The sequence below is a fragment of the Cajanus cajan genome, chromosome 5 (assembly GCF_000230855.2).
Source record: "Cajanus cajan strain Asha chromosome 5, NIPB_CcT2T_4, whole genome shotgun sequence".
In the NCBI taxonomy this organism is placed as follows: Eukaryota; Viridiplantae; Streptophyta; class Magnoliopsida; order Fabales; family Fabaceae; genus Cajanus; species Cajanus cajan.
This window is the reverse complement of record NC_138521.1, coordinates 20,605,757-20,667,500: the sequence shown is the minus strand read 5'-3', so window position 1 is coordinate 20,667,500 and position 61,744 is coordinate 20,605,757. Positions and strand designations below refer to the sequence as shown.

The following is a 61,744-nucleotide window of genomic DNA, read 5'->3' as shown; positions in this document are numbered from 1 at the left end:
CCAATACATTCGTTCTAAATATTTATTTTCTGTTGGTGAATAAAGATAGGGGCGATCTTTTCGTATTTGCCATCGACATTCTTTATCCTTTTTGCAATCATAGCCTTTATTACCATTATTGAATGCAACAAGCCTGTGGGCCCAAGAAGAATCACTCAATCTAAGGTAACAACCAACAAATGCACTACTAATCCATCCATCACAAACTCTGAAAGAACCAATTGGATTCAATGTCAAATCTGGGTAATCTACGCAATCCATTAGCAACTTATTATTTTCCTCATCGTATCCTGGAATATCATCAGCCAAACGGTTTTCAAAGGAAAGTGTAACTTTTGTTCCCCCAATACAAGATAAATCGAATGCTATTGTAACATGAGAAAAGAACATTAATGTTAGAACAATGGGTACTAAAGTGTTGTTTGGGGAAATCTTAATGGCTTTGCCAACTGATCTTTCTTTCATGAGTGGCATGGTCGAAAGTCTCTTAAGCTTGTTTATGCATGAGTACATTATCATCTTTAAATAGCTAAAAGTGGAGGTTTTTACAATAGTTAACTTGAAAAGAAACTCCTAAGATGAAGTTTAATTTCTTTTTACGTTAAATGAACTCTATTAATTATTTATAAAACTGGAACTCGGGATCATGTAAGTTTTTATAATTAGCAGGATCTTGAAAATTAAAAACTAATTCGTGTGATTAAAAATTCAAAAATTATTTTTTAAAATAACATTATAAGCAAAAGAATATTAAAGAACCGACTTAAACATCACTATAAAAAATAGAGAAATTCTACAGTACTCATCTTATTTGAGAGGGTACCGGTACAGTTTTTTATATTTTATATTTTTAATAATTTATTTAAATAATATTTATGATATTTTATTTTTTTAATTTTTAAATTATTTAGTCATTTTTTTTATTTTATATATTCTAATTTATTTGTAATAATATTATTATATTTAAATAGTTTAATTTTAATAATTTTTTAAGTATATTTTTATCTTTTCACTTAAAATTTTTGAATTTTTATATTTTAATTTTAATAATTTTTAAGTATATTTTTTGTCTTTTTATCTTAAATTTTTGAATTTCTATATTATAATTTTAATAATTTTTTATTTCTATTATTTATTATTATTTTCTTTTTTAATATTTTATAATATTATTGAAATCTTATAATTTTAATTTCTATAATTTTATCTTACTTTTTATTTTATAAGTATAATTTGGATTATTCATTTTATAATTAAATTAATTTTTTAAAATTTTTTATGAGTTTACATAGAAAAATGTATTGAAATCCCTCGATCTTTGAGGATACCGTAGCAACTCCCTAAAAAATATTGTAATTTTAAACTGTTAAAATGATAATTGTTGGCACAAATTGCATTCATGATAGTTAAAATAACCACCAAATCCGCCAACGTCAGAAACAGTTTGTGGCAAAAAGAAATAAAATTTAAACGTCGGTAAATCAATAACTTAATAACTTAATATAAAAGGGATACAAAGATTTGGTCTCCATTCACATATCTATTTTTTTTTATTTTAACTGTTCACATCTCTCTTCTTAAAGTCCACATTTTTGTTTTTGTGTTCAAAGTTTATTCGTGTTTTTAATATCATAACAACCATCAAAATTGAACGGAAGTTTCAAGTGAGTTTTTATTTCATTTCTCTTTTTTCTCTTTATATTTTACAAGCAAATAAAAAGTGTTCAAGAAAATTTATGTCGTAAATGATGATTCTTTCATGTACTTTTGATTGTAGTTGTAGTTTTATACGCATAATTTATCCGTGTGCATTATAATAATTTATGTATATTTTCTGCTTTCTGCCTTCATTTAGTTTTCTTCACTTTAAATTCTTTTTTAACAAAGTTTTTGTCTATGCCTTTTTTTTTTATTATTTTAGTTGTAGTTGTATTTAAATTTATTATTGTTTCTGTTATTGTCTATAGTGACACATGATTATTCTTTTATTATATTTTATGTAGTCATCTTTATTATTTTAAAAAAATTTCTATTTCCTACTATGAATGGCACTTGGTAGGTATTATATTTAATGGTTCTTATCAACCCTCATACTTTTTGTTAATTTTTTATTTGTTTTTTTATATAGGCAGTAAACTAAATCCAACCCTATTGTCAAAAAATAGCAAAAATGTAGACGGTAGACAAAAAGGATCCAAAATTTAATGTTGTTGCAAATTGTAATTAACACAATAATTATATATCCTCTTTCATAGCTTACATGTTTTTTTTTTCTTTTCTTCTTCTTTTCAGACTATAATCAACACAACAATCAGCCCTCACATCCTTTTCCTTTTTTTAAATTCTAACGAAACATATTGTTTGAGTTGTGATTAAATTTGTTTTCTTTTGAATTTTTAAACATTTGGATAAACTTATTTATTTAATACATTTAAATTTTCAATATCTATAACTAATAATTAATAACTAACTAGAGATAAAACGAATACAAAGTCTTTGATCTCCACTTATGTCTATTCAATTTTAGCCCTTAAAATTCAAGTTTACTCAACTTTTTAAAAATAAAAATTTAACATATCTTTGTTTTTTAACTTCATTTTATTTTTAAAATTTATTTAAAACTATATTAAAAAAATCATTTTAAAGCTTATTATCTTAATACATTTAAAAATTTAATCATATAATCGTATTTCAATAAAAATACAAATTTAGAATATCTCTATTTTTTTATTTTGAACTTTATTTTCTTTTTAATAATTTTATAATTACATAAATTATTTTTAGTCCTTTATTCTCTATTCTATATAGTTTTTTCTTTCTTTCTTGACATAAGTTGAACCTAACACATGCAATGTCAAGTTATATTGTACAAATAGATTTTGATTATTATTTTTAATTGATACATACATGATTGCATTTTTTTTTCTTTGAATATTATATGGTAGAATTTGAGGTACAAATGTCAAGTTTTTGCTGTGTTTGTGTTTTTTCCCTACATTTTTGGCTTCAAAAACATACTCATCAACCAAAAGCTTGATACAAAGGAAGTAGCGTAATAAGTGAATTTCAGTTCAAAAATTCTGTTTTAATTTTTCCATATTCATTTATGATATTTGTCTCATATTATTCATTTTAAAACTATTTATTTATTGATATAGTTGATTTTTAGTTTCTATCTTACATTTTTTTATTTAAATTGTTTTCATGATTTTAATTTTTTGATATAGAACTTTATTGGAAGTTTAGAGAAGAAAGAAAGTCTTTTTGTTTAAAGTTGCTTGTTTGATGGTTTTGGGTATGTATTCTACCATTTTCTTTCTTTCTTTTTGTACACTCTTTCTATTGGATCGAATAAGTGCATGTTTAACTCTTTCTATAATTTTCAAAATTCTATGTGGTAGTAGATAAACATTTTTTGTTTCTCAATATTTAGAAATTTATATTGTATTTTAGTACTTATAACATATATCTATCTATAACTTCCATAATCTATAATTTACAATCTATAATTTATAATCTATAATTTACAATCTATAATTTATAATCTATAACAATACATATAAGAGATATTAATCTTTTCGATCTCCACATTTAATTTCCTATTTTACCCTTAAAACATGTGATTATTCTATAACCTATAACTTCTATAATCTATATATAACTTAAGATTAAGATAAAAGGATACAAAAAGGTTTTGGTCTCCACTTTTCTTTATCCAATTTTAACCTTTATTGGTGGTAACTCTCTTTTAATTAAAACAATAATTATTTTCTTTTGAAACAATAACTATTTTCTTTTAAAGCAATAACCATTAAACATACTGATGGAATCATGCCTAGGAGGGCAAGAGGTGACACATTGAAGGATCCAAGAGGAATGGGCTAGACATGAAGATTTGGGCAAGTTAGAGCCCAATGGGCCCAGTGGGCTTGAGAGGCCCAAGTTGCTCCTCACATGGGTCATACCCTGAGATACTTATTTTCTTCTATTTTGTATTTATTATATTAGTAAAGATGTCATATATTTTGGTCTTGTATTTTGGACCACATAGATTAGGATTTTTTGGGCCATAGGCTTATTAGGCCTATTTTTGGGCTTTATGAGCCATTGGGCTTTTAGTACCCAATATTGGGCTCATTTTGTTTCTTTTATTATTTCCTTTTATTTGTATATGTTTGGCCATTGTATTTAGGCCATTAGAGTAAGAATATTGGAGGAATACTTAATAAGGCAAAACTAGCTTAAATTAGGTTTCATTTAGCATGCATTTAAGTTGAATTTGAGTCACATGTTTTAGCCAAGGGTGGCTGCACATGTGCACACTCAAATGCATATTAAATTCACTCCAAATGAAGCTTAATTAGCCATTATTCACGTTCAGCACATGGCAGCTCAAAGAATTTGAATTCAAAATTCAAATTCTTGGCGCCAAAGTTCATATTTGAACTTGGTGCCACTTTGGCTAGGTTAGTTGCCTATTTAAGTCTCTTCCTTCACATTTGTATTCACTTTGAACCTTTATGAGATTTATAAACATTCACTTCAGCCAAATCTCTTTCAAAGTCACCCAAAGCTCCTTGAGTTCTAGGAATTCCTTCACTTTCTAGGAAAATCCATGAGCAATCCTTTGCTCGTCTAAACTTGAGTGCTTCCTTCTTTGGTTTGGATCGATCCAAATTCAAATTCTTCTTCATCTTCTCTTCCAGAATCACAATCAAAGATGAAGTTCTTGTGAGGAGCAAGGCTAGGGAGAGAATCATCAATTCATCTTTCCTACCTAGTTCCATGACATACCTACGCTTTTATTTATTTTTAAAAGTCCTTCTCTCTCTTTCGTACATTTCTTTTTTTCCATTCTCACCCTCTATAGTTTTCTCATCCCAATCGATTCTCAATTTTCCCTTTATTTCAAACTCATTCACACTATATCTTGGTATAAATCACATTTCGATGTAAGTTGTAATATATTTTAACTCATCTTCTTTAATGTTCCAATATTTTTTAATGAATTTCTTTGTTTCTTTTTCTATTGAAATTTTAGGATATATTAAAACATAGTGAAGAAGAACAATACTTTGACTGTTACATCATTGAGAAGTATTTTTTTTTCTAAATCAGCTTTAATTAGATATGTTAGAAATTAGAATTTGTGAATTTGAAGGTATGTATGTCAAAATGAAATTTGAATTTGTGAAGTAAATGACAATAATTTAGTTTTAATTTTGGTTTTCAGGTTGTTTTTAATGTTTTACTTGCATTTCGAGCATCAACATTTTGTAATACGGTTAAGATCCAACACTTTGTGATCCCTTTTTTTTTTTTGGTAAAGATAGGAAAGATTACAAAGATGGTCGCAATGAGGATTGAACCTAGGTCTTCATGTTTCTAACTACCCCAACCCCTCCCCACCCAACCACTAGGCTAACCCTAGTGGTTACTTTGTGATCTCCTTTGCTTCTACTAAAGTAATTCCTCCATTCTTTTGTCTTCTTTTTTTACCATTGATATTTTCTATTATTTTTTCGCATATAAGAAGGATTTTAAATGAAAGCCACCCTTGACAATATCATCATGTTTCACGTTAAATTTCAAAACTTTCCTTCAATTTTATTTAAAAAATCAAAATACATGCCATTAAATAATAATTGTTATTTTTTACAATTAAATTAATTATATACATTTACGTAATTAATAAACTCAATGTATTTCTCAACTTTACTCTTTTTTACAATGATTTTTTATGTGTATTATTTTTACAATGAATTTAATTTTACTCAACTTTTTAAAAATTAAAATTTAAGATATCTCTATTTTCCAAATTCATTTTTCCCTTTAAAATTATAAAAAAAATCATATTTAAACTTACTATCTTAATAGATTTAAAAAAAATTAACTCTATAATCATATTTTATTAAAAATTCAAATTTAATATATGCCTAATTTTAAATTTTAAATTTATTTTATCTTTAATAGATTTAAATTTACAAAAATTCATTTTAAAATTTATAATCAAAGAAGTTTAATCAACATTTTAAAAATAAATTAAAGTTATTTTTATTTATTATTTGGAAATTTGATTTGTTTTGAGTTTTTTTTCAACAAATATACTTAAAATCTACATTAAATTATTATGTTTAGTCTTTTTTTTAACTAAGTTATGTAAGTTTAGTCCTTTTTCACAATGATTTTTATTTTTTTGCGTTATTTTTACAATGAATTTAAATTTACTCAACTTATTAAAATCAAATTTAAATTATGCCTAATTTTGAATTTCATTTAATTTTTAATAGTTTTAAAATTACAAAAAATCATTTTATAACTTATAATCAAATATGTTTTTAAAAAATTTTAAAAACTAAATTAAAGTTATTATTATTTATTATTTTGAAATTTGATTTCTTTTGATTTTTTTTTTGAATTTTTTTAAAAAATTTTACAATAAATTATTAAGTTTAGTCATTTTTTTAATCTAAATTATGTTTACTCATTTAAAAAAATAAAATTAAACTTAAAAATAAAAGTAATAATTTTTTTTTTTAATTTTAATCATTTTTTACCATGAAATTATGTTAATAATTTCTACAATAAATATTAAATTTAGTCCTTTTCTTAAACTAAATAATCTTTACTCATTTTTTATATAAATATATTAAATTAAAATTAAAAATAATAAATTAAATGTGTTTCTCAAATTTAATCAGTTTTTACCGGGAGTTCATGTTAATTTCAAAAGTTATATTTTTAATATCATAACAACCATTACTTATTTATTTTGTAGCGTTTAACTCTTTTTCTTAATATAATTTTTTTTTTACTTTTCAACTCTTTATAGTCATATTTATTTTTCTCATAATATATATATATATATATATATATATATATATATATACTATTCTTGTACTATAAGGAAAGTGACACTTCATCTCTTTAACAAAATAATTTAATAGTTTGACCATTTATTTAAAATTGATTAATAGTGGTTATTATATTTATTTATTTTCTTAATAATAATTAAATGTATAATTGTCCAATAATGTTCTTTGACAAATAATTATATAACAATATGCAAAATTTAAATCGTCAAGTACAAGAACAACAAAGAGAAAGATAAAGACAAAACTATAGAAATAGAAAGATTCGAATGAACATGGAGCAAAGACAACAACAATTGTTTAGGGGACGAATAAATTTTCAACAAAGGGGACAAAAAGAAAATCAAGTACACACATCATGTTCAACAAGTCATCCAAATAATTGACATATGTGTACAACCACGGATATGTTAAATAATTTTCCAAACATACCTTTTCAAGATTCTACAAATGCAAATTTGCATAGTAGAAGGAGACTGACATATGTACGACAATTAGCTCGTACTACTAGATTTCAAGGAATATGTGACATCGAACCAGACGCAAGTATTACAAATATTGGTCACATTGGTCATATATAGATATGTATACTTTTTTTTATATATTTAAAAAAAATTCTTTATGATTATCTTTATGTATGAAGACTCTTTGTTCTTTTTTGTTCAGTTAATATTTTTTTATGTAAACATTCACATTATAATTTTTCTTCATCAGGGTTTCAAGGAACAAATGACAATGAAGCAGAACCGAATATCAGAAATAGTGATCACATTAATCATGGTTAGGCATGATTAATTTGAAATATATTTAAAATTGGTTATTTCATTTATCTTAAAATAAAATTGGTCAAATTCTTTATTTAAATTTTATAATTAGTTAATTAATTTAATAAATTCTTTATAATCTTTGTATGCACACACTTCCTTTTTTTCTTCTATATAATCAAGCAGATCATAATATTCCACCAACAAGGTTTCAAGGAACAAATAATAATGCAGTAGAACCGAGTAATATACATATTAATAACAATGTTAATGGTTACTACAAATTAAATACCATTATCACAAACTATCATATGTATATATATATATATATATATATATATATATATATATATATATTCACACATTTTATTTGAAGTTAGCGAAAATACACACAGAAGGGGGGTTGAATGTGTGTGTGTTTGAAGGAAGATTTTTCAGAACCGTTTCGTAAAGATACTCATTTTCCTCTTAATAAGAAGAATATTCAAACACAGTTGAAAACTTGTGCAGGCTTGTCTGACTAGAAAGCTTTTTTTTTGCATCTAATAAAACTGATCGTCTACTTTAAGAAACAAGTTGAGTAAATATGTTTTCCGTCTAAAAGGATTTATCGTCCCCAAAAAAAATTATTTCTTCGAAAATAGTGGACAAGTGTGTTTTCGTCTAACAGTTTGTTGAAATGAAAGTAGATGAAAGACGAAGTTTTTAAACAAGTAGTGTTTGAGAAATAGAAAAAGGTATGCACAGATTTTTATATTGGTTCACTCAATCTGAGCTACGTCCAGTCTCCTTCAACTGAAGGGTTTCACTAATCACAGAGGATTACAAGTATTCTCAACCACTTCTGGCTCGTCAACCTCACTTGTCAACGTTAGTATTCTCAACCACTTCTGGTTCTCTAACTATTCTTGACCACTTTTGGCCCACTAGCTTCACTCACTAGCGCTAGTATTCTCAAACCACTTCTGGTTCACAAGTATTCTTTCAACCAGCCTCTTCAGGCTTTACAACAAATGAAGGTGTTGAGTGTGTTTGCTACTCTCTCAGAGAGGATAGGATAGTCTCTACACTCATTAAGGTGCGTAACCTTAGTTTTACAAGAATAAGTGTCTAAGTGTTTGTTTACTCTCGTAGAGAGGATAGATTATTAGCAACACTCACTAAGATAAGCTATCTTAGTTTTTACACAAATATACAAGAAATGCTTTGAGAAGAAATGTAGCATATGCTCTTTCGCTTTCTTTTTCTTATTGCATGTTTTCTCTACTTCTCAGTTCTCTTTTTCTTCTTCTTCTTTGCCTTGATAAATCTGCCCATTGTTTGAATTCAAATTTTCCCGTTGGACCGGAGCTTCATGTCATTGTAGATGGAGGCTTGTTCATGGCTATGTAAATCTTTTCATTTAATGCATTTGATCTTGCATTAAATGTTTGCTTGTATACATGAAGTCCTTTTGTGTAGTTGATTGTTTCAGTGTCTGACTTTAATCATGATCTAAGCATATTTGTACTTTTCTCATCAGTTTAGCCACTGAGGTGCTATCTTTTTCTGAAAAGTAGGTGTCCTTTCTCTGACGCACGCAACTTTGACTTGTGAATCCACCCTTGCCTATTTTCCTTCTTTCTATATTCAGGTTTGATGTCCTTTTGTGTTTCTTGTATGATTTAACTCAATGTGACTAGTGGACTTCAGACGTGCTTCATTATTTTTTGACTGCGTCTGGATACACATTTTAGTTTTGATTCTTCGTCTGGTCTTGACCACCCTTTACATCTGGTAGTGATGACTTCGTCTGCTTGTTTGTTAAGCTCTATCTGATGATTTTGCAAATTCATGTTGATGTTTAGCCAACTTTCATCTCGTTCTTGACTTAGTCTCATATGATGCCTGTTTTGGTCTTGCACCTGATCCCTTAGGCTTCAGCTGATAGATTCGTCTTATCTTATATTCGATTTAGGCATGGATCAACCTTAGTCTTGATATTGACTTTGCTATCGTCTGATGTCTTGTTCAATTCAATTATGCTTGATCATACTTTGTCCTTCATTTTTGCATGAACTTTATTGTTATCCATCTGAAACACTAATGCACATGTTAGGAACAACAATATGTATTATATTTGTCATATTCAAAACCTCGGTGGGAATTGCATTTGCGCTTCGTCTGACTTAACATTATTCACTTAACATATCATAACTAGCAATTTACAATTTAAAAATGCTATTTTTTTACAATAATGTAGATTTCATGGAAGTGAAAAATATCAAATGTGAATACTATAGAAGCAAGTATTCAAGGTACATTAAATATCTTTATCACCCCTATTTTGCATTAATTTTCTTTATTATTACCATATTCTATACATGCACACACACACACACATACACACACATATATATAGTCAACCAAATTGTAAAATTCAAATTTTGTTACTTTTATTCAAATCAATTATTACTTTGTTAAATAATGCAGAATTGCCATCTCAATTCTCACGAACACATAATAGTGCTTGAAATTTTCAAAATACCATGAGAATGACCAATTCTCAAATACCAACCCCAAGTACATGTAGACGATGTCATGCACAACTATTTTATCATGAATCAAAAGATATGTGTTGCTCTGGTGGAAAAGTTGTTTTTTCACTATTTAATGCTCCTAAAGAGTTGCTTGATATTTTTCTAGACTCTACATTTGAAGGGAAACATTTTAGAAAACATATTAGAAGTTACAACCATGTACTTTAATTCACTTCACTTAGTGTTCATCTTGATCAAAATGTTGTGGCAAATGGATGTGGTACATATAGTTTTCGTGCTCAATGTTCATTATATCACAACATTGGAGGATTCTATCCAAATGAGGGTTGTAGGCCATGTTTTTGCAATTGTACATTTATGACACAACATGAGTTACAAAATAGGATGCTTGAAAACCCTCAACTTCATCAATCCATAGTTTATAAGTTGCAACAAATACTACATCAGTGCAATCCTTTTGTCAATGTATTTAAACAACTTGCATTATGATCAAATGTTAACTAATGTAGTTTACTCATTAAAGAACGTCCTAATAATCAACCACAATACCATCTTCCAACCATTTCACAAGTTGCAACAATTATTGTTGGTGGAGATGTAGAATCAATGTTACATGGACGAGATATCAATTTGGTTAGTCATGATCGTAATTTGGTGAAGATTCAAGAAACAATAGGATATTATGATCCACTACAATATCCTTTATTATTACCTTTTAGGACATATGGTTGGGATTTCAACACCAAAAATAATAATGGACAAAATATCTCATGTCAAGAATATTATAGTTACATCTTTCAGGTATTTTTACTATATATTTTAAACATATATTTGTCAAAATTAAATTATGAAGTGCTAAATGATACCTTTATTGTAGATTCATCCAAATGATCAATCTACATTGTTAAAATCTGGTAGACTTATACAATAATATGTTATAGACAACTATGTGAAAATTGAATCAGGGAGGTTAAGGTGGATTTGAAACCATCAAAGTAATATTTGTGCTAAGGTATACTAAGGCTTGCAAGATGTTTTACATGAAGGAGATATCATTGCAAGTAATTAACATAACATTTATGAATGTCATATTTCAATAATAATCATTGTGGTCTATTCCAAGTCCTCAAAAAAATAAATGATAATGCATATAGGTTAGATCTTCCTTCTGATTATGGTGTTAACACTATAGTTAATATTTATGATCTTTCTTCTTTTTTAGGAGTTGCTAACACTGAGGATGATCTAGATTTGAGGACAAATCCTTATCAAGAAGGAAGGGATGATGAAGGACCACCCATGAAGATATACATTGGGCTTATCACAAAGTCCATGGCTAGGAGCACTCAAGATTGGCTAGCATAGAGATTGGTGGCATCAAGCTTCTTCTTACTTGGGCTACTTCATAAAGCCCATATTATTTCATATTATATTAGTATGGTATATTATAGGCATCATATTTGTTGCCTTGGGCTTTATATAGTCAATATTGGTCTTATTTTGTTGTGTTTCTTTTTATTTTATAATTTATTATATAGGATTTATAGGCCATGTATACATTAGCTATCTAGTATAGGACTTTGAAGGTTTACATAAGTTGTATTTGAAGTTAAATGTAATTTATAGCCCATTTGCATTAAATTTAAGCCATGCACCCAAAGCATTCTCAAATCAAATGCAAATGAACTCTAAATCATATTTAGATTCATGCATAAGAAGCTAAAAGCATGTGCAGTCCCTACTTGAAAGTTTTGACCAAACCAATTTGAATTTCAAATTGGTTTTGCCTCCAACTTTTAAATTTGGCCCACCATGTCTCTAACTTCTGTATATAAGTGTTCTCCCTTGTATTTTCTCTCACTTTTGATATATGAGAATTAGAATTTAGAAATCTCTCTCTAAATTCTCTCAATTCTCCTAAGAGTCTCATTAGAGAAACTTTATCCTTAAGAACTTTCCACAAGGAAACCTTCCTTGTGTATTAGGGTTCTTACTTCATCTCTTTGAAGCATTTGCCACGCCACCTCCTACTTCTTCTATTCTTCTTTTCTTTTATTTTGTTCGGTGGAAATCACTCTTGAAGCTCAAGGTCTTAGGAAATCACTGGAGAAGGAATCATGTTTCATCCTTCAACTAGCTTCCATCAAAAGGGTTTTATAATAGTCATCATGATGATGATTATTATAAAAGACCCCCTGTTGTAACCTAAAAAATTATGATCTTACGACCAATGGTTTGGACTACCTTTTTGAAAAATCTCATTAAGAAATGCCCGGACGCCAGACTAATCCTCAAATAATGATTTTGAAAAATGATTTCATGGAGTCGCTACCAATGTTTTACTCAAAACGTGGGAAAAAGAAAAGATTTTGAAATTAAAATAAAAGGTCTTCAGAGCCAAAATTGGGTTTGGGGGTCGGTTATGTGTAAGAAAGGTATTAGCCACCCTTACAACGCCCTAAATTGGTACTTTATGATGAAATTAACTTAATAATAAATACTATTTTAAGTATATTATCCCCTTTTAATATTTAATATTATTTACATGACGAAAAATACCTATTATCTACATGATTATTTATTGGTATATAAGAATTATAAATAAAATGATAAATAAAGAAATAGAATAATAAATGAAATAATAAATAAAATAATAAATAAAATAATAAATAAAATAAGTAAAAAAGAATAAATAAAAAAGAAGAATTTAGAAAATCTGAAGCAAGCCTTTTATACGGGAAACTTCCCAAATGCGTGCGGAACGCATTTTGGCAGCCCGTCGCTCTACAAAAACCTCACTATCACTCAAAGGTTTACATAGAGAGGGGGGAACCTATGCAACTTTTTCCGTCCTTTAATCCCTTGGCCACATGGTTTCTTATATAGCCAACTAGGAGACAGAAGCATAAGAGAGTTATCTGATGTGGGACTAAATTTTATAAAAATACAATATTTTCCTAGGAACCATGCAGGACCTCTATAGAAGTTGTTAACTGTCGGATCGTGCTAGTTTTGTTATGGTATTCTCACAATATATTGATCCTCCATTTCAATTGTTGGATCGTTGAAATTAGGTCTGTAGTGAGAGATACTATCATAACAAAAGCGTTGTCTGGTACATGATTCATATTTTCCAGCTGTAATGTGAGGCTTCTAGAAAAATCATTAACCATTAGATCATGCTAAAATTTTGATGATATATTCTTAATACATTGATCTTTAACTTAAACGGTTGAATCGTGAAAATTAGGTTTTTAGCGAGAGATATTATCAGAACAAAAACACTGCCCAACGCAAAATTTTCTGAAAAGGGGAACGGGTCATTCTGGTTTCGGAATGGGTCATTCCAACATTGGGAACGACCCGTTCCAATTTGGGAACAGCCGTTTCGCACCCTGGATCAGGTTTTTTTAGTTTTCTAAGCCTTCAAAAGCCATCTTGGCCCGTTTAGGTGCTCTATTAGGCCCTTAGGGACCGTACGTGCTACTTTTTCCATCTATAGTGTGAGGCTTCTAAAGAACTCGTTAACCATTGGATCATGCTAAAATTTTGATGATATCTTCTCAATACATTGATCTTTAATTTCAACGGTCGGATTGTCAAAATTAGGTCTGTAAAAAGAGATATTATCATAACAAAAATGCTACCTAACGTGTTGGGCCCCCTCAAGGGTTGTTTGTCTCACTCTAGTAGACCTTTATCCTTGGTTTGGATACCCCAGACGAAATTGGGTATCTACACTCCCTAGGGAACATAGGCCTAGGCAAGAACAACACTCTCATAGACAACCTATAGTAGACCTTCCTCCCTTCCATGGTAAACATAATGTAGAAGATTATCTAGATTGGGAGATGAAGGTGGAACAACTCTTCACTTGCCCCAATATGGTGAAGAGAAGAAACTTCCCATGGCTACCCTAAGCTTTCAAGGTATGCCATGTATTGATGGACTTCCCTTGAAAGAGAAAGAAGAGTACATCATGAGCCTCTAATCCAATATTGGAATGAATTAAGAAGTACCTTAAGGAGAATACAAGCTCCAAAGACTCCAACAAAGAAGTTTAAGTGTAGAGGGGTATAGGCAACATATTAACTTGCTCATGATGAGAGTTGGAATTAAGGAAGAGGAGAGAACCACCATTACTAGGTTCCAAAGTGGCTTTAACCTAGAAATTAAGGACAAAGTAGAACTATTACTCTATAGAGATCTTAATGAATTAGTTCAACTTTGTGTGTTGGTAAAATAACAATTAAAGAGGAAGCCTAGTATTAAGAAATTTCGCAACTCGAAAATTTTCGATCTCGCGACTAATGGTTTAGACATCCTTTTAAAAGTCTCATTAATTAAGGAATGCCCAGACACCAGACTAATCCTTAATTAATGGTTTTGAAAATAGGTTCATGGAGTCGCCACCAATGTTTTACTCAAAACATTGGAAGAAGAAAAGGTTTTTAAAAGTCCAATAATGGCCTTGATAACCAGAATTGGGTTCGGGAGTCGGTTACGTGTAGGGAAGGTATTAAACACCCCTACAACACCCTTAATCGGTACCCTATGATGAAGTTAGCATTTTAAATGATATTAATAGAAATATTAAATCCCCTTTTATTAATAATTATTTACATGCTTGAAATTTAAATTATACAATTAACCCTAAAATGTCTACATGGTTATTTTATTTTAACAATATTTATTATAGATAAGAAATAAATAAATAAAAAAAAAGAGAAAGAGATTAACTAAAATACCTCTTGAATGAGCTCTATTGAATCTTCAAAACAGGAAGATTTTAGGTGCTTTGTGGCAACCTTTCACACTACAATGCCTCACAAAATCTCAAGAAATACAAAAGAGAGAGAGAGAGAGAAAAAGAGAGAAATTTCGAGCTCTAAGGAGTCTGGACGAAATTTTTAGAGTCTGGAGAACTGTGTCCAAGCTGTCTATTTATAGACTTTAGAAAGTGTCTAGAACGGCCCATTCCAAAATCGGGAACGACCCGTTCTGGATCTTACCGTTTCGAGTAAATTTTGTAACTGGAATGGCCCGTTCTGAAACTAGAACGGCCCGTTCCAGCGATGAGATTAACACAATGTTGGTTAGGTTGGAACGGCCGTTCCAAAGAAGGGTTTTTAGGCCCTTTTCATAACTTAGAACGGCCCGTTCCAGTTTGGGAACGACTTGTTCCAGTTAAGGTTTTAACCCCCTTTTTATGAGCTTGGAACGGCTCGTTCCAATCTTGGAACGACCCGTTCCAATTTAGGAACAGCCCGTTCCAAACTAGGGTTTTAGGCTCTTTTTAGGAACTTGGAACGGCCCGTTCCAAATTGGGAACGGCCCGTTTTGGTTTTACAACAGTCTGTTTCGGGTTACTAAAACCAACTTGTTTGGGCTTTTGGGCCTTCTAATGTCCTGTCCTGTTGTTTGCATGCCTCGGGAGCTCCTTCCCTTCATAACAACGGTCCATTTCCTTGTTTGTATTCTCCCGGATGAAATTGGGTGTCAACAACTGCCCCTCTTTACTTGTCCTTTGGAATAGTAATGTGTTGCTTTTCCAAAGGCAAGTAAAGACGTAGACATTTCGTCCGGGTCTTCTCTTTATCTCTTTGGTGCTTCTGCGTTGTTTCATGGTAGTGTGTTTCTTTATTTGTAGCTTGTTAAAGAGGGAGTATATTCTGAGCTCAACCTCTCCAGGCTGGACTGATATTTAGGGCTTCAACCGGCCCACTCTAAGGTTAGATAACCCTCTTTGTTTGTTGAAGTAGTTTCGTAGCTCAGCCTCTCCAAGCTGGATTGATATTTTAAGGCTTCCCCCGGCCCACTCTAAGGTCAGGTAACCCTCTTTGTTGTTGAAGTAGTTTCGTAGCTCGTCCTCTCCAAGATGGACTGATATTTTAAGGCTTCAGCCGACCTCCTCTAAGGTCAGGTAACCCTCTTTGTTGTTGAAGTAGTTTCGTAGCTCAGCCTCTCCAAGTTGGACTGATATTTTAAGGCTTCAGCCGGCTCACTCTAAGGTCAGGTAACCCTCTTTTTTTGTTGAAGTAGTTTCGTAGCTCAGTCTTTCCAAGCTGGACTGATATTTTAAAGCTTCAGCCGGCCCACTCTAAGGTCAGGTAACCCTTTTTTTTTGTTGAAGTAGTTTTGTAGCTCAGCCTCTCCAAGCTGGACTGATATTTTAAGGCTTCAGCCGGCCCACTCTAAGGTTAGGTAACCCTATTTTTTTTGTTGAAGTAGTTTCGTAGCTCAGCCTCTCCAAGCTGGACTGATATTTTAAGGCTTCAGCCGGCCCACTCTAAAGTTAGGTAACCCTCTTTTTTTTGTTGAAGTAGTTTCGTAGCTCAGCCTCTCCAAGTTGGACTGATATTTTAAGGCTTCAGCCGGCCCACTGCTAAGGTCAGGTAACCCTCTTTGATCTTGTACTAATTTTGGGGATCTAGCAACCCTTTCTTTGCTTGTACTTGATGTCTTCTTGTTAGTGTTGTGGGATAAAAGGCTGCCCCCAGGTGAATGGGTAGGAGATGTTTGATGTGCCCCTATGTTGGTGGGCAGAGAAGTGGATGGCTGGCAGGTATTCCAATGTTGCCCCTGCTACTTGAGTATTGTGATGCCTCTCCAGGCGCCTGCTTGTGGTAGGTTTCTTTTTTTTGAATTTCCTTTTTGTTTAGCTTCGGCTTTTTCATATTTGAAGCTTACCTTTTTCTGCTATTTTTTCTTAAATGCTTCTGCTTTTTTTAACATGTATGAAGCTTGCCTTTTTTGTCTATGGCTGGTCATTGTAAGGGATTTACTTGACCTTGTCTGATCTCTGTTATGAGGGAATTTTGGGAAATGAATGAAGATTGAGAGGGGGGAGCAAACCCTTTTATTATTATTTTTTATTTTTTCAATATATAAATTATTATATTTTTTTTATAAAAGAAATACCTTTCCCTATGTTCGTGCAGTATGCATGCGGCTTTTGTCCTAAATGCAGATTCATTTTTTCATTTTCAGGAAATCCAACCTTCCCATATACTAGGATGATCTATTGCTTTTCGTTCCATTGATTGTTGAGAAACTTTCTTTATCCCCGTTTTATCGCTCTTCTATTGTCGTGGGTAGTATTTTTTTGGTGAAGAATGTTTTTCGACCCTTTAGTAAGAGATGTTTCGCCCGTTTTCCTGTGAGTATTCACTGTGCACTTTTGTGTATTTCTCCAATTTTATCTTAATGCCATGTAGGTCAAAAGGGAAGAGGAAAAAGGGATATATACATATCTTTTGCAAAAGCTTTGTTAAAAAGGATTTTTTCTGAGAATGGTTTTTAGAAGAATGGTTGGCCGAGGTAGGCAAGTGGTTTAGGCTGATGATGAACAAGCACCTCCAAAATGAGTAAATCATTATTCGCATTAGCTCATTATTTCCTTTAAAATTAAGCGATGACTTGGATTGCGTATTGATTAAATGACCTTCCTAAGCCGTCTTTCAGTTTTCAGCTCGGGATGCTACTTTGTCCTAACTTTTTCCTAGGCTACCCTCTTTGTTTGTGGGTCTCCTAGCGGACCTTTGTTTTTTTGCAGCATTTGTGATCATCTTTCATTTCTTCATTAAAGAGGAATACCCCTTGCGCTAATTTTTTTTGGACTTTTATTCGCAAGTTATGCTGAATTTGATTGAATTTTTATGTGTCCCTTATCGCATATTAAGCCATTGTTTGTAATGACATCCTTATTTCGAATGCACTTGTCCCTTTAAGGTTTGTTAACGAGGCTTAGAGCAGGTAAAAGGGAGAAGAGAAATGGAAATAAAAACATGACATTAAAGTAGAATCTTCAATTTACACGTGCCCATTTAGTCTATCTTGAGGGCCTGGGCATGCCCCAAGTTCGTGATTTATACACAGGAATACGAGAGAAGACATTCTTCAACAGGATCTAGTTAACTTAATCACCAAAGTCGTCCCACAACTTACTCGGATACCTGCACTCTAAAAGATTTCGTATAGAGCAGGGGTGGTCGTCCCTCCCTTCCTGGGTTCTGTCGTTGGCTCATACCCCAAGCCTCGTCGCCCTGGGTTGCCTATGTAGTTTGGGAACTCTTTTACCCCTTGAGCGCTCTTTCCAAGTCCTTGTCCCGATCGATAGCCGTTTTTGAATAAGATTCGTGCTACCAGGTTCTTGTTTGAATTCTTTTCTACATGAGCGATTTCCAGTGCTTGGAAGGCCGTTTCCAATTTAGCTACATCTACATATGGAACAGTCAGCGATTTGCTGATAATCATATCCTCCTCCGCTTGAACGACTACCAGCTTATTATCCACTACGAACTTGACCTTCTGATGAAGCGTGGAGGGTACTGCCCTTGCTTGGTGTATCCATGGCCTTCCCAAGAGACAGCTGTAAGTGGGCGCAATATCCATTACTTGGAATTCTACGTTGAAAACTATGGGTCCCACTTGAATGGGTAGGACGACTTCTCCCATCACTTCTCTTCAAGACTCGTCGAAAGCTCGAACGATCATATTGCTTGGTTGCATCTGAGCTTCTTTAACCCTTAGCTTGTCAAAGGTGCCTTTAGGCAACACGTTCAGCGAAGACCCGTTATCTACCAAGACTTTAGCGATGAGAAAATCCTTGCACTTTACGGATATATGCAAGGGTTTATTGTGGTTAGGTCGACCATTGGGTATCTCATCGTCGGTGAAGGTTAAATGATCGTTAGCCGTGAGGTGACTCACGATCCCCTCAAACTTGTCTTGGGATATGTGGTGTGCAACGTAGGCCTTATTCAAAACTTTTAACAGAGCCTTTCGATGTGGTTCAGAGCTCATGATCAGCGAAAGCAGAGTGATTTTTGCGGGGGTATGGTTAATCTGATCAATGATGGAATATTCGCTTTGTCGAATGAACTGAAGAAATTCATCTTCTTTATCGCACTTCGTTCTTCCTTCCTCTTTGTCCTTTCCTTTCGGGGATTTATTTCCTAAGTCCTTGGGGGTATAAACATGTCCACTTCTAGTCATTCCTCCGATCCCGGTGATATTCGATGATTCTAACGACGACAAGTTTTGCACATCATAAACCCATGGTACTGCCTTGTCGCTTTCGTAGGGGAAAGGACTTGGCACTCGGACGGTATGCTTGGGCGCGTTTTGCCGTTCGTTTTCTTAAATATTTGTTGACTTTTCATGCAGTGCTTCCCGATATGAAACCTCGGGTTTGCATTTGACGATAAGTGATTTCATTATCTAGTTAACATGTACAAATTAGATTTCCCTTTTTATTCCTTATAAATTTACTAGAAAAGTGTATGTTCTAAATGAAATGCAATTTAGGATGCAAAGACAATCGAGGAATTCAACAAATATCATTCTCATTGATTTGTTTGTTTAGTGAACATTCATCACGCAATGCTTTCCAATATGTTTTGGCAAAAATGTAGGAGTCTGAAGAAACTCAAGTTAGGCTGGCGCATAGGTACGCTATCTTCTGCATCCAAAACATGCCTCTTCATTGCCTCTGCTTGTTCGTGGACTTCCATGCTCATGTGATAGTAGACAGAGCGTGCTTCTTTGGCCTTCTCCTGATAGTATCTATTCATTGTTTTCATCTCATGTACCGCCTCTAGAGCTTGATCTCTTTGACGGGTGATTTCCTTGAGTAGCTCGAGCCCCCTTTCTTCCTTTTGTCAAAAATCGAAGATGGTCGCGGCTTGTTCTTGCATGATCTCCCACCAGGATTGAGCTTCAGTTTGGGCCTTGAATAGTTCTCTCTGGGCTTGCTCTTTTGCTAGTGTCTCTTCTTGGAGTCTGTCTTTGAGTTGTGCTACATTTGACGAAGTTTCCATAAATGGCCTGCCTGAGTGAACTTTTGGAGTTTTCACTGGCTGGACATTTATATCGGCACATTCATCCTTTAGCCTCTCAATCTCCATGTCTTTTTTCTTACATTTCCTGTGCAAACCATCAATGCACATCTTGGATTCCTCATCCTTTTCTTCGAGATCTTTTATCTGGACTTCCAGAATTTCTATCTTTTTGATCAGGGGATCAATTCGATGTTGTTCTTTCTGGGCTACCGTCTTGGTCATGTTCGTGGCTTCACCTTGATTTCTCCATTTTCGATAATCATCTGAGGCGGTCACCTGAGGTTTATCGAGCTCGCTATCTCCAAAATAAAAAGGCCTCTTCCAAGCCTCTCGTATGGTGTCAACCTGTGATTGCTGCCCTGAGGTGTATAAGAAGCAAATGCCGCCGAAGTCTTCTTGATTGGGTAGAGTCTGTGTCCATCCAAGTTGTCTTAACACTAGCTTTGGGGAGTAGGCTATGCATCTTCTTAATCCCATCATTGGTAGGTTAGAGAACTGGCCACACCGTACTAACACGTGACTCGGTCTAAACCAGGGGTACATCCATGTTAAAGTGTTTTTAGTGCATCCCTCCATTTCAGCTTTCCACGCCATGGCATACTTCCTTGATGATGGAATCCTAGGGAAACTTCTTAATGGGTCAGGAAATTTTCCCATATGGTTCTTGGCGAAGAAATGAGTGTATGCCCACACATAAAGGAGTGGATTGCAGCATCTCATCTGTTTTCCTAATTTTTTACGGCAAAGGTCGATTGCAAGCAAGGTATCGACGAGGATGGCAGGTACAAGGCTGTTGGAGTGGGCGTCCCAAGCAAGGAAGGCGTCGATTGCGGCATGATCTACCACCCTCTTATGAAATGGGAAAAGGATTATCCTAAACAAGATTAAGGCTAGGGTCTTGTTGAAGGTTATCCAATTCTTTTGGTGACCCAGAAGGGAAAGATGTTCTTCCAAAATGGAAAGCTTCCATCCTTTGACTACTCCATTGCCTTCTAGAATGGACAAGTGAGAGGGTAAGCAAATTAATTTAGCCACCTTGTCGGAGGATATACGTCCTTCTTGAACAAAGAAAACTCATCCCGACTTGGGCCACTTAGTCATTAGGTCATACTCCTCTATAGTGGGCACTATATCAAAGTGTGGGAATCAGAAGCAACGGATCTCTGGCTCCCAAAAGTGTATCAAAGCTCTCATGAAAGCAGGGTCCACAGGTATTCTCCACAAGTCGAGGATTCTGTTGTAACGTTTTTCAAATTCTGTTTTGGCTTCTTTTGGCATCGAGGCACATATCTCATTTACTCGAGACATTGCAAAATTTGGAATGTTCACCTTCCTCAACGGTCCATGCATGCTACTATCTATAGCTTCCATATCTAAAAAAAATGGTTTATCATCCTAAAAGAAATGATGGGGGGTTTGTCTACCTACTTTTATCAAGTTTCCTTCTAAGATTTATGATGCGAAAGGAAAAATAGAACGTATGGAAAGACATTTTTTTTTTAGTTATTGCCCCCTTAATCTCATTCATTTGGAAAATGATATGACAAATGCAACAAACATATGCTCATACAGATGTACACCCGCGAACAGTCACATTCAAATCCTTAGTCTATGGTCCCTGTAAGAAAAGTGTGTTGTATAGGACAGTTATAATCTCACTAGTCTTAAGGCCCCCAAGGTGCCCCCATTATAGGGACCCAGTATCTCTATTGCCGTCACCTAGCAAACTCTAAGGTTTGTCGCAGTATTTCGGGCTAGAGTAACCGGTTATCACCTTGAGTGTGATTTCCGACAAGGCTCGCAGGCTCCAAGGCCAAACTTGGGCCGGTCGTACGTCAACCACTCCCTATGTTTAATACCCTCATGCCTCTGGGTGTAGGGAGAACTGTTTATGCAAAGGTTTGTGTACAATTTTTATTCCAAACAAGTGTTGAATTTAAACAAGCAAACAAATATGAAAGCCAAACAAATAAAACAAACAAAATAAAGGGGAAAAATATTTAAATTATTATTTTTATTTTACTAACTTCATCAATTAAATGGGCCTGACCCTCTTTAAACGTTCCTAGTGGAGTCGCCATCTGTCGCAACTTGAAAATTTTCGATCTCACGACTAATGGTTTAGACATCCTTTTAAAAGTCTCATTAATTAAGGAATGCCCGGACACCTGACTAATCCTTAATTAATGATTTTGAAAATAGGTTCATGGAGTCGCCACCAATATTTTACTCAAAACATTGGAAAAAGAAAAGGTTTTTAAAAGTCCAAAAATGGCCTTGATAACCAAAATTGGGTTCGGGGTCGATTACGTGTAGGGAAGGTATTAAACACCCCTACAACGCCCTTAATCGGTACCCTCTGATGAAGTTAGCATTATAAATGATAATAATAGAAATATTAAATCCCCTTTTATTAATAATTATTTACATGCTTGAAATTTAAATTATACAATTAACCCTAAAATGTCTACATGATTATTTTATTATAACAATATTTATTATAGATAAGAAATAAATAAATAAAAAAAGAGAGAAAGAGATTAACTGAAAAACCTCTTGAATGAACTCTATTGAATCTTCAAAACAGGAAGATTTTAGGTACTTTGTGGCAACCTTTCACACTACAATGCCTCACAAAATCTCAAGAAATACAAAAGAGAGAAAGAGAGAGAAAAAGAGAGAAATTTCGAGCTCTAAGGAGTCTGGACGAAATTTTTAGAGTCTGGAGAGCTGTGCCCAAGCTGTCTATTTATAGATTTCAGAAAGTGTCCGGAACAGCCCGTTCCAAAATCGGAACGACCTGTTCTGGATCTGACCGTTCCGTGTAAATTTTGTAACTGGAATGGCCCGTTCTGAAACTAGAACGGCCCGTTCTAGCGATGAGATTAACACAATGTTGGTTAGGTTGGAAGGCCGTTCCAAAGAAGGGTTTTTAGGCCCTTTTCATAACTTGGAACGGCCTGTTCCAGTTAAGGTTTTAACCCCCTTTTTATGAGCTTGGAACGGCCCGTTCCAATCTTGGAACGACCCATTCCAATTTAGGAACAACCCGTTCCAAACTAGGGTTTTAGGCCTTTTTTAGGAACTTGGAACGGCCCGTTCAAAATTGGGAACGGTCCGTTCCAGTTTTGCAACAGTCCGTTCCAGGTTACTAAAACCAGCTTGTTTGGGCTTTTGGGCCTTCTAATGTCCTGTCCTGTTATTTGCATGCCTCGGGAGCTCCTTCCCTTCATAACAGCAGTCCATTTCCTTGTTTGTATTCCCCGGATGAAATTGGGTGTCTACAAGAAAGAATCCACTACCTCATACCCTAGAAAGGACTTCAAGAAGGAAGGGTAATCCTCCAAACCTAAGGTAGATAGGTCACTAGAAAAAGAAAAAGAAAAAGAAAAATCGAGATAAATTTTCAATGAAGTCTAAGACAAGAAGTATCAAATGCCTTAGATATCTAGGGAGAGGACACATAGTCTTCCAATGCCCTACTAAGAAAACTATGATTTTGAGGGGCAATAACATTCATAGTAATGATAGAACTTCATCTTCTAGTGAGGAAGAAAAAGTCATAGGCTCTAGTGAATAAATCTTTCCATGTGAAAGAGACTTGTTAATTGCTAAAAGGTTACTTGCTAGCCAACCCCATGAACAATACCAATCCAAAGAATAAATCTATTTCATTGCAAAATTTTGGAAAATATTTGTTCTCTTATTGTGGATAATGGTTCAATTAATAATTTTTGTAGCTCAAGGTTGGTTGACAAGCTTAACTTAACTCCTATTGTCTATCATAAAGCTTATAAATTACAATAGTTAAATGAGGATGGATCATTAGAAGTCAAGAAACAAGTAACATTTCTTTCACCATTAGGAATAACAAAGATGAAGTTTTATGTGATATCATACCCATGAATGTAAATCATGTATTACTTAGAAGACCTTGACAATATGATAGGAAGGCTATCTATGATGGTCTTACTAACAAAATAAGTCTCACTTATCAAATTACCTAAATCCATGATAACTATTTGCTCTTTAGAGACATGATTTGGTCTTCTAGATCTATACGTATTCCTTTAAAAGGACTCTTTAATTTTCTCTATACTTTTTAATAACGAGATTCAAAATGATAAGAATGATACATGTGATGGAAACATAATCTATTTTATAGACAGCCGTAAAGTTATCTTTTAGATATTCTATTTTAACCCATTATAAAAATAGAATTGTGCTTTAGCCTTTACATGTCCATACCCTATTAAATACATTAAAGCCAAATTAATTAATCAAATCTTATATTTAATCACTTTTAATTGGGTCTGATCTTTATTAATGGTTCATAATACGTAATTAAACAAATATAAGGTCAATATTAAAGATTCAACAATTATGGAAAAGAAAAAAAATACATCCACGTAATAACTTCATAATGTTAAAGCTTTAACTTTATAGTGATAGTAAACCACATTATAAAAATTAAAACATCATTGGCTAAAGTCGTTACGAAAATGACTTTCTCAAGTCTGTCCAACAAGAAATTAACACACCTTATCATGTAGTTAAAATCATTCTACCAAAAAGTTTGATTAATGTTTTACACCCTGTTAGCTAACTAAAATTAGTCCATAATAAATCAAACGGTAAGCTTCACCATCTTGCTGGTTTAACTCCTCTAAGCAATCAACTTTTATTATTATTATTTTATTTTTATAGGCAGCTGGTGAAAGTGGTTGTGTTCAGGTTAGTGTAAAATTGAGTTAGAATTTTTACAACCAGCTATCTTTACGTTCAATTTAGTCCTCACGTTTAAACAAGTTCAATTTGGTCCTACATCAGAAACTGTCAACGTATAGTTAAAAGTCAATTCAAATTATTTTAACACTGACGGTTACAGATATCAAAGAAAAAATATTTCGAGTTATCTAATAAACATAAATATATATATATATATATATATATATATATATATATATATTTTCAAAATAAACTGAAAACAGAAAAAAAAAAATAATAATAATAAATAATGTGAAGAAAAAATGATTATAGGTGTAGGAGCGAGGAGAAAGAAGTTAGAATAGAAAAAGAAGGCAAAGCAGCGTGGTGAATTCCGCTAGTTGTGTCTCCCGTGTCCGTTTCCGGGTGTGCGAAGGTGGAGTGAACAGAAAGGGCAATTTGGTAAAGAGAAAATAATATAGCAAGTGGGGTGGAAGAGAGGGAGTAGTACTAGAAGTAGAAGTAGAAGTATGATATGATATTGCTATCACCGTATCACATTGGTGACCAATATATTAGGAGAGGAGTTTCGATTCGATCAAGCCACGCACGCGCAAAGACGCATCTTTCCATTCCATTCCATTCCGATGCGATGACGAGCCTCTCCCTTGACTGGCACCATGAATCCTACCCCGCCTATCACGATTTCTACCTTCTCCCCCTCTTCGCTCTCTTCTTCCCCTCCGTGCGCTTCTTCCTCGACCGCTTCCTATTCGAGGTTCGTATCTTCCACCAACAATCGCTCGCTCACTCCATGTTCCCACGCTGACTTTGACTTTCTATTCGCTCTGCATTTCAATTCGCAGAAACTCGCTAGGCGCTTGATTTTCGGAAAGGGGCACGAGGCGCTGGACTACCACACCAACGAGAGGAGGAAGAAGATTAGGAAATTCAAGGAATCGGCGTGGAAATGCGTTTATTATCTCTCCGCGGAGGTTCTTGCTCTCTCTGTCACGTATGATGAACCGTGGTTTACTAATACCAGAAACTTTTGGGTGGGGCCAGGGTCTCAGGTCTGGCCAGATCAAAAGACCAAGTGAGGTTATCTTGGTTATCAGATAGAGTACAATGATGTTAATCGTTTGTTCTTTGTGTGTGTGTGTGTGAATTTGTATCCTTTTGGCGTTTCAGGTTGAAATTGAAGGCGGTGTATATGTACGCTGCTGGATTTTACTCGTACTCCATTTTTGCTTTGATTTTTTGGGAAACCAGGCGCTCCGATTTTGGGGTGTCCATGAGTCATCATGTTGCTACTGTGATTCTCATTGTGTTGTCTTACATTTTTAGGTACCAGCTATCTCGTTTTCATTCACTTTCGTTTCTCTTCTCGTTTGAGGTTTTTTTGTGTGGTTCTCTTTGGGAATTTGATTGCGTTTCTCTTCTGTGTCTTACGCGTTCAGGTTTGCTCGTGTTGGATCAGTTGTTTTGGCTCTTCATGATGCTAGCGATGTGTTTCTGGAGATAGGGAAAATGTCCAAATACAGTGGTGCCGAAACATTGGCTAGCTTTGCGTTTATTCTATTTGTTTTATCGTGGATCATATTGCGCCTCGTTTACTACCCGTTCTGGATTCTGTGGAGTACAAGGTTTATATTAGTTTGGTTCCCAATTTACATTATGTTTTCTTCTTGCTGTTATATTTACGGTCCTTGCCTGTCTATTCTGTTGCTTCTGAAAATCTGGGTCAATAATAAACAACGTCCCTGAATTTATATATTAAAAATAAAAATAAGAGTTATTGAAATGCACCCTGAAAGGCTGATGGTCCCCTCCTGCTGCTCTCCAAATTCAGAAGGTTTTCATCCTGTATGGAAATATACACCTTTTGGCATGCATTTTTAACAAAACAGAAGTACTAGTTTTGTATTTTTGAGTTTTTATCCCTTCCATTTGCCCTCCTTTTGTCTCTTTGATTTTTCTGGATAACAGATTAATGTTTCACTTTCCATCTATACTGGTTCCTTTATCACAATTTAAGTGATTATTTGCTTGATTGTGTGGATTATGTATTGGGGAACAGTAATGATTCAGTGCCTGGTACATTTGTATAGCAAGAGATGAAAGACACGAAGATAGAGGATTAATTGAAAACTTAGTTTTGCTGCATTGTATTGTTGGGTTCACCTCATGGAAGTCTTAAAGGTGTGGGGCAGTTTGAAGGGATGCAAGGTGGTAGTATTAATCGATTTGTGGGGCAACTCATCCTTATCTCTAATGAATTGATGTTAAGGCTCAAAGTTACAGGTGAAACAAACCCGTCTTATTCAAAGAGGTGGGTGATGGTCATAAAATAAGTTGCAGGGGAGTGTGCCACGGAGTCATGTCAAAGGTGCATGATATGTAATTCGGCAAAAGTTTTTATCTGGTTTGGGGGAAATGGACATAGTTTTCGAGTTAGTATTGTTGGTGGGGTTGGGAGAGATCATAGCTAATTTTGATGATTTGACGTTGAAGTAAGTGCATGATATTGTAATTCGGAAAAACTTCTTATTTGGTTTAGGGGAAATGGACATAGTCCCTGAGTTAGAATGTTGGCAGGGTTGGGAGGGATCAAAGCTAATTTCGATGATTTGACATTGAAGTAGAAGGGGGATGGTTAGACCATGGTGTTTAAGGCAAAACCTAAATTAATAAAATCCTTAACATCCATCAAGATCATGAAGTTAGCCATACAAGATCAAAGACAAGAATTCATGTTGTAGCTTAATCATATTGTAGCTTAATCATATTGTAGATCAATAGAAGTTTTAAAACCTAGACTAGATTGGGTAGTCCAACTAGTTGAACTGGGAACTGCCACTGATGCCATCGGTCGAGTGTGGACTGGTATGACCCAGCCAGTTTTTAGGACAAACCAATGAACCAAGGAGCAATGACATGGATCAGTTTATTTATCCTCTTTTTTTTAAAAGTTTGAATTAAAAAATTCAGAAGTAAGAAATTTTGGTAGAGATGGGATTTGTACTTATATCCTTTGGATACTTAAAGCTTTAAATACCACTAAGCAGTCTAAGCCTACATGCTTAATTGATGTATGTGATTTAAATGATTTTTATAGTATATATTTAATTGCATATTAATTTATGCAGTTCAACCAGGGTTCACAAGTTTAACTGGTGATCCACTGACCTAGTATTCTGACAGAGTTGATCATCAGTCTGAGTTTTAAAACACTGGTTGCAACACCCATACAAGGTGATTTAGATAAGTATAAAGATTTTTTTGGGCCTCTCAAAGTGTACTCCATATAGGAGACAAGATCATGCAATAGTGCTAAAACAAGAGGCTCAAATTCCAAATATCCCCATTAGCAAAAGATAGAGACTGTAAAACTGGTCAGTGAGATGTTAATGTTAGACATCATTTGACAAAGTGTAAGTCCTATTATTTTGGTGAAGGACAGCGGGTGGAGATTTTGAGTTGACTATCAAGCTTTAAACAAGATTGCTCTGCCTAACGATTTTTCATTTCCGGTGATTGAAGAGTTGTTAGATGAAATTGAAGGAGCTATGATTTTCTCCAAATTGGACTTGAAATCGGATTACCATCAAATACAAATGCAAGAAAAGGACATTGAAAAAATTGTGTTCTGCACCCATAAAGGACACTGAGTTTACTGTCATGCCGTTTTGCTTGGCAAATGCTCCCTCTACTTTTCGGTCCTTGATGAATAAAGTATTAAGGCCTTTTTTGAGAAAATTTGTTCCTGTATTCTTCGATGATTTCTGCTGATATATAGTGCTATGTGAAGCACTTAGAGTTGGTCTTGCTTGTACTAATGCAACATGATTTAAAGGTTAACCCAAAGAAGTGCATCTTCTGGCAAGCTATCCTGGAGTAAATTGGTCATATTATCTAGCAGAAGGTGTGGCAATTGATCTTTAGAGATTGTAGGCATTATGGCTGTGGCCTATTCCAAGGATATCAATGAGTTAAGGGGATTTCTTGTACTTATAGGATATTACAGGTGACTTGTTAAGGGGTTTGGTATGATGGCACAAACCTTAAGTTGTTTATTGAAATAAAGATACTTTCTGTTGGGACAAAGATGCACAACTAGCCTTTTTAAGGAATTAAAGGCTGCTGTTACTACTTTGCTTATATTAGCACTGGTGTATTTCTCCAAGCAATTTGTTGTAGAAACTGACACATCAAGGACTGGATTGGGTGCAATTCTATTACATGAGAGACTATTATCATTTTGGAGCCAAATATTATCTGAAAGGAGCCTACATAAATCAATTTATGTGAGGGAATTGATGGTTATTGTGTTGGCTGTGAAGTAAAGTCACTATCTATTGGGCGGGCATTTTATAATCAAAACAGATCAGAGAAGTTTAAAGTTTCTTACTGAATAGAGAGACTCATGAGTGAGGACCAAATCAAATGGGCCACTATGTTGATTAGTTATGATTTTGAAATGCAATATACACCGGGTAAGGAAAATTCAGTTGCAGATGCTCATTACGGTGCTGTTTTCTTTGTAATTCTTTTGTCACCTGTCAATACATACTCTTTTTCTCTTTCTTTTTCATCATACGTTGGTCTAGTTCTATCACTCTTTCGAAAAGTATTGTTGTACACCCTCTGGTTCCTATGATATATCCACATGCCATGGAGATTCTCAGGCTATAATAATAAGTTGGAGAAACTAAATGCACTCCTGTTTCTCTGGAAGTGTTCCTTTAGCATTTTGAAATATCATGTATAAATGTCTTCAGGGATCATTTATATGGATGTAGTGGTCTGTCAATCGATCTGATTAATTGATCCCCCTTAAAGATAGATTTTCTATATAATGCAGGTATTCGTTTTGGCCAAAAAGATAGGGATATATAGACTTTTAACAATCCTTATTCTGAAAATTCATTTCAATCAATATATTTCATGCTCTTCTGTTTTGTACTGTTCATTATCCATTTTCCACTTTTTTATTTTTTTATTTAGTACTTTGGGTTTTTAATGTTCAGTGTTCTAATGGATTTTATGTAGAATTCATACAAAAACATTTTAGTATTTCCATTGAGGAGTTGTTAGCTGTCTTAATTGAGCAGAATTATAAAATAAAATTTGTCCAATGCGAGAAGTTTGTAAGTAAATCTCATTGTAAGCACTCTAAAAGAAATGTTGTTTTGTCTCTATAGAAGAAATTTTAACAATTTAGTTTGAGGAGTAATACTAGAACTGACCTTTTTCATTCGTCATTTCGTTCCTATGTTCGATTGTTTTACTTGCTTCTCTCTTTCCAGCTATGAAGTTCTGCTCACCTTGGATAAGGAAAAGCACCGAGTGGATGGTCCAATATATTATTATGTGTTCAATAGTCTTCTATATTGCTTGCTTGTTATGCATATTTATTGGTGGGTGTTGATATTTCGGATGCTTGTTAAACAAATCCAAGCAAGAGGAAAAGTTAGTGAAGATGTTCGATCTGGTAAGTTGAAAGATGTGTTATGTGCAAGGCTTCCTTATTTAAACTTTTCATTGACTGATCAACCTTGTCAAAAAATCTGTTCCCCGTGCCTACTATCTGCATATAAGTAGAAGGAAAAAAAAAAAAAGAACTAAAGAATATATTATGATTGTAGAAATTCTGGCTGAGTTATATGAACTCAATCTGGAATCTGGATTAGAAATGTTATTTACTTGACTTTTGCTTAGTTTATATTTTTTTTATTTTAAAATTCTATCACTCAATCGGGATATTAGAGTTATTAATTGAAAAAAAAAAAAAAAGAGGCTTACCAAAACAAAAATTGACAAAAAGAATATGATGACTGGACATCTTTGTGACGTAATCACTTTGATGTACTTATCATAGAATGAATACAATCAATCAGCAATTGGTTTAGTAGCAATATTGTCTTTAGTCTGTCATTTTTTGTTAGTGTATTGCTAAATAAGAAATTTCTTTAACCGTTTACCATATTGCAAACCACTGCAATTTTCTTTATGCAGATTCAGAAGATGAAGATGGACATGAAGATTGAGTAGGGAAGCAAAAGCATAATGTAATATTTAGGCAAAGGTGAATATAAAATGATGAAAAATTATTTTACACTAACATTATGAATATGGTTGTATTTTATGCGGATTTATGTTGAATATGTTAAATTGTCCATATTTTATTTTATTTAAAAAGAATCAGTTTTTCCATAATTATATTGTAAATTAGAAACAACTCGTGATTTTTTCTTCTACTAGTTCATTGCAATAACTACAGGTTAGAAGGAAACTGCACTCAAAAAATGTTATAAAGTTCTGAAGTCTTATAATTTTTTTCTTTTTTGCTGGCATTATCTCATGATACACTGGCATATGAGGCCAAGGAGAGAATTTGAAATATAATCTTTGTTAGGTGTTGAGATAAAGAGAAATAAGTACAGCTGCAGTATCTTTTTAAAGGTTGACTACGACTGCAGTATTTTGAAGTCATGTTAGATGACCTTTGTTACATTCCTTAAATTAAGAGAAATGCTGTTTGGTTTATTTTTTGCAGATGAATTCGTTAGCTTCAATCGGATTCTGTGCCTTTGGCCACAATGCTAATATTTTCTTATTCAAATTGAGAGGATTGTATTTATTCGGATTTGAGTAGACTACGGAGCTGATATAAAAGGGCGACAGATGGAGAGAATTTTGATTCTTCTGAACTATGTGTCTATGCTGCACCTACCGAGGTTTAGGCTTACTGCCTGACATTTTGTTAAGATATTTTACTTTCCTGATTATTTGTCCCTTGTTCAAATTACAAGTACTGTCGATTAATATTTTCTGCCACAAATGTTATCCTTTGTTTTCATTTATTGGAGAAGAAATTTGTTGGACTTTGATCATCCACAATGGTGGTTGTTTAAAGATGTATTTTATTTTACTTAATTGAATCTCACATTGTTATATTATATTTAAGCAACTCATACAACTCAGTACATTTTTACTCTAATAGTCAAATTTTAAGATATCCTCATATATATATATATATATAGATATAGTTAATCACTTATACACTGCTAGCGTAAATTTTTTTTACACGGGCAACCAATTATATCTTTTAATTGTGTCATGTCACTGTAAACACATTTACTTTTGACAGTGACATGGTACAATTAAGAAATATAATTAGTTGCCAGTGTAAAAAAACTTGACACTGACTATGTATAAGTGATTAACTCATATATATATATATATATATATTTGTTTATTTATTAATTTTGCATGATATTGATTGCTTCTGGTTGATACTTTGAAAACAATTTTTTATTCTAAACAACTGTATCTTATATAATATACATCGCTTGAAATTAAGCAATTCACACAACTAATTAGATTGTCTCCCTTGCTAAAAAAATTCAAGATACAATTGTTTAAATTTAACAACTCTTAAAATGCAGCTATTGTGGATGCTCTTAGTTGTCACACATCATTGCAGCAAGTTTTAGAAATAGCTTATATTGGTATTTCCGTGACTTGTTGAAGACCAATTATAAGAGCACGAATTGATGTTTAATAGCTATCCAACCCTTCAACAATTCTTGAATTTAAGACTCTTTTCTGCAGAGTTAGTCATATAGGTTGAGTAAGCTAACTCTAAGAACAAGATCAATTTGATGCTCTATTTTTTTAAGAGGTGGCAATACCTTGAGAATCTTTGGTGGTAATATATAAGAGTTAATCACCTATATACTGTCGGTGTAAAGTTTTTTTACACTAGCAACCAATTATATCTTTTAATTGTGTCATGTCACTATTAAAAGTAAATGTGTTTATAGTGACATGGTATAATTAACAAATATAATTGATTGTCAGTGTAAATTTTTTTTACACTGATAGTGTATAGGTGATTAACTCAATATATAATCAAGTTCTTTTAAAAGTTTTTGAATTCCTTGAGGTAGAATCTCATATTTCACTTTTTGTTGTGCAATTGAGTGTCCGTTTGTACAAAAGAAGATAAAGATGTTGTTCAAGATAGATAGTCCTTTTAATATAATTTTTTTGTTGCAAAATGTTTTTTCTTAACAATTTTTTTAGAGGGAACACTATCCTCCTTTACTTTCTCCTTATCTATTTTACTCTTTAGTTTTTTTTTCCCTTTTTCTTTTTATTATTGCTCTTAAGCTTCATTTGTAGTTGACCATTTACCACTTGTGTAAGTAATAAGATACAACACCAACTTCTTTTTTTTTGTGGGTAAAGGATATTGTATTGGTAAAGCCATTATACATGAATTTCTACAAAATATGACAAACTTTTATAGGATTTATATCACATAAAACTCCATCTTCATGGTTCCTTATAAAAAAAATTAAAAAAAAAAACTTGACCTTCACTTGGTCCATTACCAAGTCTCCATTTTTATGCAACCATTAGAATCTAAGGCTTTGGGTAGGGAATGGTAGTGAGGGCTACCTTTTTAACTAACCTTATACTACAACAATTGCAACATGAACAATTATCAACAATGAGAGAATGTTTTATAAAAAAAATTTACATCTTGTGTGGAAAATTTTCTCCCTTTGTGATTGGTCTAGATCACAATATTGACTTCCAAGAAGCCTTCTAACCAGCAAGAGGTCACAATCACAAAGATAAGCATCCTTTTTATTTTTTTTTATCTATCTTTTTTCTTCTTCACTCTCACTAGAGGTGGAGGAAGATGTGGCCTCCTCTTGAATGATATATTTGTCTATGCCCCCTCATAACCATGATATTTTTTTTTTGGAACATTGAGAGGTAATGTGACTTATTCTTAGACACTTGAAACACTTAATGTTACTAGTTTTGGAGGTATTTTTTTTTCTTTTAAAGGTTTGCTTTTTCTCACTTTTCTCCCTAGATGGTTCACTCTTAGGATAACTCTTTGAAGAATACTCTTCCCTTTTATGGCCCTTCCTAGGGTATTATGATGAGGAGAAGTTCTTCTCGAGAAAAACACTTCTTTTAAATTGTTATACCCTAATGCATAGTTAGACCAAGTCATTTAGGTCCTTAAATGACAAGCGGTCCACTTTATCTCTTATCTCAATGCTCAAGCCACTAAGGAACCTAATTATGGTGGTTCTTTCCTCTTCCCTTATTCTCGCCTTCATCATGTATAAGTCCCATTTATTGTCTATATTGATCAACACTCATGTTATTTTGGCGAAGTCTTTTGAGCTTATCCGTAAGCTCCCTTTCATAATAAGAAGGAATATGTCTCCTCTTCATGGCCCATTTGAGATCATTCCAATAAGTAATTAGGGGGTTATTATGGATTCTTCTATCCCTAGCAAGGAAAGTGATGGAATCATGCTTTGGAGTGCAAGAGGTGACATACTCAAAGATCCAAGAGGAGTGGGCTAGACATGGAAGATTGGGCCAGTCCAGGCCCAATGGGCCCTATGGGCTTGGAAGGCCCAAACCAAGTTTCAACATGGGCCTATCTTGTTATTAACATCCTTATTATATTTTTGTTAACCTAGTTTGAATATATTTTGGTCTTGTATTTTGGACCATATAGAGTAGCATTTTAGGTTATAGGCTAGTTGGGCCTAGTTTTGGGCTTCATGGGCCTTTGGGCTTTTGGTACCCAATATTGGGCTCATTTTCATTCTTGTAATTTTTCCTATTCATTGTATTCATTAGACCAATGTATTTCGGTCATTAGATTAGGAATATATGAAGAATACATTAATAGGAGAAGTAGGCTACATTTAAGCATCATTTAGAAGTAATTTGAATTGAATTTGAGTCACATGGATGGCATGGGGTGGATCCGGCCATGTGAGCTTCAAATTCAATCCAAATCACTCTTAAATGACACTTAGATGAGGGTAGCATCCGTGTGATCATGTGAGGTGGCCAAAGTTTGAATTTCAAATTCAAATTTAAAATTCAAACTTGGCGCCACTTTGGTTCACTAAAGGTGCCGCCAAGTTACCCTAATTTTCTCCTATAAATGTAACTTTTCTCACCTTGTAATACATTTTTGATTATATGAGATTTCTGAATACATTTCAGCCATCTTTCAAGAGTCACCGAATTCCAAGAGAAAACCCTAGAGAGTGCCTTCAAAAATCCTTTAGGAAAACCTAGTTTCCTTATCTTTGAAGTGAGTAATCCCTTGAGTTTTGAGCTTGGATACTTCCCTCTAAGGTTTAGACCTTATCTTCCGCAAGTGTTCTTCACTCTAAGGTGTTCAACATCTCGGTCTCATCTCCATTGAAGAAGATCCGTGCCTAGAAGGAGCTTGGAGGAGTTCATTCATCACTTCTCCTTCTTACTTCTATCATTTTTGGTATCAAGAGCAAGGTTCTTCAAGGAGATAAGTTCTCTTGTTTTTGTGTCCGTTTGTTTTGTTGTTTGTGTACTTTTGTTTGTCCTCTTGAGTTTTCAATTCGGATCTATTTGTTTTGAAGAAAATTGTTCCATAGATCCATTGTTTGATTGTTCTTGATTTCTTCCACAATCAACATGTTTAGGACCTATTAGCTTGTGCTTGTTTTGAGTTAATTTGAGTCTCTTCATTCCTTGTATGTGTCCGTGATTGGACCTCATGCATTGCATTTAGATTTTGGTTTTGAATCTGTGTTTTGTCTTAGAAGTTTGTGTTTAGTCTTTATATGTTGCAAATTCCTTGAATAGCATGTTTAACCTAGTGTTATTTTGAATTTTGTGTCTACATTGTTAATTCGGTCATACTCCATTTGTGCCTACCTATATGTGCTTTTTCTTTTACCTTATCGTGTTCATGATTTGCTATTAGTCCTAGCAAGTTTCCTTAGAGTTAGGTTTCCATTGTGTTCATAAAGTTTTCAAATCACTTTCCATTGAAAAATCTTATAAAAACATTTATGATTCAAAATTTCAAGTACTTCTAGTGCATTATCTTTGGATTCAAATTTAAAAAATATATATATATATATACATTAAGGCTGGAAAAACAGAGTTAAAACAGAGCCTAAAGTGTTCAAAAGATCAAAAGAAAAGAGTTCATAAGGAATTCAAATCAAAACCTAAAGACTAGTGCACTAGTTTCTCAAGTTTACTTGAATTTTGACCTAATTTTTGGCTAACTTGTAGTCTCGGTTTCTATAGCTTGGAATCTTAGAAAAATTTGAAACAAAAGGCAAATATACTCTCTGGACTCTTAACTTGAATATAGAAAAAGAAAGAATTAAAAAAAAAATAGAGAAAGCATTTTAAAGTGAAAAAGCCGAGAGGTGTTCATTGATAAAAATTCATTTGATTCCTTGTTATTGTTTTGACTACTATTTGTTCTATACTTATCCAATTGCTTTCAAATTTTTTTTGTTTTGTTCATCTACTCTAGTACCTATCTAGGAACATTCCTAACTGAGTGCTAGCTTTATTTGGAGTCTTATTTTCCAGTTTTACTTGTTGAACCTCTTTGAGTCTTGTCATATATACATATTACTCTTAATTTTTGGTATAAGCTTTCCAAATTGTGCTTTATTGCTTGTCTAGTTTTCTTTCAATAATTTCCCTGTGCTGGAAGTGACCTCAAATCCTTGCTCAAGGATCAAGCATTGCTCAACAAAGAGTAGGAAAAGTTTGGACACTAAGACCTAAAAATTTGACCTAATTTAGTGACCAAAACTTCTCCTAAACTTCCTTCACTTGAGTGACCATTCCTTTCACCTTGTGAGGCAGCCACCATTAACCTCTTTGTTGTGTTTCTTTTGCAGGTCCAGTAGCATCATATTGAAGGATTAGTGGCGGATTAAACACTTGATTAAGTGTTGGAAAATTTGCACAACAATCCGTCACTAGTTGGTTGCCAAAGCCGCCACTTTATTGCTTTCCTAGACTAGTTTACATTTTTGCCAAATCTTTTGTATTTTAAACCAATTTGTAAAGCTTGGAGGGAGTATTAAGAAGCTGGTCAGGTATATCTAAATCCTTGTTAGCATCCTCACGTGTAGTGCTAGTGGAAGTGGCTTGGAAATTTCATATGTTTCAAGCTTCCACTTAGGGAACCCGACTAGTTACTTATCTTGCTTCCTTTAAGTTCTTTGTCTTTTAATTGCTTTATTTTGCTGCCTTGAAACGTCTAGACTTGTGTAGTTTTACTTGCTCACGTTTAGTTTAGTCTCAAAAATAAGCAAATTGTGAAAAAGCATTCAAAAATATTGTGAAAAGTTTTGGGGAATTGGAAGTACCACAAAGGAGTTTAGTGATTTCCACTTGAAAAAGCTTGGTTATTAAGTGGCTCTTTGTAGCTCACCTCCCTTGATAGTGCAACTTGTACACTTAGACTTCCAAGTGTTATTTTCATTCCTAGAAAATACCAAAAACATTTTATAACTTTTTGCATAGCATATAAAATCTTATTTCTTAATCATGAGTCAACATTCTCAAAGTAGTAGTGACTTTGAATCTCCTAAAAGTTTTAAAAGAATTGTCAAGGAGGTTGAGGCACTAAAACTTTGGAAGCATGATGAAATACTTCAAAAACAAAAAGAAAAACTTGAAAAGGAAGTACAAATCATGGCTTTAGAACAAGAGATTCAAAAGATTAAGCAACGAGAAGAAAAACTTTTGAAAAGATTAAATAAAAATAAAAGTCCAAAAGGTTCTTCTAGGAGCTCAACCAAGAGCTCCAATGATTCTCAAAGTCAAAATAATGATGGTAGTATACAAATGGATGCTTACTATCAACCCCCACCTAGGAGAGTCATTAAAGAACACAAAGTGAGGGAATTAAGGGTTGATCTCCCTTACTTTCATGGAAAAGATAATGTGGACACCTACTTGGATTGGGAGATGAAAGTGGAGCAAATCTTCACTTGTCATCAAGTAGGTGAGGAAATAAAAGTTCCTTTAGCCACCCTAGCTTTTCAAGGACAAGCCATGTATTGGTGGACATCCTTGGAAAGAGAGAGAAGACTTCACAATGATCTTCCCATCACTTATTGGAATGAGTTGAGGAGTGCTATGAGAAGAAGGCACATACCTTCTTATTATAGTAGGGAGCTTATGGATAAGCTCCAAAGACTCCAACAAAAGAGTATGAGTGTTGAGGAGTATAGACAAAAAATGGAGTTATATCTCATGAGGGCTGGGATAAGAGAGGAAGAAAGATTGACCATTGCTAGATTTCTAAGTGGTCTTAATTTTGATATAAGAGATAGAGTTGAGTTACTCCCTTACAGGGACCTTGATGATTTGGTCCAACTTTGTATAAGGGTGGAACAACAAAATTTGAGAAAAGGAAAAACTCAAACTAACTCTTATATCAAGAAAGACTACAAGAGGGAGGGGCAAGATAACTCTTCCACAAACTCTAGTAAGGGTCAAGAAAAAGAAAAAGAAAGTGATAAAAATAAAAATGTTGTCACTTCTAGTAGTAAAACTAGTGACATCAAATGCTTTAAATGTCTTGGGAGAGGCCATATAGCTTCTCAATGTCCAACTAAAAAGGTCATGATTTTGAGAGGACAAGACATTTATAGTAGCCTTGATGAATCTAGTTCTACCACTTCAAGTGATAATGAGACTAGTAAGGAAGATCCTCAAATTGAAAAGCTATATCCTGTTGATGGTGATCTTCTTATGGTCAAAAGGCTTCTTGGAAGTCAACCTTGTCCCACTTCACTATCACAAAGAGAGAACATCTTTCACACAAGATGTTTAGTTTCCAAAAGAACTTGTTCTCTCATTGTTGATAGTGGATCATGTTCAAATTGTTGTAGTACAAGGTTGATTAACAAGTTAGACCTTACCACCATTCCTCACCCTCACCCTTACAAACTTCATTGGCTCAATAAAGGTGAGGAATTGGAGGTGAATCAACAAGTGAAGGTCAAGTTTTCTATAGGGGATTATAAAGATAAAGTTTTATGTGATGTGATCCCTATGGAAGCTTGTCATATTTTGCTTGGTAGGCCATGGCAATTTGATAAACAAACTATACATGATGGCCTCACTAACAAAATATCCTTCATTCATAAAAATAAGGAAATTGTTTTTAATCCTTTAACACCACCCCAAGTGTTTGAGGATCAAAAGCAAATGAAAAAGAAAAGAAACAAAGAAAAGAAAGAAGGACAGAGTGTGGATAAAGGGGACTCCACTAAGACATTTGTGACAAAAGAGAGTTATTTTATGACCAAACAAGACTTGAAAAGAACTCTCTTTATTCATAAAAGTTTTGACTCTTGTCCTAATGCTGCCACTTATCTTAGAGTTGAGAATGAAAAACAAAATAAATTTCAAACCAAGAATTCTCAACTTAGAGATATAGTGAAGAAGGAGTGGACTATTCCTAGTGTTACTCCTTATACTACTTCCTTGATGGTGCACAAGGAAGGAAGTATTTCTTTAAATTTAATAAAGCACCCAATTTTCGGTTTACATTGTTTAGTAGATACAACTTGTAATAATCTATATTCTATGTTTGATCTTATGGGAAGTTCTTACTCTTTTGAACTTAATATGTTTCCTTCCCTACAAGATAAATATAGCTTATATGATTATGAGTATCTAGTAAACAATCAAATCCAAAATTGTCTAGGGCGTTTTCTAGTAATTTTTTCTTTATATTTTAGGAAAAGCCTAGGTTACCATTTAGGGTACTTTAGGCAAGATATAGTAGTGTTTAAAAATCATTCTTTTCATTGTCTTAGTCATAGTGTCCATACATTTTTAGGGTTTACTTCTAGGTTGTGCTTAGAAGAGGAGCCTATTTCTATTTTTAGGGAGTCTAATTTTGATAGTTTATTTTTCTTTCTTAGGATAGATAGAAGGACTCCTCTTAGGATTTATGAAAATTTCATCTCTTATCCATTGCATGTTGTACATGTAGGTGTTGATTTTCCTTCCATTCATCCTCGAGATTTGAGGACAAATCCTTTTCAAGAGGGAGGGGATGATGGAATCATGCTTTGGAGTGCAAGAGGTGACATACTCAAAGATCCAAGAGGAGTGGGCTAGACATGGAAGATTGGGCCAGTCCAGGCCCAATGGGCCCTATGGGCTTGGCAGGCCCAAACCAAGTTTCAACATGGGCATATCTTGTTATTAACATCCTTATTATATTTTTGTTAACCTAGTTTGAATATATTTTGGTCTTGTATTTTGGACCATATAGAGTAGCATTTTAGGTTATAGGCTAGTTGGGCCTAGTTTTGGGCTTCATGGGCCTTTGGGCTTTTGGTACCCAATATTGGGCTCTTGGTACCCAATATTGGGCTCATTTTCATTTTTGTAATTTTTCCTATTCATTGTATTCATTAGACCAATGTATTTCGGTCATTAGATTAGGAATATATGAAGAATACATTAATAGGAGAAGTAGGCTACATTTAAGCATCATTTAGAAGTAATTTGAATTGAATTTGAGTCACATGGATGGCATGGGGTGGATCCGGCCATGTGAGCTTCAAATTCAATCCAAATCACTCTTAAATGACACTTAGATGAGGGTAGCATCCGTGTGATCATGTGAGGTGGCCAAAGTTTGAATTTGAAATTCAAATTTGAAATTTAAACTTGGCGCCACTTTGGTTCACTAAAGGTGCCGCCAAGTTACCCTAATTTTCTCCTATAAATGTAACTTTTCTCACCTTGTAATACACTTTTGGTTATATGAGATTTCTGAATACATTTCAGCCATCTTTCAAGAGTCACCGAATTCCAAGAGAAAACCCTAGAGAGTGCCTTCAAAAATCCTTTAGGAAAACCTAGTTTCCTTATCTTTGAAGTGAGCAATCCCTTGAGTTTTGAGCTTGGATACTTCCCTCTAAGGTTTAGACCTTATCTTCCGCAAGTGTTCTTCACTCTAAGGTGTTCAACATCTCGGTCTCATCTCCATTGAAGAAGATCCGTGCCTAGAAGGAGCTTGGAGGAGTTCATTCATCACTTCTCCTTCTTACTTCTATCAGAAAGTCTACCAATGCATGACATACCTTTGGAAGTTTAGGATAGCCAATAGAATCTTTCTCCCTTCATTCACTTAGTAGTAAGTGAAGAGTTGTTCCACTTTCATATCTTAATCTAAATAGCTCTCTACATTATCTTTTCCATGAAAGTGGGGGAGGTCAACCTTAATCTTTTTAGCTCTAGGTTCCCTCATCCTCCTTGGCTTATGTACTCTAGGTTCCCTATGGTAGCAAGCAATCACCCTTTCTTGCACTTTTATATGAGCTATTACCATGGGAACTTCCATTGTCCTATCTCCTCCATGAGTTTTTTTTCTCTTTTTCTCTTATCCTTTCTTTTTTAAGCTTAAAGAATATCTTTTTTTTTTTTATCTTTTTTGTTTTCCTCTTTTCCTCTTCCTTCCAAAGCTTTAATGCTTCTAGTTATATTATTGAACTTTCTATTTGATGATTTGGTGGTGAACTAGAACTGCTACTACTCATAGAAATTTTATTTTAGTGCTTACTCATAATGCAATGCAATACTTAAGGAAAAGTTTTTTTTTTCTAACTTAATGAAAAGGAAACCCTAAGTGTTTAAAGAAGCTTTTGAAATCTCTTTTAACACACTAATGAAAAGCAAATAAGGAAAGGAGCAAATATGCAACCTAGTTGTGCTTTCTAGGGTGAAAGTTTGGGTGGACACTTGAGTGTCTCCCAACACACTTTCACTGGGAACAACGAAAATTGCTTGAAGAAAATAAGTAAATGGAATTTTTTGGGTAGACAGTTGAAGCCTCCCAAAATCATTTTCGAAAGGCCAAATTACAAAAAAGAGAGAAATGAAGTTAGCGAAAAAATACATAAAAGGGGGGTTGAATATGTGTGTGTGTATGTACAAAGGAATTTTAAAATCATTTTCGCAAGAGTAATATACTTCGTCCAAAGCACTTTCAAATACCAGACGATTAGGCAGAATTTGGTTAACACAGGGTCATTGTGTCTAACAAGTTTATCGACTGCTGAGGAAAATGGTTTATCATAATAATTGTTGAAGTTCTTACATTTTCCTTTCTCAAAATAGTTTCATTTAAGGATAGGCAGTAGATAAAGCTTTTCAGTGTAATATGCTTGTTAAACAAAATTGCGTCTTTGTCTAAAGATTGGTTTTGATGATATGTAAATGTTGGATGAAGTCTTTCACAAAGATTTACTCAGTAAAGAGGATTTATTCTTAGTTAAACAGGAAAAGTAATGCAAATGTTTTATACTGGTTTGCTCAACTGAGCTACATCTAGTCTCCTTCAACTGAAGGGTTCCACTAGATATCAAATTTAAGAACATTTGAGTATTGTTGTGCACTCCTGGACATGAGTATTCTTGACCACTCCTGGCCCATAGGCTTCACTCACCAACGCTAGTATTCTTAAACCACTTCTAGTTCTCCAAGTATTTTCGACCACTCCTAGCTCGCCAGCTTCATTCACCAGTGCTAGTATTCTTAAACCACTTCTGGTTCTCCAAGTATTCTCAACCACTCCTGGCCCGCCAGCTTCACTCACCAGCATTAGTATTCTTAAACCACTTCTGGTTCTCCAAGTATTCTTGACCACTCCTGGCCCGTCGATTTCACTCACCAACGCTAGTATTTTCTTATCAGCCACTTTTGGCTAGTAGTGAGTATTCTTTGACAAGCCCCTTCGGGCTTTACAAGTATTCTTTTCCTAGCCTCTTCAGGCTTTACACATGATAGATTTGTATTTAGGTTTGAGTGTTTGGGTTACTCTCACAGAGAGGATTGGGAAATTTCTACACTCGCTAAGGTTTCACTACCTTAGTCCTATAGAGGCTTGTATTTGAGTGTTTAGATTACTCTCACGGAGAGGATACATAGGTTTACAACACTCACTAAGATTTTTTCATGACTGATATTTTGAACACCTTAGTCTATAGAGATAACAATGCAATATTACATTGAGTATATGATTATGAACGTTCATCTCTGGTCCCTCTGTCTTGTGGGCTTGATATCATCTCTCTCATCAAATGCCTAGGGCAAAGCCTATGATTATCCCTTCGTTGCTTCTTACCCACCTTTTTCGGTTTGATGTTATTGTATACTTATAGGCCTGTAAAATTTGTTCGTTGCATATGTTCGTTGAAGTTAATATAGTCGTTCATGACTAGTTTGATCCTTTCATTTAATGCATTTGGTCTTGCATTAAATGTTGCTTCTTGTTCTTAGAGTTAGCGTGTATTCTTCTCTGTCCTGTTGGTACAGTGTTTGACTTTATCTGAAACCAAAAAATTATTTGTCTTTTTTCTAGTCATGCAGCAATATAACCGTTGTCCTTTTCTAAAAAAGTAATGCACTTTTTCTGACACATGCATGCTCTACTTTTGCGTGCTTCTCTTCTCCTTTGTTCCTTCATACGCATTTTACGTTGAAAGCTTTGGTGTGTTCATAGACGATATCTTGGCTTGTTTCTTGAGACGTGATTCTTTATTTGCCTGTGTGGCAGTCTTTATCTTTGCTTGTTGGTCTTGTGCATTTCAATCTTGACTTTTGCTTCAGCGTCTGAGTTTAGTGCTTTGACTTTTCTTTGGTCTGATTAACAATGTGAATAGACAAACATTGTTTCCATCTGGAGTGTCTCTCAGTCTATGTTGTCCTTCGTCTGATGCATAGTTGAATTTCTTTTGACCTTAGACATATGCCTCATCTGATTTGTGCTTTAGGATAGTTGTACTAGACACATCTTTGTCTGAGTATTTTATGATCATCTGGCGCATATTCGTGTTTCAACTATTCTTCTCTTGACGCTCGGTTTCCTACATCACTTCCTTTATCTGTCTCGACTTGTTTGGTTTGTGTCTTTCCTTGACTATTCCTCACAAGCTTCGTCTGATACTTCAGTGTCTCATTCTGGTGGTAGTCCTCTTCCGTTCGTGAGCAGACTTCGTTTTTATGCTTGATTAGCTATCATCTGATTCTTTCATCTAGTTTGTACAATCTTCATGGATTGTTGCATTTAATGCCTTTGATTTTGCATTAAATGTTTGCTTGTTGAATCTGCGCTTCTCGAGATCTTTTGTACCATTTATTTGCTTCTGTGACTGATATTAAGATGTCTCCGTACTTCCCTGATACTGTTGCTACAGAGGTGTTGTTATTTGCTGGCTGATAGGTGTACTTGCACTGACACATGCACACTAGTACAAAAAGGGTCTTTTACGTCGCATATTTTGAGCCTTTTACGTCGGAAAAGGCTCTAACGTTAATACGGGAGATGTAAATTTACGTCGCCTGTTAAAGACGACGTAAATTTACGTCGGAGATTTACCCAGCCCGACGTAAAAAGAAGCCGAAAAAGGGCAAAAACATGTCATAATTTACGTCGCATTTTTTTTAAAACGTTTATTGTTTTTTTATATACCAAACACCTGCATATATATATAGTCCAGAATATCAAACCTAAACCAGGCAGTCCAGAATAGAAATTCAAATTATATTTCAAAATTGAATGACAAAAAAAAAATAATATATAAATCTTAAAAAGCATAAATTATGACAATGTAAATCCTATTATCCTAAAAAAGCTATAAAACATATGTTTGTCAATGCTATCAAACTCTAAACATAATATCTAACTAACTAAACTTAGAAATCTAACTATTATATACTTTGAAGAAAAAAAGTTGCCCATTGTTCTCTTATCTTGATTATCTCATCTTCGGGCAATGGAGATGGATCTTGAAAGACCTAAAACATTAATTTAAGTGTGATTAATATGCAATGTTAATTATCGTAAAGGTAAATATACTTAAATTTTGATATGAATTACCTCCGCCCAAGAATCAGTAATACCCGCAGAAACTATGACTCACATCCAATACATGATGTAATAGCCACATTCAAACGAGTCTTGTTGCTTATTACACTAAAATGAGAAACAAATAACTATTATTTCCAAAGTCAATAAATTTAAATATTATTGGTTGTATTAAGTGCAATGTCTTTGATGATCTGCATCTTCCACTTAAAATATTAGCTCCAGACACGATTCTAATTAATTGAAATAAAAACCGATGTTAGCCAATATATATAATTACAGTTTTAAAAGATAATGAAAAATTTTAATTACCCTTGTAATTGGCATTTAATTTTGTGGCTTGGTTTTCGATGTAGTGAACAAAACCACACCACGGTGTATTCCTTAGGAATAATTACCATTAACTGCCAATGAGACCTACATTGTATGACAAACAAATTAGGTATAAAATTACCATGATTAAAAAACCAATTAAAAAACTAAACCGTCAATGTATGGAGCCATGTATATATCTCTCCGTGAGTCACTCATCCATGTTTGCATATATTGCTGGATGTGGACCTGAGTGTTTCCTGATTTTTGGATGGATTGAGGCTCAATAAATCCATATACTTGTGCTTGTGCTTGCTCCACACTCAATTTGTCCATGTACCTAACACAAATAACTATTATAAGTTAAATGTAATTATTGTAAATTTAGACTCATAAAAGAAAATATGACTTACATGGCCCACAACTGTATGATAGATATATTTAACATGGAGTTTCCCCCAACAATCTCTAATGCATCAGGCAGGGATATGTATAGTGGAACATCAGAGCTATCAACTCCAAAAATTCTAATGTCCCACTGCAATTGAATTGGTTTCTTCTTTAATTGTGGTAATATGGATAGAAGCCTAGATATGGGATCATCCTCAGCTTCTGCGATATTAGCATGATCAACATGAGGTTCTCTCATGACCTCCTTACCACGATTGATAAAATCCTAAAGAAATAATCAAAATTAGTTAAACAATAATAGAATTATAAGAATATAAAAGAGTAATAATAGTATTACCTTTGCCCGTGTTGAAATCGGCATGACCAAACGCTTTGGCCAAGCTAAGAATGTGTCGGTTGCCTGCCCCACTAGTTGAACCTCTGTATTGGGCAAAGGCACTGGAGCAGCAGCATCTTGAACTTGGTCAACCACAACCGTGTCCAGTCTGGCTGTAGAGGGACACCATGGATGGTTGAGTCACCCTCAAATACTCGGCCAATAGCCACTAACCGTGGGGGGTCATCCTCAACATATAACTCACACTGGTTTGGTACATCAGTGTGAGTGTGTTCCGCTGAGGGATCTGGAGCAGCACAACTCCCTTTAGTGCTGACTCGAACACCATCATGAGCAACTGCAGTCTGTTGCTAAGAACGAGAAAAAAGTTCAAACTTCTGTTCAAACTCTTCTCGAATGTTCTTCAATTTCTCTTCAAACTGCATCTCCATTCTCTGCATAGCCTCTTGACAACAAGAGTCAACAGTGCTCCTCGATGATCATGCACCAAAGAAATCTCGGTGGCTCCAAGAACCACCAACACCACGCACATGGCCTCCGTGCTCTGGTGCTCTGGCCTTCCTATGGTCGTTGTGAGGATATCATCCCGATCATGGGAAACAAATGACCCCTGGGTGGTCTGCTCAACTAAACCCTCCTGCAACATATTAACAATAAGTATACCCTAAACTACACTTATGAATTAAATGAGTTGAAATGAAGAGTCTTAGTTTGTATATTTTTACTTACTATTTTATCAACAACGACCCTTGCAGACTCAAAAGTCATTTACCCATCTGATTTTGTTCGGGCTGCTATCCACATCTCATGGCAGGGAGGTGACTCCACACGGTCAGCAGACTCAACCCCTGCTGCCTCTGCCTTAGCCTTCTTCATTTCTTTTTTTTTTTTAATTCATATCCCCCTCTTGACAATAGATGGGGTGCATCATTCTTGCTCTGTCGTTCTTGGGCAGCTATTCTTTTGGCCTGCAATAATACAAAAAAGAAAATGAGATTAATTAAAATAATGATTAAGTATTTGTGTCAATGTAAGAGTCATCAATAACTAACCTGCCCAGAAGGGTCCAATCGAGTGGCACGAAATTGCGTCCACTCCTTATCAGTGATCTGGTACTTTAGACAGGGAGTCTCATTTTGTCGCTCTCCAAATACATAATCCCGTGTCTAGAAAGTCTTGAAGTCTCTCCACCTGGTGGCAAGGGAAGATAACATCTTCCTCCTCATGACCTCAGTGTTAGGAATGTCAAAATTTTGCTATGAAAATAACAACAATTAATAAATAATGTATTTAAGTTATATAATATTGAAGGGATGTGAAAGTATATACCTGAATATCCTGCCACATGAGGTTCTTGTCAGCCTCCTGAACATCATCCCATGATGGAATGATAATAGAAACATGTCGTCGAGCTAGGACTCCCAAATAGCTCTTAAACTTGGCAGCATTTGGGCCTGACGCCTTGCCAAAACGAGGATCCACCTCAACCGGTGTCCTCTCCTTGGCAATGCGTCCAGCTGTCAACCCAGACAATCGGGTGACAGATCTACCTTCCCTCCTTCCACTGCCAGACCCTGAATCCTCCATAATCCTGAAAAAATTAAACTCTCATTATTAAAACAACGAATTAACTTAATAAACAAATAAAGTAAAAAAGATAATAACAATATAGCAACAAAAAAACTAATAAAAAAATAACGAATACAAAAATAGAAACCTATTAGGTTGGAATGTTTTCCCATATTCCTTCATCATGATCACTTCCAATAGCATGTATTTCGTTTACTTCATTGTCCGCAATAGGACCAAATGATCTGCTTGAGAAAGACGGTGTCTCATGCATATCTAGAGACTCATCTTCGTGAGTTCCATGCATGGTTCTTCCTTCGAGGACCACTGACCATTTCTCATTACATGGATCCCTGACATAAAAAATTTGTCTTGCTTGATATGCCATAATAAAAGGTTCATCCTTATAACCAACCTTATTCAAATCAACCAAAGTAAATCCTAAATCATCTGTCCGCACACCCGTATTTCCATCAACCCATTTACACTTGAACACAGGCACTCTAAACGTAACATAATCAATTTCCCATATGTCTTGTATGACTCCAAAATGACTCATGGATGCTGTAATGGGATTTTTATCTTTAGAACTAGCAAAGTGCACAGCCTCAGCCTGAATTGTAACCCCAATGTTTTGTACTCTACTTTTGTCATCTTTTGTCTTTGTATAGAAACAATATTTGTTAATGTCATACCCACCAAATGTAATAACATCGTTGTTAGGCCCACGCGCGAGTCTCAAAAGTGTATCAGAAGCATTAACCTCACCGTAAACCTTTTTCTTAAACCAAGCTAAGAAACTCTTGTTATGTTCATTCAATACCCATTTCTCATTCATTCGGGGGTGTGCTATCTTGATTTCATCTATGTGTTCAGATATGTAAGGAATTACTTCATCAATGTTGTTCAATATGTACAAATGTGCTTGGTCAACTTCTGTTCGACTCACAGTTCTAATCTTTAAACTTTGAGTACACTTACCAAATTGTTTCTCATCATGTCGAGTCTTGGGAATTCCTATTGGTTCTGATTTCGACATGTAGCCTGAACAAAACTCAATGGCTTCTTCTGCAATGTACCTCTCCACAATAGAGGCTTCTGGGCGGTATTGATTCTTGACATATCCTTTTAAGATCTTCATGTATCTCTCAACAGGGTACATCCATCTAAGATAAACCGGGCCACACAATCGAATCTCCCTAACCAAATGAACAATCAAATGCACCATGATATCAAAAAATGAAGGTGGAAAATACATTTCCAATTGACACAAGATTGTGATTGCTTCATTTTCTAACTCATCTAACTTTACAGGGTCAATTACTTTGTTGCAAATAGCATTGAAGAATAAACACAATCGAGTAATAGCAACTCTAACAGAAGATGGTAAAATGTTATGAATAGCCAAAGGCAAAAGTTGTTGCATTAAGACATGACAATCGTGAGACTTTAAACCAATTAACTTCAAATCTTGCATAGACACCAAACTCTTAACATTTGAGGAGTACCCTTGTGGAACTTTCACACTGCGTAAGCACTCATAAAAGCTTTTTTTTTTCTTCTTTTTTTGATAGAGTATGACAAGCTGGAGGCAAGTAAGTGCGTCTTCCAATAGACTGAGGATGTAACTCAGAACGTATACCCGTCCACCAAATCTTGTTGTGCTTTCACTCTATCTTTAGTCTTTCCTTTGATGTTTAGCAATGTCGCAATTACACTATCACAAACATTTTTCTCCACATGCATCACATCTATGCAGTGTCTAACATCTAGCTTGCACCAATAAGGAAGATTAAAGAATATTGATCGTTTCTTCCAGATATTTTTCTCAGTTGACTTCTTTTGCGTCTTTCCGAACGCAATGTTAATGTTCTTCACCCGCTGATATACTTCTTCACCATTGCGCAGTGTCGAGGAAATTTCATCCTCTTGACATCCATTGAATGCTTTCTTCAGTCTACGGTATGGATGACTACGAACAAGAAACTTACGATGCCTAGTGTACGCAGTCTTTTGCCCATGTTTCAATTGGGTATAACTTGTGTTTTCTTCACATATAGGACATGCGTAATGACCCTTCACACTATACCCACTCAAGTTACCATATGCTGGAAAATCATTTATTGTGCAAAATAACATTGCACGCATGGTAAATTTTTCTTCACGATATGCATCAAAGACCTCCACTCCTGTCTCCCAAAACATTTTCAAGTCATCAATCAATGGACTAAGATACACATCTATGTCATTTCCTGGTTGTCGGGGTCCTGATATCATCATAGACAATATAATATATTTTCTCTTCATGCATAGCCAAGGAAGAAAATTGTAAATGACCAACAAAACTGGTCATGAACTGTGTTTACTACTTAAGTTCCCATAAGGATTCATGCCATCTGTAGCTAGACCAATTCTCAAGTTTCTTGACTCTGCACCAAATTCTGGAAATATTTCATCAATCCTCTTCGCGGAGAATCAGCTGGATGTCGAAGAAAATTGTCACATTTTCTACCATTTTCATGCCATGTGAGGTTTTTTTCATCCTCTTTAATGGCAAACAATCTTTTAAACTTAGGTATTATTGGCAAATACCATAAGACCTTAGCAGGAGGACCCTCTATTTCTTCCTCACCACTACTTCCATCAGTTTTCTTTTTGAACCGCGACAATCCACATGTTGGACACACTTTCAGTGTAGCAAAATCATTTGTATACAATATGCAATCATTAGGGCACGCGTGTATCTTCTTATACTCCAAACCCATTGGACATAGTATCTTTTTTTCCTCATAGTTGCGATTAGGTAACGTGTTATCTTCTTGAAGCATCTCCTTCAACAACTCCAACAATTCTATGAAACTTTTATCAGTTCAGTCATTTCTTGCTTTTAAACTAAACAATCTTAAAGTTGCTGATAATCTTGTAAACATACTGCATCCTGGGTACAATGGTTGCTCAAAATCAGACTTTAAGGTATCATACACATGTGCTCTTTCAAAATTTTCTTCACCAACATCACGTATCATCTCTTCTAAGTTATCATCCATCCCTTCAAAATTTTCAGTTGTTGACACTGTTGGAATGTCTAATATTTCTCCGTGCCATGTCCATATTGTATAACTCTTCACAATACCATATATAAACAGGTGATCACGTATTTCTCCAACTTCTTGACGTATCTGATTCAAACAACGAACACATGGACAATAATATGCCCCTTTGATGGGTTTCCCATTTTCTCTTGCAAATTCCAAGAACTCTTCAACTCCATTTCTGTACTCTTGACTAATGCGACTTGCATTCATCCAACTTCGATTCATTATGTATATATTAACACAAATTAACTATCAACTCAGTTATTCATAATTTTTCTAACCTAAACTACAACCCTAAAAAATCGATACCAATTTCGCATAAAATCCATAAATATTTCTACTAATACGATGGTAAACTAAAAGTCAATGCCTAAAAAAGTCCATCTTTAATGCATCTGGAACGGCCCGTACTGAAACCAGAACGGTCCGTTCCAGATCAACAATTTACAAAATAAAAAATTTAAGCAGAACGGCCCGTTCTGCAAGCAATACGGCCCGTTCTACAAGGAGAACGGCCAGTTCTGCAAGGAGAGCGGCCCGTTCTGCAAGCAGTACGGCCCGTTCTAGATGAACAAATAACAAAAATTAAAAAAAATTGCATAGAGAACAAAATTACCTCAAACGTGTAATGTGCAGACTCTTAGGGACTTAGAAACGTGCAATGTGGAAACAAAGACAGTTGGAGACTTAGAGAATATAAGAGAAGAAGAGAAGAAGTAACAGTAGTTTTCGTAAACAATGGGAGGCGCGGGAAGAGAAATGGAACGTTGGGGGTTTTGGGGGGAAATTTACGTTGGACATAGGGGGTCCGACGTAAATTAGATAATCTACGTCGGCTACATAGCCGTTCGACGTAAATTGTCTAATTTACGTCGGACCCCCCTATGTCTGACGTAAATTTCCCACTCTATATTTACAGAACTTTCACCGCGTTTTTACAACATCGGGTGATCCAGTTTCCGACGTAAATGAGGAGACGTAGTAGCCCCTTTTTCCACTAGTGGCAGTTTTGATTTGTGGATAAGTGCTAGTCTATTGTCCTTTTCCTTTTCTTTCTATTTTGATGGCTTCATGTGTTCTTCCAAGAATGTGTATGCTAGGTGGTTTGTCTCGTGTCTTTAGACGCAATCCATTTTTCTTGATCTTCGTCTGTGTATCCGAGTCTTCGTCTTTTGGTTCTAAGAATATCTTTATTTCCTTTGTCCATCTTCTTGGTTACTTATGTCTTTTACCTTTATTTCTTTTGTGTCTATGTTTGTGACTGTCTTCGTTTGATGTGTTTCCTTCGTTTGCTCAGTCTTTGTCCAGAGCTTGGCTCTTGTCTCTTAGTCCTGGTATGGATGCAAATCAACTTGCATGTACTTATATTAGAAACACTAGCACACTTGTTAGAAATAACAATACATATTATATTTGTCTCATTCAAAACATTGCTAGGAATTGCTTTTCATCTTCGTTTGACTTAACAAGAAATATAACCATAGAGAAAATTACAAACAAAATAAAATCCTATGCTTGCTCCAAAATGCTTCCTTACACAAGTCGAAAACTAATGTTTAGTGGTTCAAAAATTATCAAGTTGATGGTGTTTGCGAATCTTGAATGTTTCTATCAAATCTTTTTCAAAGGTGAGGCTCCCTAAAGAGTGCTTCCTCTGAGTCTTTCTATCAACACCTCAAGATGCTACCTTGTGGCTGTCGCAACCCAAAAATTTCTGATCTTGCGACCTATGGTTTAGACATCCTTTTAAAAGTCTCATTAATTAAGGAATGCCCGGACACCAGACTAATCCTTAATTAATGGTTTTGAAAATAGGTTCATGGAGTCGCCACCAATATTTTACTCAAAACATTGGAAAAAGAAAAGGATTTTAAAGATCCAATAATGGCCTTGATAACCAAAATTGGGTTCGAGGGTCAGTTACGTGTAGGGAAGGTATTAAGCACCCCTAAAACGCCCTCAATCGGTACCCTATGATGAAGTTAACATGATAAGAATTAATAAATTAAATATTAAATCCCCTTTATTAATATTTATTTACATATTAATATAAATTAAACGATTAACCCTAAAATATCTACATTATGAAGTTTGTTATAACAAAAAAAGAGATAAAGATGAAAAATAAAAGGGAGAGAAAAAGATTGACTGAAATACCTCTTGAACGAGCTTTATTGAATCTTCAAATATGGAGAAGGTGCTTTGTGGCGACCTTTCACACTACAATATGCCTCACAGATCTCAAGAAATACAATAGGAGGGAGAGAGAAGATAGAGATGCGACACAAATCTCAAGAAATACAATAGAAGGGAGAGAGATAGAGAATTTTCGTGCTCAAAGGAGTCTTATTCGAAATTTCTCTGGCCGCCCTGAGAACTGTGCCCAAAGCTTCTATTTATAAGAATCAGAAAGGGCCAGAACAGCCTGTTCCGGATTCGGAATGGCCCGTTCTGGCCCAATAGTTATGTGCAAATTTCGTACCCTGGAACGCCACGTTCTGAAAATGGAATGGCCCGTTCCAGAGTAGAAATTAACACAAATTTTACCTTTCCAGAATGGCCCGTTCCAAATTTTCCTTGTTTGGAACAGCCCGTTCTGGTATTGGAACGGCCCATTCCACACAAGCCTCTTTAGGTATTTTTAGTTACGTTGGAACGGCCCGTTCTGATATTGGAATGGCCCGTTCCGGGGATTAGAACGGCCCGTTCTGATTTTGGAACAGCCCGTTCCGGGCTACTAAAAACACCTTATTTGTCCTTTAGGCCTTCCGATGTCCTGTCTTGTTGTTTGCCTTCTTCGGAAGCTCCTTCCCTTCATAATGGAGGTCCATTTCTTTGTTTGTGTGCCCCCGGAAGAAATTGGGTGTCTACAGCTGCCCCTCTTTACTTGTCCTTTGGAGTAGCTATGTGTTGCTTTTCCAAAGGCATGTAAAGATGTAGACATTTCGTCCGGGTCTCCTCCTCGTCTCTTTGGTATTGGCGCTTCTACGTTTCTTCTCTTGGATAGGTGTATTTGCTTGTGTCCTCGCCCTTTAGAGTAGTTGAGTGTTGGTTGCATACTCTATTGGGTAACAAGGCTGACAAACTGTACACCTGATCTTTGATCTTCAAGTAGATGCTCCATTGTTTCTCTTGTGATAGTGCGTTCTTTTATTTGTAGCTTGTTGAAGAGGGAGTATTTTCGTAGCTCAGCTTCCCTCACGGCTTTGTCGTATACCGGATTGGGAGATGACTACAATCTCTTCAAACCTTTCCCTCACGGCTTTGTCGTATACCGGATTGGGATGCAAGTACAGTCTCTCCAGACCTTTCCCTCACGGCTTTGTCGTATACCGGATTGGGATGCAAGTACAGTCTCTCCAGACCTTTCCCTCACGGCTTTGTCGTATACCGGATTGGGATGCGAGTACAGTCTCTCCAGACCTTTCCCTCACGGCTTTGTCGTATATCGGATTGGGATGCGAGTACAGTTTCTCCATACCTTTCCCTCACGGCTTTGTCGTATACCGGATTGGGATGTGAGTACAGTCTCTCCAGACCTTTCCCTCATGGCTTTGTCGTCTACTAGATTGGGATGCGAGTACAGTCTCTCCAGACTTTTCCCTCATGGCTTTGTTGTATACCGGATTGGGAGGTGAGTATAGTCTCTCCAGACCTTTCCCTCACGGCTTTGTCATATACCGGATTGGGATGCGAGTACAGTCTCTCCAGACCTTTCCCTCACGGCTTTGTCGTATACCGGATTGGGATGCGAGTACAGTCTCTCCAAACCTTTGTTGTATTTTGAGGAAACTATCGGTGCCCTCATTGGTTTGCTTGAATTTTGGTAGATATTGCCCCAAGGATGTTGGGCAAGAGGTGTGTCGTGATGCCTCTAATTTGGGTTGCTTTTGTCTTTTGTTCAAATGCTGTCAATTGGAATTTGTGTTTCCTTTTTGGCTTTTCTTGTTGGTGTTGTGGGATGAAAGACTGTCCCTGTCATGTAAGTATTGTGATGCCTCTCCAGGCGCTTGTTGCAGAGTCCTTTTGATTCATTGATGATTGATTGTTTGATTATTGACGGATGCCCCATGGTGAGTATGGATGCATGGATGCACATGAAAATGCAAGACAGGAATGGATTGGATTTTTTTATTATATTTATATTATATATATATATATATATATATATATATATATATATATATATTTTGTGAAGTGAAGTTATACCCTTTTGTGCACACTTGTGCCCCATGCATGCTATGCAATGATGCCTCTATGCTAATGCTTAAATGCAGATTGATTTTACTTTCAAGAAATTAATCTATGCGCATTGATCAATGACATGGATTGTTAGCCTTTTAGCCGTGTCGAATTTAGTGTTGCTTTTTTGAACCTAATGTTTGTGTAGTTCGGCCCTCTCGCTTGTACCGAATATGATATGTTAGCCCGTAGATCAGGTGTACCTAGACTCTGTTCTAGGACACCTCCATCTTTTCCTTGTGAGTGTTCACTGTGCATATTTCGTGTATCTTTCAAATTTATCTTAATGCCATGTAGGTCAAGAGGAATGAGAGGAAGGGGATATATACATATATATTTTTTTTGTAAAAGTTTTGTTAGAAAGGATTTTTTCAAAAATGGTTTATAGAAGAATGGCTGGCCGAGGTAGGCTAGTGGTTTAGGCTGATAAACAAGCACATTCAAAGTGAGGAAATCATTTTCCACGTTAGCTTATTGTTTCCTTCAAAGTTAAGCGATGACTTGGGATTGCATATTGATTAAATGATCATCTCGAGCCGCCTTTCGGTTTTCAGCTCGGGATGCTGCTTTGTCCTCACTTTTGCCTAGGTTACTTGAGATGTGTTCCCTAGCGGACATTTTCTTTTTTCTTTGATCCTTACTTTTGCCTAGGCTACCCTTTTTGTTTGTGGGTCTCCTAGCGGACCTTGCCCTAATTTTTGCTCAGCCCCCTTAGTGGGTTTCCTGCCAGGCTTTTGTCTTTGCAGTATTTGTGATCATCTTTCATTCCTTCAATAAAGGGGGTGCCCCTTGCACTGATTTCGCTTGGACTTTTATCCACAAGTCATGCCAAATTTGATTGATCTTTGTGTTCCTTATTGCGTATTAATCCATTGTTTCTAATGACGTCCTTATTTCAAATGTACTTGTTCATTTAAGGTTTGTTAATGAGGCTTAGAGTAGATAAGAGGGAGAAGAGAAACGAAGTAGAAAAATGTATGGCATTAAAAAAGAATTTTCAATCTACACGTGCCCATTTAATGTAGCTCGAGGGCCCGGGCATGTCCCGAGTTCGTGATTCATACACAAAGAAGTAGAGCGAGGTTGCCCCTTAGAGAAGCCTAGGTCATCTAATTGTAGCGCTAGTCCTCCACTTGCTTGGATGTGGCGCTTCAGAAGATCTCGTGTAGAGAAAGGTCTTTTGGCTTCTTCTCTCGTAAAGGTATTTTCGACTCATATCCTAAGCCTTTCCTAAGAAAAGGAATGAGTAGAAGCGATGATAGAGCTTTCCATGGAGTCTTGCTTCTCAAGAGGAACATTCAAGCTGTCTCTCAATTTTCAGCTCGAACAAACATTGCTTCTTAATTTTTATTTATTTATTTATTATTTTTTTTTACTTTAATTTTTTTTTTTGCCTAGAACGCCCTTTGCGGGTTTTCATTCTAGCAACTTCTTAACAAGCAATGTTTCTCTCTTGTTGAAATCACTTTTCGAGAAAGCTCTATTCACTTTGCCTTAGTCTTCCTCAGATTCTCTTTATTAGCTTGCAACTCGTTAAGAGTGTGGATCCATTCATTTATAGTCGTTTCTCTTATTCTGCTTGGATTTCACAGTTGCACGACACGGCTTTATCTTCTTTAGGTAGGAGTTGGCGTCTTGAAAACTCTTTATGCATATGGCTTATATCCCAATACTTTCGACTAATGCACATAGGTTAATTTCCCTTTTTATTCTCATTTATTCTTTTACAAGGAGGGATTTGTGCTAAATGAATGTAATGCAGAATGTAGAGAAAGTTGAGAAAAATAAATATCAGTCTCATTGATTTGTTTATTTGTGAATGCTCAAATAAATTTCGACACTATTAAGCGAGAATCTTTATTAGATTCTAAGAAGACTTACTTCAACAAACATATCAAAGCAAGGGCCAACTATAGTATTTTTTTAAAATTGATTTGGGCTTTTCTTTATAGCGCAGATACTGTCGTATATTAGAGCATTCACTTTTCTTAACTTTCTATACGTACTGCAACCTAATCCTCCTTAGCTAATAAAATAAAATGAATGAAATTAATGAGCTAATCTAGAATGCATGTCATTTTTTTTTAATCTTTATCATGTTTCTATTATCTAAAGGGGAATGATGCATGACGGAGATGAGATTTCTTTTATTCAATTTTTTTTTAAAAAAGAAACTACCTATATGATGTTAATGGAATGCTGACCTAAGAATGTACAAAGGGGTATAAAATTTTTATTTTTATTATTTTTTATTTTTTATTATCTGTTTGCTTATTTTAAAATTCCAATCCATCTTATTAGAACAAAATAATACAAACAAATGCACAGACATATGCTCAATCAACGTACACCCACGAACGATCATGATCAAATCCTTGGTTTGTGGTCCCTGTCAAGAAAAGTCTGTTGTATAGGGCGGTTCTAATCTCACTGGTTTTTAAGGCCCCCAAGGTGCCCCCATATAGGGACCCAGTATCTCTGTCGCCGTCACCTGGCAAACTCTAAGGTTTGTCGCAGTATTTCGGGCTAGAGTAACCGGTTATCACCTTGAGTGTGATTTCTGACAAGGCTCGCAGGCTCCAAGGCCAAACTTGGGCCAGTCGTACGTCAACCACTCCCTATGTTTAATACCCTCATGCTCCCGGGTGTAGGGCGAACTGTTGTGTGCAAAGGTTTGTGTACAATTTTATTTCAAACAGGTGCGGAATTTAAATAAGCAAACAGATATCAGAGCCAAACAAAGAAAACAAATAAGGTAAAGGGGAAAAATATTTAAATTATTATTCTTATTTTATTAACTTCATCATTTATTTGGGCCTGACCCTCTTAAAACTTCCCCAGTGGAGTCGCCATCTGTCGCAACCCGAAAATTTACGATCTTGCGACCTATGGTTTAGACATCCTTTTAAAAGTCTCATTAATTAAGGAATGCCCGGACACCAGACTAATCCTTAATTAATGGTTTTGAAAATAGGTTCATGGAGTCGCCACCAATATTTTACTCAAAACATTGGAAAAAGAAAAGGTTTTAAAGATCCAATAATGGCCTTGATAACCAGAATTGGGTTCAGGGGTCGGTTACGTGTAGGGAAGGTATTAAGCACTCCTACAACGCCCTCAATCGGTACCCTATGATGAAGTTAATATGATAAGAATTAATAAATTAAATATTGAATCCCCTTTATTAATATTTATTTACATATTTAAAATATAAATTAAACGATTAACCCTAAAATATCTACATTATGAAGTTTGTTATAAAAAAAAGAGATAAAGATGAAAAATAAAAGGGAGAGAAAAAGATTGAATGAAATACCTCTTGAACGAGCTTTATTGAATCTTCAAATATGGAGAAGGTGCTTTATGGCGACCTTTCACACTACAATATGCCTCACAGATCTCAAGAAATACAATAGGAGGGAGAGAGAAGATAGAGATGCGACACAAATCTCAAGAAATACAATAGAAGGGAGAGAGATAGAGAATTTTCGTGCTCAAAGGAGTCTTATTCGAAATTTCTCTAGCCGCCCTGAGAACTGTGCCCAAAGCTTCTATTTATAGGAATCAGAAGGGGCCAGAACGGCCTGTTTCGGATTCGAAACGGCCCGTTCTGGCCCAATAGTTATGTGCAAATTTCGTACCCTGGAACGGCACGTTCTGAAAACGGAACGGCCCGTTCCAGAGTAGAAATTAACACAAGTTTTACCTTTCCAGAACGGCCCGTTCCAAATTTTCCTTGTTTGGAACGGCCCGTTCCGGGGATTAGAACGGCCCGTTCCGATTTTGGAACCGCTCGTTCTGACATTGGAACGGGCCATTCCGATTTTGGAACAGCCCGTTCCGGGCTACTAAAAACACCTTATTTGGCCTTTAAGCCTTCCGATTTCCTGTCTTGTTGTTTGCCTGCTTCGGAAGCTCCTTCCCTTCATAACGGAGGTCCATTTCTTTGTTTGTGTGCTCCCCGGGTAAAATTGGGTGTCTACAGTGGCCAAGGTATCAAACAAACCTACAACTTGTAAAGAATAACACGAAACCCACTAAAATAATTTCAAGAAAGCAATAAAAAGCACAATAAGAAAGCTAAACTCAAGAGGACTTAGGTGTCACACATAGGCATGACAATGAGGCTCTATGGGAGCGGGTAGTAAAGTACTCGTACCCGCCTCGTCAGTTAAAAATCCACCTCGCCCCAAACCCATGTGGGTATCTGTTAAGCAAGTACTTATAAATTTTATAAATATCTGAAAGTATCCATAAATATTTGTGAATTTTTTTAAAAAAAATTTAAAAAAATTATTATAAATAATTTTAAGCTCATATTTGATGTTAAGTATATTGAAATATTAAAGATAAATAATTAATATTAATTTTTGAACTCATAATTAATAATACTTTTTTGAAATATAAAAATATAAGATAAAAATATAAATATTTAAGTAATATTATTTAGCGGGTATCCACGAGTATGAATACTATCATACTCACTCCCGCTCCATTTATAAACGGGTAAAAAAATATTTGTACTCATTATCCACGGGTATCCATTTAGATTACCCATTTATTATCTATGATGAATTTTATCCGTGGATATTCGTGAGTACAGATAATTTTGTCATCCAGTGACACATTTAAATGAATAACAAGGCAAACTAAAATTAAGGAAATTTTTTAGATTATTATATGACAATATGATTTTCCTTTAGAAGTAGTACCAAGTTATAAAAGCATTTGGTATTCTCCTATATATACCATACAATGTGACTTTCTTTGGCTGGAAAGTGGTGCAAGATAGGATACAAACAAAATGCAATATGAGAAAAAGGAATATTTTGACCCAACAACAAGAGGTGTTGTGTCCATTTAATTCTCGGAGGAAGTGTCAACGTCTCACTTGTTGTTCACTTGTGCTTTTGCTTCAAGGTTATGGAATAATAAATGCTATAGTTGAGTGGGTTTGTACACCGCTTCAAATCAAATTCCTACTTCCCACTTGCTACAACATTATCACAATGGATTGCTAAAGAAGGGGAATGCTAAATGGAAATATGTATGGTTCACTATAATATGAGGTTTTTGGACTCATACGAATAGAATTTTAATTTGTTTCAAAGTGAAACGTTGGACTCAAAAAAGGTTTGGTGTTTGATACTACGAATATCACAGTCATGGATGGCTAGTAAGACAAACTTTTTGCAATACCCTACTCTTGATTGGACACAACAACCAATGGTATGCTTGAAGGGAAGGTAATAATATCCAAAGATTTCATAATGCAGTAGCATATAAGGGAAACTAAAGATTGATTATAGGAGACAACATCTTATGGGTAGGCAATGTGGGTTACATGACTTGAGTTTGTAATTGCTATAAGGAATATTATAGCAACTCAAACCTAAGTAAGGATTCACAACATGGCTATGCCCTACAAATGTTCTCTTTTATTTGTATTCGGTGGGGTTGTTTTTGGTTAAGTAGATGAGGGATACATGTTGAAAGGTTTTTTGATGGAATGAATATTATGTATTAAGATCAAAATCACTCTCAATAAGGGACTACATGTATTCTGGTAGGATAGAATTGAATGTATCATTTATACATTTTGTAATATTACTTATGGTACAACTTGTACTCATTAGTATATTTTATTTGCCCAATAAAAAAAAAAAGGAAACCTAACAATAGCACTAGAGCATATAACAAAATCAAGAAAAAGACTCAAATCTACTTCACAATTTTATGATGCAATTCTTGAGTCAAACAAATATGTGACAAGAAATTTTAATTCATAAATGCTCTTCTTAATTTATCTCTTTATTCTTTTTTGGTAAAAGTTACTTTTAGTCCTTCTAAAAATTTTCAAATTTTCTTTTTGTCTTCTAATTTTTTTGTATTAAATTATTTCCTCTAAAATTGTAAAATGTTAAGGTCGATCCTTTTTTGTAACTCTATCAGTGATGATGTCCTACATGGAAAATGAAATTACACGTGACAACTAACTTTTTTAATTCCTCTAAAAGTTTTCAAATTTTCTTTTCCTTTCATCAACTTTGAGAACTCTTCGTACATCTTTTAAAAGGTTGCTCCAAATATTATGTCATCTACATATATTTGGACTATCAAAAGGTGTTCCTTCTAAATCTTTCTGAAAAGTGTGGTGTCTATTAATCCTCTTGTGAATCCATTCTTCAGAAGGAAGCTGCTTAGCTTCTTATACCAAGCTCTTGAAGCTTATTTTAGCCCATATAGTGCCTTAATTATGCATATACTTTGGTTTTCTGTCATCTTCAAAACCTAGAAGTTGTTTGACATAAACTTTTTCATTGATGAAACCATTCAGAAATGCATTCTTGACATCTATTTGGTATATGATTATGTCTTCACTATTGATCCTAAGGAGAGATGATTGTTACTTCATTTAATGCGAGTATTAAATGCTTTTTAACTAAAACATGTATCTCTTATCTGATCTAGTAGACTACTTATCATCATTTCTTTCTAAAATGGGCATAGCAGAAGTAATGTTAGCGTAAAGTAGTTAAAGTCAGCATAGAGCAGTTCTTGTAGAGTCTTTTTCTACTTTTCCTGTGATATCTGGGATTTTGTGTGTTGCTTCTGACAAATAATTTGACTTTTCCTTCTTTAACAAATTTTGAGAGTTCCAAGATATCTTTCTTGTTCAATCTATTAAGAAATAAATCATTTAATAAAATTTATTATTACTCTCACTTAAAAGTATACGTTTAATGCATAATAAGACAGATTGTGTGCTTTGTTTAATTTTCTTCATCTTATAAACGATATACATTTTACACTTCGTTTGATATAGAATATTTTGCAAATAATTCATTTTGTTTTAAACAAAATCTTTCGTTTGTTATCATTAAAACTTAAGGGATCCAAGATCATCTTTTAACTTAACACATATCTAATATTGTGTGTCATTTTGATGCATTTCTTTGTATTTTAGGTTTAAGGTTTAATAATAAACATTTAAAATTGAAAATTTGAAATCCTCGTTCCTTTTAGTTAATCTTATTTCTATTATTATAGATGGAGTAGTATGATTGAATCAATTATTCATGTGTTATTTTTTTTTATAATTTAGGTTATTATTTAATTAGTATAGGTCAATTACAATCAAATATATAATTTAAATTCTTTTATAACAATATCTATCAATTTTGAGACAAAACTAAGCTTATTTTTAATTTTTCAAAATAATTATTTTTTTAATATTTTTATTAGGTATTTGATGGCACAATTTAAATTAATCCTTTCAACATCAAATTGATTTGATTCAGGT

General features: G+C 34.6%; 1 protein-coding gene across 1 annotated transcript; it reads left to right on the top strand.

Moving 5' to 3' along the window:
- The first annotated feature begins 25,104 nt into the window (after positions 1-25,104).
- Positions 25,105-31,684, top strand: LOC109788977 (ASC1-like protein). The gene is made up of 7 exons (XM_020347840.3): positions 25,105-25,500; positions 25,589-25,818; positions 25,914-26,069; positions 26,183-26,368; positions 30,032-30,216; positions 30,741-30,810; positions 31,282-31,684. Exons 1-6 carry the CDS (start codon positions 25,258-25,260, stop codon positions 30,770-30,772), a joined length of 1,032 nt encoding a protein of 343 aa, XP_020203429.1. The 5' UTR covers positions 25,105-25,257; the 3' UTR covers positions 30,773-30,810; positions 31,282-31,684.
- Positions 31,685-61,744: the final 30,060 nt, after the last annotated feature.

Coding starts and splice junctions, on each gene's coding strand:
- LOC109788977 (XM_020347840.3), top strand. CDS start 25,258: ATGATATTGCTATCACCGTATCACATTGGTGACCAATATATTAGGAGA. Junction 26,070..26,182: donor GTGTTGTCTTACATTTTTAG/GTACCAGCTATC, acceptor TTACGCGTTCAG/GTTTGCTCGTGTTGGATCAG. Junction 26,369..30,031: donor TGGATTCTGTGGAGTACAAG/GTTTATATTAGT, acceptor CTCTCTTTCCAG/CTATGAAGTTCTGCTCACCT.